Here is a 72,089-nt window from a genome sequence, read left to right as displayed (position 1 = left end):
ATGTTCACCATTTTCCTGAATACAAGCAGTGACACATCGACGCATCGATTCACGGACACGTTCAAAAATGTCACCAGTGCGTGATATTCAAGATCTTCGTGACCGTATCATTGCAGGTTGCGAGACAATCCGCCATGCATTTTTGAACGTGTCCGTGAATCGATGCGTCGACGTGTCACTGCTTGTATTCAGGAAAATGGTGAACATTTTCAACATTTATTGTAACATACTCAAGGTCACATTAAAACCAAATGTAAATAAGCCTAATTAAACGATTGTCGTCTACAATAATTAATCCTAAATTTTTCCTTGTGTAAGTAATACAGCTAACAGTATTTTCAACATAACTCCCGAAATAAGCATTTCTGCACCTATGTCCATACATAACATTTTTTCATCCTTCAGGTGTGAGGAATCTCCTTAAATTTTTGACATACCTTTTTAGAACACCCTATATGTATATATACAGGGTGACCCATTTTAACTTAGGCAGCCAAATAACTCGAAAAATAAGCAAGATAGAGAAAAATGTTTTAGACAAAAGTTGTATGGTTTCGAGGGGGCCATAAGATGGTATCATTGGTTTGACCTTGAAGAGTCATTTGAAGGTCACGTGAAGGTCACTTCAATTTTTTTAAATGGAATACCCTATATATTTTTGTACATTCTTGTAGCTTATTTCGAGAGCTTTCCAAAACACTATAATTAAGTACCTTTCCGTTAAGTACTTTTTGAGTTATAATGCTTGAAATAATTTCTTAATTTTACATAAACCGTAAAATATCTTGTAAAATATTCATTTTTCGATTATCTTACCTTAATACTTTTACGTACAAAATAATGAGAGGAATCAACTGGTGTAAAGAAAACACATAGTTGTTTTGAAGAAAAAATATATAATTTGCAATTAACAATTCCATATTTTTTCTTAAAAACAACTATGTGTTTTCTTTACACCAATTGATTCCTCTCATTATTTTGTACATAAAAGTATTAAGATAAGATAATCGAAAAATGAATATTTTACAAGATATTTTACGGTTTATGTAAAATTAAGAAATTATTTCAAGCCTCATAACTCAAAAAGTACTTAACGAAAAGGTACTTAATTATAGTGTTTTGGAAAGCTCTCGAAATAAGCTACAAGAATATGCAATGACAAATAGTAGGTTCCATTTAAGAAATTGAAGGTGACCTTCATGTGACCTTCAAATAACTCTTCAAGGTCAAACCAATGATACCATCTTATGGCCCCCTCGAAACCATAAAACTTTTGTCTGAAACATTTTTCTCTAAAATGCTTTGTTTCCGAAATAATTGCGTGCGTTAATTAAAATGGCTCACCCTGTATATATATATATACTTAGTGTTGGAAATTAAACAGATAGAAATAGTTATTATACTTTCAATCTTACTAGCTGCTCCTTATAAGCTTATATAGTGGTTTTTATGACTACAATAAATATCAAATAAAAAGCGCATAATAGGTCACAGCGAAAAGCAAACTGATTATTGAATATTATTTTTCGTAATATTGTTGTTGGAATATTGTTTCTTATTACAATTATATATGTTTCTAAAATGTCTCTATAATATGTTACTTTCAAGATCATTACTGCAATATAATTGAATTGTTCCATGCTGTATGAGAGATTTCACGAAAAAAAGTGAACAGAATTCAACACTATAAAATTCAGCACTATAACTTATTATAATATCTACAAAGTAAAGGCAAGGCTGAAGTGAGTAGAGTTGAGAAGCAATATGTTATTTTGTAACGCCGTTACTATTACAGTAATTTTTTTCGATCCAATAATTAATTCAATATTACAAATTTAGAAATTTTGTTTGCAACAGAAAAAGTACATTACACCTTTCGATAACAAATATTGAATTTAACATTTTTATCATTACTTTTTCGAAATTACTGGATATAATTTTCATGCAAAGAAATATATTAATCAAGAAATGTTATATAAAAACTGCTGACAAAACTTTTTTTAATATCTTTTCTCTTTATTTTATAAGAAAGTTTAGTTAGTGTCAGTGACTAATTAGGAATTTCAGATTATTAAAATTTTTATCAAAATTATTAATATCGTTTTCACTATCAAAATTATGTAATTTTTGTTATACTTAAATATAAAATATTTATAAATAAAAATTTTAAGTATTTAATTTAATCCTGTATTAACATTTATATTAAAAAATGTAATAAAAATTGTACCAGTTATTTGAGTAACGGTAATAGTAATGCCAGTTACTTTAAAAATTGATAAGAAATAATGATAATCAGTAATGATAATATTTTTATGAAGTAACTTTCCAATCCTGAAAGTAAGTTACTTTAATATCACTTTTAAAAATTGTCATTTATAAATAAATATACATTCAATATACATTGAATATTATTCCTTAAATGTTAATTTTTGAAGACAATAAAAAAAAAATTTTTTTGTTCCAGTGAATTTTATATAAATGAATTTTGTAGAATAACACAACCTAAACTTTTTATGGGATTAATTGATGCAGTAACAAAATTTAATACAATTATAAAAATTGTGTTGTATACATTATTAGAGGGAGAGGGAGAGAGAGAGAGAGAGTGAGAGTGAGAGTGAGAGAGTGAGAGTGAGTGTGTGCGTGTGTGTTAAAATCTGTATTATTCTACATCTATCACCTATCTGTATAATTTCTCTTTTAAAGCCAACGAGTCTAGAAAATGTCTCTCTGCTTGTGGATCACAGTTGTGGCAAGGAGCAATTTCCGTGCCATACTATACAGATATTGAATGACCATTGCGATGAAGTTTGGTATTGCAAATTCTCTCCTGACGGTCTTAAACTTGCCACAGGCTCTAAAGATATGACTGTAATTATATGGGATGTGGATCCTGTAAGTACACACATATATATATATATACACACACACACACACACATACATACAGTGATTCACTGTGAAACTGATCAAGTGCTTCAAGAATTTCGTGAAATTTTTTTAAAACATTTTAAAAATATGATTTATATTTTGATGATATACAAATTGTAACAAATTTGTTTTTTATATTCCTATTTTTTCTTTCTCTTTTTCTTATATTAATTTATATTTCTAGCTATCATATATCAAGAACATTAAATATTTTTCTGAAATTTTTAAACATTTAAAACATTTGATCAATTTTATATAATTTTAATAACTATTTTTAATACTATAAATAGATTGTTAATAATGCATAGAGTCTAACATTTCTTTATCATAGATTTTTCACCTAACTTTAATCAATTCTTTTCTTAAAAAAATATTAAAATATTTGTAGTTCTAACTAAATGTGTGATTAAGGGGATCCTGTAATCGTTTGTATTACCGACAAAATTATGATTTTCGTATTTCTAGTCTTTCGTCGCACTAATTTGACAGAATTGAAAATATTTATCCACGATTGCAATACATACATCAATAATCCTAGCAAACTTCGACTTCATATAAAAAATGAGAAATAATTATGAAATTACAGTTTTCCTTATCCATTTTTATCTCAATATGGCATCTCGAATTGTAGACGAGCTGTCAACTCATCATAATATGTACTTAATATAAAAACTATATAGTTTGTATGAACGTAAAAACAAGTTTGCTTGGGTCGAATTATATGAAAAAACATTGTTGAACCTTCGAAATCGAAATTAGAAGTTTAATATAAAAGTATAGTTTGTAGAGCGATTCGTGTGTATGTATGTGTGCGTGTAGGTAAAATAGAGTGGAAAAAAGCAGTGCATCTTCTTTATAAATAACGTGATGGAAAGAGATACGGGATGAGATTTAGATGAGTGCGCTGTTTCGTGTAAGAGTTCGCCGTTCAGTACAGGATCCCCTTAAGAACAAAATTTTTTGAAAATTTATATTTTTTAGAAAAAATAGATAAAATCATATTTTTTGTAAGATATAATAAGTTTTATTTCATTTGATAAAGTCAATTTATAAAATTTAGTTATAAAAAATCTGCAGTATTGAACATTGAAAAGTTATAATAAATAATAATTTTTTGAAATTTCTGAAAAAACTTAGTTCAAAGTTGGCAAAAAGATTCAATACAAATAAAAATTCAGTAGAAATTAGTAGGAAAAAAGTGTGGTTAGTGATTAGCATCCTGTATAATTTTATTTTTGAGAAATATAGGTAATAAACTTTTGTTTAAATGTGATATAGGAAACATTAAAAGTAACGCATAGAAAAACACTCGAAGGCCATACATATGGTGTAGCACTAATTGCTTGGAGTCCTGATAGCAGCCATTTAATTGCTTGCGGTCCAGAAGATTGTCCCGAATTGTGGCTTTGGAATGTTGACACGCCCGATTGTGAATTACGTGTGAGATTGACTCAAAATACAGATGATTCATTGACAGCTTGCGCCTGGCATCGTGATTCGAATAAATTTGTAGCAGGAGGTCTTCGTGGTCAATTTTATCAATGCGTATGTGTCAACTTTTATAAATTAATACTATAATTACACAGTTTAAAACTTAACTCTTTGGCTGCATCACATAAAATTACTTTTTAAAAATTCTCAACAAGTAAAATGAAAACATTATAATTATAGAATATTCCTCAAATTTTGTCACATTAATTAGTATAAAATAATGATATAAATGAACACTGAATTGTCTCAATTTACTATTTATTTAAAATTTTACTTGTTTCTATTATGAGGAAAGAAGAAAAGAGAGAGATAGAAAGAGAAAGTAAGATATTTCTTATCGCTAGAGATAAATATACAATTATCACTAGAGATAAATATAAAAGATTTGCAGCCAAAGGAAGTTGATAGACAAGATCTTATTTTTTTAAAAAAGATTCATTAACTCAAACTTATATCGAATATTTTTAATGTACTTTAATAAAAAAAAATTTTAGGATATGGATGGCAATGTTTCCGATTCATGGGAAGGAGTAAGAGTAAAATGTTTATGGTGTCGCAGTGATGGAAAGACTGTTCTGGCCGCTGATACACATCATAGAATTCGGGGATATAATTTCGACGATTTATGCGATTTCACAATGTATGGTTTAGTAATATAATATCATTAAATAAAACTTTTAACAAAATCGTTTTATACCATTATAGGTTGCAAGAAGATCATCCTGTCATGTCATTTAGTGTAAACAAAGCGGATCGACTTGCGTTACTGAATGTGGCAAATCAAGGTGTGCATCTTTGGGACTTACAAGATAGATGTCTTGTAAGGCGTTTTCAAGGAGTCACTCAAGGACATTTTACTATTCATAGCTGTTTCGGTGGAACTAATCAAGATTTTATTGCATCTGGTAGTGAAGGTTTGTCATGTGCAAAAATACAATTGTTATGTATAAATCATTATATATATATCAGTAATTATTTAGAAAAAAAGCAAATTTGTATAATGATTAATTTCTTATTTCTATGTTAACACAGACACTAAAGTATACATCTGGCATATCAAAAGAGAATTGCCTATAGCAACACTCACAGGACATTCTAGAACAGTTAATTGTGTCTCATGGAATCCTGTTTACCATCAAATGATGGCTTCTGTATCAGATGATTTTACAGTAAGGATATGGGGTCCAAGATCATCTTCTCTAGATGGAGCTGAAAATGATAAGACTGGTAAGTCTTTAAAAAATTTTCTAAGAGAGAGGAATAAAATTATTTATAATATATAAGTTATTGTAATATGTCATATTAGTTTAATTTTCTTTTATAATTTTCTTTTTATACATTTATTTCAGTATCGCTAGAAACTAACTCTTCAAATACAAGTGGATGGCATGAAATGATATCGTAGCAAACTACAGAATGTTCCCATGACCTCATGGTGTTCAAAAGACTGTCATATTGACACTTGACTATCATACTGTTCTGTTGATTGTCATATTGACATTTTACTGCCTTCTGCAGTTGCCCTCCATACCTCTTATCATTCTTACCTACCATCTTTTAAATAGAGGTAACAGGAGAGATGTATATGTTAGCAACAACTGCTAAACCGTCTGCAACTATTAAAACTGAAATCATCGAGTGTAATTTTCACCTTTGTGCATATATACTTTCTTTTTAATAATATCTTTATGTATTTTGTATGCATATGGTATCCATTGTGTTATCTCAATTAAAATATTGAGTAATTTAAGCATCAGAGTTAATAATCGAAAATATGATGCAGCATAATAAAGTAGTTATATGGCAGAATAGAAAATGAAGAAAATTCCGTCTTAGGATTGATGTGTAAGGATAAAACTATAAACAAGAACATGGAATGCATCTATATGATGTTGGGACAGTATCGTAGAAACATTATGTTTTGACAGGAATTTTGTCAAATTTGACTATAATTGTATCAATAAATATTGTAAATAACAATTTTGAATCTAGAGTTTTATTCTAAGTCATTCATTAATTAATGACATAAATGCTATCTTTAATATGTTAAGTTTTTTGTAATTTTTACGACAAGATAACTTAAATTTTCAAATATGTGTCATCTCTTAGAAGATCATTGAATTTCATATATTAGGCAACACAAAAAAAAAACATTTGATGGAAAAACAATTTTGTTATGTTTATTTCAGTATGCACACACACCAAGCAACAGAGCTTAAAGTGAAATATGTAAATGTGTAAAATTGCTTAAGCATTTATAAAATAATTATTATTTATCAATTTATATTTAGAATCATAATCACAAGAATTGTGCAAGAAAGGTAATTCATAATTTATGTATCATTAGTTTTTAGAACTTTCTAATGAAGTGTTATAATATGAATCAGAACTGGCTGTTTTTATGTAAAACAGCAAATTATTTATGTATAATGAAATAATTTGAATGATAAATATACATATAGAGATAATATTAGAAAATTATGAATGTTGCACTGGTATTATTAATTGCCATGTATCAAAAGATGTAATGTGCTATCTTTTTCATCATTTATTCCAAAATATATGCATAGTGTGGTAACACTGGTAGTGCAATGATATAATATTTAATAAAGTTTATAAATTGTTTTTTCCACTATCATTGTTGTAGATTTGTTTGTGAAAATAATTTATAAGAATTATATGAAAAAGGACGGGCTTATATCATGAAAAAAATAAAAGAATTTTTGTTTTAATTTGATAATATAATTGACTTTATTCAAGTTATAATAAATATATACTTGGAATGTAATTAATGGAACAAGTAGAATTTGGACAAAAATTCAATTTACAATATTTTATTATCTGAAATAAATAAGAACGAGAAATCTGAAAAGAGAGAGAGAGAGAGAGATTTAGAATATACATGACGTAAGCAATTTGCGCGCAAATTACCAGCAAATTAACGGCAAATTCTATCAAAACATGGTAGCAAATTGGCATCAACTATGTCTGCAATAAGCTCGTGTTTTGCTGGTAAACCTTGCTGACAAAACCTAACAATAAATTGATGGTAAAATAATCCGAGCAAAGCTTGCTAATATGCTTGATGTCAAATTGTTGGCAAAAATCAACCAAGATCTGCGCAGGCAAGTTTGATGATAAATTGCGAGTAAATTGTGAGCAAATCTTGACATTCCGAAGTCATTTAAATTTGACGGATATTTAATTTCCAGTTTCTACTTTTTTTTTAAATAATAGATTATTTATATGTAGAAAAAATTTTAGTTTATTTTATAAATATAATATTGTATATTTTATAAATATATAATATATAAGTTATGTTAAAATTTTTGTTTCTGCCCTGGCGAAAATAAATATCGGAGCGTAAGTCGAATATAAAGAAAGAGTAACAGAAGTGTAAACGAAGCTTCTAGGAGGCGTAAATTGAAACAACGAAACGTAAACGAAGTGTTAACGCTTCATTTACGTTTCGTTGTTTGAATTTATGTCTCTTAGAAGCTTTGTTTACACTTCTGTTACTCTTTCCTTACATTCGACTTACGCTCCGATATTTATTTTCGCCAGGGTGATAGATAAATATCTTGGAAAGTTAAAAAAATATGTAAAATTTGGTCAATTAGATATTTGTGTGTGTGTATCTTTCAAATTAGATCTCTACCCATACAGCACACAAAGATTGCATACACATTGCAGCAATCTTTCACCGCAATATTGCAACGTTGCAAATTCACTGCAAAATGTTGCTGCACCATTGTGGTGGGATTGCGGCAACGTTAAAATGTCCGCTTTTAGGAATATTGCAATGTAAGATTGTAGCAATGTTACGGTGCAACGTACCCAGCCAGCACACAATATTCCTGTATATTCTATAGCTCTTCCTAAGCGAATATTTTAAAATGAATATTCTAATTGTATATTCCATAGCTCTTTCTATACAAATATTCTTAAATGAATATTTTAATATTGATATAGGAATATGAATCTTCTCTATAATTTAATGTCGAATATTCGTAATTAAATAATATTATGTACGTTTTATAGAATATTCTTCGAATTTGACTCTTTTCAAATATTCAAGAGTTTTGTATAATAGAATATTCGAAAAATGATTATCGCGTTACTGCCTACAGAGCGCATACTCATGTCGCGCAGTCGCGCCACGTTTCGTCAGTAAACAACAAGTTTCTTAACCTAAAAATTTTAACAATAAATATCCCGATTTGCGGAACAGATAGGTGACGATTTTCTACGCTAGATTTTTATAAAAGTACGTCAAATTTATCGATATTTGGAGGTAAGCAGTAATATTTTAAATAATTACCATTTGATGTAAATGATCGTAATAGATGTGTGTTATATAAATAAGTAAAATGATGAATATATAATAGCCAATTATTGGCGATCGTTTGGTATAGCAACCAATGTGTACATTCTGGTACACATTGGTTGCTATATCAAACGATCGCCAAAAATCGCCTAATGTAATTATAAGTATACACATATTTAATCATTTAAATTCTGTTTATAGCCAACTTTTTGATAACAATGCCAAAGACAAAGCGTAAAATTAATAGTTATTTTTATCGAACTATAAGAAAGGAAGTTTTAATTCTATATTACATCAGCATTTAAATAATGATAATGATAATACCGATGCTTCTAGTTCAAATACGAACAATGTTGAATGTTTAAAACACATCAATATTGATGATACATCTAACACATATCATATTAATGATGATCAGGATACTTCCTCAGATTCAATTTCTACATGTATACTTGACGATGAATCAAATATATCTCAATTACAATGTTACAATAGATAATAACCTTAATCCTATTCAGATTACTAATATAAATATTTTAGATGATTTAAAAAATTGGGCAGTAAAACATAATATTAAACATGAAGCTCTAAAAGATCTCTTGCAAATTTTATCTCGTATAGAGAGCAAAGAATTTTTAAATTGCCCAAAAGATCCTAGATCTTTTCTACAAACTCCTAGATCTACAATGATTATAATTACCTGTTTTTTTTATTTTAGAAATCTGTTTTAAAAACATGTTATTTTATTTTGTCTTTCAATTATTATAATTACTATTCTTTTCAATAATTATTACTAATAATATTGTGAAAAATATTACATATAAATATATAATATTTTATATATATATGTTGTTTTCCATTTATTAATCACATTTTTCTTTCAGGCCGGGTCTACAATAGATAATTTAAGCCCTAAGCCGTAAGAAATTGACCAATCGCAGTCAAGTATGAGGAAAATATTCGACTGTGATTAATCAATTTCTTAAGGCTTAAAGCTTAAATCACCTATTGTGGACCTGGGCTCAAGTACAGCTGGAATGTCGCCTTACAGAAATTTAATACTAGCAGTAGTATATTTTTCCGTAGGAACGATATACGCAATAATATTTCTAGCAGAAAATCAAATCGTGTATAGAATATTCTATGTATATGTATAGGAATAATCTTGAAGAATGTTATTAGAATATTTAAGATAGTGTACTTTTAAAAACATAAGAATATTTCCAGAATATCTATCTTCTTAAAAAGAACTTCTACGAATATTCAAATCTTCCTAGCGGAAGATCGGAGGATATTCTATGAACTAATATGTGCTGGCTGGGTATTTGTAATATTAAAACGTGTTTTGCTACAAATGCAGACACCGTTTTAAATTTAATAAATAAACTTTGAAAATATAAAAAAATGTTTAAGAAAGATAGGAAAAAATGCCTTTAAAAAAATATCTATTAGTGTTTTTTATTAGATCACAAATTTAAATACGTTTAAAAGGCTTAAGATCTACGCCAGTTATTAATGCGTGAGAATAATATTACAAATACATAATAAAGGTAATTATTTAGCTTAGGGGAGCCACCTCGGATAACCTTGACTTTGATATATGTTGTCAAGGTCACTGTCCTGAGTAACATTCAAAAGGTTTTAGCCGGCGCTCATTGTTTATTTAAAAGTTATTAACAAAAGAATTTCACAATTTTAATGCTTTTTATCTCCGAAAATATTGATTTGAGAAAAAAAATTTTAAGCAAAAAATAAAGCCGCTAAAAAACTCTACAAAAAAGGTTATATGCATTTTTTTCATAAACCTACTATTTTAGCTGTTATATAAAAAAATAATAATTTTAAATACATTTAATACAATTTAATACAATTAAAAATGATCACAAATGTATGTGTACACACACACCCAGTTAGCCAAGTCTGCTCGAACAGATTTCGCCAAGTGCTTGCTAAAAATTGTTGTCAGCAAAAAGGCTACAATTTTACTACAAGAGTTGTTATTACCTGATTAAGCTGGCAGATTGGCGGCAAAAACCGAGCAAAGCTTGCTGACAAAATCCGACAACAAATTGGCGGCAAAAAGCAAGCGAAGCTTGCTGCATTACTTGACGTCAAATTGGCGGCAAAAACCAAGCAAGATCTGCGCACACAAAATTTGACGTCAAGTTGGCGGCAAAACCCGAGCAAAATCTGTGCAGGAAAGTCTGATGACAAATTGTCAGCAAAAAGCAAGCAAAGCTTGCTGCATGACTTGACGTCAAATTGGCAGCAAGAACCGAGCAAGATCTGCGCGCATAATTTGACGGCAGATTGGTGGCAGAAACCAAGCAGAACCTGCATAATCGGTATTTAGATGCCTTGATTCAATAGTTCCTTCGCTTTCCGCTACGCGATGCACGCTTTCTCGCAATCAAATTTCTGTTAGAAGTAGATATAAAGCCTGCTAGTGGCTATTAATAAAAGATCAAAAGTATATTTCTATTGGTTTAATTTTTGATATCTCATACAAGCCTAATATGAGAATATTAAACTGATTAGAATCAACAAGATAAATGGAAAATTATCTTATTTGAAGCATAAAGCAAGAGTTTAATTATCATATAAATTATGTCTCAATTTTATAAATTAAATTTAATTATTTTCACAATTTACTTTATTATTATTTAATCATTATTTAGCGGAATTTATTTTCAAAAAGACATTCGATGATGAAAACCAATTAGATGCTTTCTTTCGAATAATGACTGCTATATATCCTATCAATGAAAATATAAATGAATTATAAATTACAATAAATAAACATTTATGCTACTTCCTAAAATTATTCTTTATTTTAAATACATTTAATACAATTAAAAAATATCACAAATTTAATTTATAAAATTGAGACATAATTTATATGATAATTAAACTCTTGCTTTATGCTTCAAATAAGATAATTTTCCATTTATCTTGTTGATTCTAATCAGTTTAATATTCTCATATTAGGCTTGTATGAGATATCAAAAATTAAACCAATAGAAATATACTTTTGATCTTTTATTAATAGCCACTAGCAGGCTTTATATCTACTTCTAACAGAAATTTGATTGCGAGAAAGCGTGCATCGCGTAGCGGAAAGCGAAGGAACTATTGAATCAAGGCATCTAAATACCGATTATGCAGGTTCTGCTTGGTTTCTGCCACCAATCTGCCGTCAAATTATGCGCGCAGATCTTGCTCGGTTCTTGCTGCCAATTTGACGTCAAGTCATGCAGCAAGCTTTGCTTGCTTTTTGCTGACAATTTGTCATCAGACTTTCCTGCACAGATTTTGCTCGGGTTTTGCCGCCAACTTGACGTCAAATTTTGTGCGCGCAGATCTTGCTTGGTTTTTGCCGCCAATTTGACGTCAAGTAATGCAGCAAGCTTCGCTTGCTTTTTGTCGCCAATTTGTTGTCGGATTTTGTCAGCAAGCTTTGCTCGGTTTTTGCCGCCAATCTGCCAGCTTAATCAGGTAATAACAACTCTTGTAGTAAAATTGTAGCCTTTTTGCTGACAACAATTTTTAGCAAGCACTTGGCGAAATCTGCTCGAGCAGACTTGGCTAACTGGGTACATTAGTCCTTTGTAAACCTTATATCCACTTTAGATGAATTCGAATACGAGTTAGTTAAATTTGGTGTCGCCGCGTAGCGGCAAGTAAAGAAACACATGTTATTACATATACATTTTCGCTATGTTAAAACGTTGCTGCAACATTGCCAAAATAAGGCTAATATTACATTTGTCGTACGACAAATTTTTTAAGCATATTGATTGGCTGCGGGATAGAAAGTTTCTAAAGATTCAAAAAATTATTATCCCGCAGCCAATCAATGTGCTTAAAAAATTTGTCGTACGACAAATGTAATATTATAAAATAATGTCTCTGCATTATTTTTGCAACATTACACTGCAGTGAGGAATGTTGTAACATTGCAGCAATGTTGATGCAAGTTTCTGTGCTGTATGGGTATAAAACGTTTATTTAAAGATCTATTAACCGCTTATATACTATGTTTAAAAAATGTCTATTAATGTTGTATGTTTTTATTAAATGTTTCTTATTAAGATGCCTTGATAATCTATATATAATTATTTTACGTATACTCGGCAACAGGAATACTTCAATAACATAAAATAAATGGACTATTTACCCGTTCAATTTTAAATAATCTGTTTAATATGATATATTCTGGATCCTAACACAAGGGATCCAAATTATTAAACAAATTATTTTAAGTTAAGTGAATTTATCACAAATTAAACTGATTAAAAAGAAGAAATACACTACTTAAAAATAAAATAGGAAACACTTTTTATACCCTAAAAATTGGGCTATCTTCAAACCGCTGAAACTCGTCGAAAAATTATCGTAGACAAAAAATTAAAAAAGCATTTTGAAGCTTGAAGTTTCAACTTTAATGTGCTGTTGGTAGTTTTAAAAAATTTTTTTATCTTCCTTGCTGCGCTTTAAAAAGGAACACACTGTTTAGTTCTTTAAAATTATGTATTTTTAACACGCTATAATTTGATAAAAAAAATTTTCCTCGAAAAATTCAACTCAAGTTCCATAAATTACATTTTTCCTGCAAAAAACTTTTTTAAAACTTTTTCTATGATTTTTTTTGACCGTGTAATTTTGAAAATAAACCAGTATTTTTTAAGTATGATGTCGATACTCGACGAAAAATCATCGTAGATAAAAAATAAAAGAAGCATTTTGAAGCTTAAAATTTCAACTTCAACGCACTATCGTTAGTTTTTTTAAATTTTTTATCTTCCTTGTTCTATGTTCTAAAAACGAGCCTTATTGTTACGTTCCTTAAAATTATTTTTGACACTCTCTCTCTCTCTCTCTCTCTCTCTGCAGTTCGATAAAAAATTTTTTTCGAAAAATTCAACTCAAATTCCATAAACTACAACATTTTGCACTACAAAACGTTTTTTTTATTTTTCTATGATTTTTTAACTGAATTTAATAATTAGAGATTTGGCTCAAGTAATCAAAAAATTAAAAAGAAAATCGCATAAGAGTCAACGTACGGTAGTTGGAGCGCAGAGAAACAACAACACTTCTTTCTTTTTTCAATATTAGTTTATTAAAAAACACATTATATAATAACAAAAAGCGAACGTTTCGGATCATCTTTTGATCCTTCTTCAGCGCGATGTTAACAATATATATTACAAATAGTGACGCGTTACATTAAACGAATTTGTTTTCGATGCGTAGGTGACGCTAAATTGCATCCCGCGGAGGTCTAGTAAGCGCTCTGCTTCCAACAGTCAATTAAATATACTATAGTTATGCTATGCGACGTCACAGCAGATCTAACAAATCAAGTAAAAATAATAAAATAAATACCGAAAGATCCCAGATAGCCAAATGCAATGAGGTTGCTGTCATGTTGCCAATAATTGTTGAAGCAACTAATTTTAACAAACTAGAGACAAGGTAAGACAGCATTATGTCTGTTACGTTGAACTCACATGAATTCATGTGCTAATAACAACAAATTGATTGCAACGTGTCAGCATATTGCTGACATGTATGCAACGTAATATACCAATATTGCAGACCATTTGCTTCGTTAATTGATTGCATGTAGAAGCAGACATATAGCTGCATTCGTAACGCATTCTATTTCGATGTCAGCAAGTATACTGCAAATATATAATAATACATGCGATGCATTTGTTTGCTGAATATGTCATATCAAGCTTGGCTATCTGGAATATTACACGTGAATAAGCTTTTTTGCTTAAATTAATAGTTAGAAGCATGGCTCACCAGATTCCGCGCTTTTTACAATTAATAATATAGTATGCCGCTGTGCGCCCCAAGTCGATTCGAGATTCGATGACGAACTGTATAAATATGTCCTCGGTTGTCAGGACGTAAACATGGACTCAACCAAGGACATGCGCAGTTGACTCAACGATAACAAATATACCGACGCGCGAACGAACGCCTCATATTTTCGATAAATTATCGATTATCGTCGCAAATGTATGATGCAAGCCCTCTGTTTCACTCTGCAAGTTCAAGCTATTTTTTTAGCGCTTGATGGCCATGCCAAAAGATTCGTGTAACAATGTAGTGTATAAAGTCTCGTGCAATGATTGCGATGCGTCATATGTCGGCCAAACTAGCAGACAGTTAAAAAAACGAATTTCTGAACACCGAAATCACATTCGACGAAATACGTCACAACCTTCGGTTATAACTAATCACAGACTGGAATTCGGTCATGATTTTAATTGGGAAGAATCTGAGATTTTGGACAGGGAGTCCTCGTTGGGCAAAAGGCTTGTCTCTGAGATGCTGTTTATCAAGCGCCAAAAAAATAGCTTGAACTTGCAGAGTGATACAGAGGGCTTGCATCATACATTTGACGATAATCGGTAATTTATCGAAAATATGAGACGTTCGTTCGCGCGTCGGTATGTTTGTTATCATTGAGTCAACTGCGCATGTCCTTGATTGAGTCCATGTTTACGTCCTGACAACCGAGGACATATTTATACAGTTCGTCATCGAATCGACATGGGGCGCACAGCGGCATACTATATTATTAATTGTAAAAAGCGCGGAATCTGGTGAGCCATGCTTCTAACTATTAATTTAAGCAAGAAAGCTTATTCACGTGTAATATCTTTCGAGTAGTTGATACTAGGCGGGTTCTAACGCAGAGATCTCAGGGGGGGTGAGGGGCGAGGGGAACGGCGGGGGTATGACGTCACGCGGGGGGTTATGACGTCACGCGGGGGGGGGGTATGACGTCACGCGGGGGGTATGACGTCACGCGGGGGGGGCGTCACGCGGGGGGTATGACGTCACGCGGAGGGATATGACGTCACGCGTGGGGGTGACGCGGGAGTATAACGTCACGCAGGACGGAGGGGGACTTCCCCGGTACATCCCCCTCACCCCCTTTACCCCCAATATAAGTAACAGCTCTCGCGGTACCCCCTCACCCCCTCACACCCCCTCACCCCAATATAAGTAATTCTAGATTTTTTCCGTTCGACGTATCTTTATCTCTTTCTCATTGAATTACTCGTCGCGCGAATTTATAAACAATATAAATTAACGACGACCCCCAGAATCATCTTCAACGATTTTTTCTCGGAAGGAATGCAACGCGTATCAGCGCCGATGTTCGGCTGCTTTGCGCCTTTGTTTTAAAGATAAGAAAGGATTAGATGAAATATATATAAGGAGAATTGGATGTTTTATCGCAAGTATAAGTAATATTATATTACCTGGTTATCGCAAGTATAAGTAATATTATATTACATACCCGGTTAATAAACAATATAAACAGCGGTATTGGATGTTTTATCGCAAGTATAAGTAATATTATATTACCCGGTTGATAAACAATATAAACAGTGGTGTTTTACCAAGCAATAGCAATATTGTATTACATACCCTAACGCGTCGGGACATGTTTTCGCAAACAAAATAGCTCTCCCCGGTACACCCCCCTCACCCCCTCTCCCCCTTTACCCCCAATATAAGTAACAGCTCTCGCGGTACCCCCTCCTCCCTTCACCCCCCTCACACCCAATATAAGTAATTCTAGATTTATTCCGTTGGATGTATCCTTATCTCTCTCTCTCATTGAATTAGTCGTCGCGCGAATTTATAAACAATATAAACAGCGGTATTCCTTTGAAGAGGATTGGATTTTGAGGCTGACTAACGCGTCGGGACATGTTTCTTCGTGGATATTGCATTACGGTGAACGCCAATGTCCGGCTGCTGGAATTTATAAACAATATAAAATAGATAGTGCCTGATTTTATTACTATGATATTACTTCATGGAAATTTTGAGAGGAATGGGGAGACTTATGGAGAGGGTCTGTCTCCACATCAAAAAGTCTTCAGTTTTCGTGCAGTGAACGTAAGAGTACAGTGCATAAAATGAATATAGAAGAAGAAGAAGGAGAGGTTATTATCATCGAAGATAGTGATGAAGATGTGATTATACTTGAAGACAATGATGAAAATATGGAAATAGATGTTAAAAATGTGGAGGTTGTGGATGTTGAAGACTCATCTGATGATGAGATAGGACATTTGGAAGACTTTGGCTACGACAGCGAGTGCAGTGAGGAACTAAGTGAGGAACTAACAAGTAACACTACTCAAGCCATTCGCCGATATTCTTGAAACTTTGCACACACGTAGTACATCGAAAAACATTAAACACGTGTTTCTTTATTTTGGCTAACAAGGCGTTTTAAGGTTAAAAAACGCATTCGAAAGTTTAACACCATTTAGCACAATGCTAACTAATGCTACTCATGAGTGTCATTCTCTTACAGCTTTTACGACATTTCTCTATCATAATTTCATTGTCTGCGTGTTTTTGAGATCGCTAATGACGATTTTGACATCAGTTATATCAATGTAGAGGCTGATGAAAAATGGCAAATTTAATAGTAGTCTTACGAAGGATGTCAAAATGTGACTGGACAAATATCGGTGGGCAAACTTCTTAATACCCTTCTTTCAAATGACGGAAACAATAAGCAAATCACGAAATTTTAAGAAATTGAACCTTATGAAGACAGGATTATTAGGTCTTTTTAATGTTTTCAATTATACAATCTGACATATAGTAATCAGAACGGCCGATGGTAACTTATATGTTCAAGTTTCGTCTAACATGCTTACGATACCACAATTTGCACATATATTGTCAAAATGAATTATATTTTTACCGCATTTTATTATCATTATTGCAACTTTTGCTAATACCATTCATAACGAATAAGGTTTCATCAATCGTTTTTAAAGGTTGAAATCAGGGAGCAATACGACAGGCTTCTGATTACAATAAATTATATTCACGAAGTATTATCCTTTTTCATTGCGTATTTTCGAACTACACTTGATAACAATTAGTTTTTCATCGGCCGTTTTCACAGCACGGCTTTAATATTTTCTACATTGTGTATCTCTTTGAATACAATTTACAACAAATAGGTTTTCATCAGCTGTTTCCACGTCTACTATTTGTTATTAATTGTAATAACGTTAAGTACTATTCTTTCTCTGCGTTTTTCTCGAAAAAATTCACCAAAACATGTCTATGAATCCAAAAAATATTCTTCGTTTACTAACACATAGTTTCAGTGATTCGCAGTATGATGTTGAATCGATTGTGACAGAAGATGAAAGATCATTTGCAGCTTATTTGGAAGATCTCATTAAATCTTCTGTTGGTTCCAACGTGTTCACTGAAACTTACGAAACATTATGTTATAATGATGACAGCGTAATACCTGATGCTGTTGAAGTCGATGACGATTTTGAAGATGACTTTGAATGTGTTGTTCAAAATGATAAAAAACTGAAAGTTGAGATAGACGTTGATTATAAAAACAGAGCGGTCAAGTTTTGGCGATCTGCTAAAAATGGTAACATGAGCTTTAATTCGGTAAAAAATAGATTTAAGAGGGTTCCAGATAAAAAAACGTTGTACAGGTGGGAAGCACAAGTAGCGGAGGGAGGCACAAGGAATGAGAAATTGTTTCGTATCAGTACATATGTTTTAGATCAATTCAAAAATGCTATGGAAAAATCACTACCTGTTCATGATTTAGAGTTGAAAAGATGGGCTTTGGAAGCAAGGGATGATGTTAAACTATCAAATAAACTCTTCTCTGCTTCTTCCAAATGGATCCATACTTTCAAAGTGAGACATGGAATAGTATCTAGAAAGATTAACAAGTTTGTTACGAAAACCCAGATAACGAGTAAAGAAACTCTCGTACAGAAGAGTAATGAATCCCTGGCAAAAATGAGACGTTTGTTTGGCGTTTACATGAACGTTTGTGGAAGTTCGTCGAGAGTTTAAAAACGATTAGTAAAGAGTTTGTAGAACAAAAATTGCAACACTGCAGCGTTTAAAAGACGTTTGTACGTTATAGCGTAAACGTAAACGTTTGAAAAGTCTGAGTAAACTCTGTACACGAAGATGTATCAACGTTTACTGAACGTACTCTGAAAAATGTTACCTCACCATTGCAAAACTTTCATGTAACATTATATAAAGAGTTTGTAGAACAAAAATTGCAACACTGCAGCGTTTGATAAGCATTCAAAACCCAACAGCGTTATGTAAGTGCTCTTACAAAGTTTGAAAAGCATATAAACTCTCAGAAAACCCTCACTCAACGGTTGTTAACGCTTTATAAAGTTTCTTATTTTCGCCAGGGATTCGTTGCAACAGTGAGATCAGAAATATTATCTATAGGAGAAGATAATGGCCCATATTCTGAAACCTCTTTTATCGATAAAAGTGCCTCTAAAAGTGGCATATAAGCCTTCTGATTGGCTACAGGCCGCTTTTAGGAGCACTTTTATCGATAAAAGAGGATTCAGAATATGGGCCAATGTATTCAATTCTGATCAATCAGGCTTTAATTTAGAATCACATGCAGGGCGTATATTGTCATTGAAAGGTACTTTGAAAGTTGAATGCTTGGCTCAATCTATAAATTCACTGACTCACAGCTACACTATACAGCCTTTAATATCTGCAAGTGGGGTCTTAAAATCACCTTTGCTAATAGTGTTACAAGAGACACAAGGTAAATTTGGTGCGATCGTCAGAAACAATATTTATAAAGCTGAAAATATTCTTGTGCTTGCTTCGAAATCTGGCAAACTTTCATCAGACCTTGCTGTAAAATGGTTTGTCGATGCTTTTTTGCCTAATGTTAATGCCTAATGATAAGCATCGACTCTATGTTTAGACTCTTGGACTGGACAAACGGAAGAAAAGTTCGATGTTATAGATAAGCGTGGTAAAAGAGTCAAAATTTTAACTATTCCCGCAGGGACAACTGGTATGATCCAGCCATTAGATGTTTATACATTTAGACCATGGAAGAACTTTCTTAAACATTTCTCGGACTTAATCATATAACTACGACATCATCTATATAACTACGACATCAATTTACATTTGAGGAATAACATCTTAAAGCCTAATCTACAATGTGCTCTTTGCTTCCTGTTGCTTGCCTTTTGTCTTTTGCTTTCTAGTTACTTTATGCTCTATTTTACCGACAGTCATGTTTTTTGTTACGTGTTTCTTGTCCGTTCGAGAGTTCGTCAACTTTTATCTCAGGCGACAGAAAACGGAAGAACAACGCGCACGGGACAAGTAGTATATAGTGGGTGCTTGTGTAAACATAACCAAGAAAATAATAAAACCCGACGTCTTATAACCTCAATACGAAGCGTAATATCACCAACCGGTGATTAAAAAACCTCAAAAATCACCATAATATAACCCGCTGAAAAAAAGAAAAAAATGTCGGACAAGGAAAATGAAGAAACTGATGAAATTCAAGTAGATGAAGCTTTTGGCGAATTACTCGTCAATTTCGTACGAAAGAATCCTTGTCTTTATGATAAAACGTGTCAACAATATAAAGACAAAAAGTTCGTTGCAGATACATGGAGTTCCATTGCAAATGCCTGCGGTATGTCAGGTAAATAAACAAAAAAAATTTATTAATTTTGAGATAAAAGCATAGACTGATTTGAATAATTTATACATATTTTATGGATATTAGATGATTGCGTAATTCAAGTTTAAAGTTAGATTAGGTCGGGGTAATTATAGTTCATTCTATTTTGCAGTGGATCTAGTGCAGAAACAATGGAAAACTCTGCGAGGACAATTTACTAGAGAACACCGTCTTATGAATATGTATGAGCCATCAGATACAGGCAATAATACTTCCAAAAGACCACGGAAAACATGGTATTTGTATGAATGCCTTCTCTTTTTGGCACCACATGTGGCCCATCGTAGAACATCCAGCAACTTTGTGAGAAGAAATACAATTACTCAGTCTCCGTCAGCATCACAACAGTTAGCATCGCCATCAACATCTGCATCATCGTATCTGTTGAATCAAAATCTTTATAATGATGATTCAAATGCATCAACTCCAGATAAATCAACATCTTCAGATTTTTCAGAAACTGTAGAATCTTCAGTAACAATAGGTAGTCAACCAAGGTTAGCCACTAAAAGGAAAGATTTACTTGTTCCACCATATGATCAATTTGCAAATCGAAATCTAAAAAAATCTTATAAAGAACAAGAACAACTCTCTCAGATGATAGGAAATACAATTGAAGTTATAAATAAATTAATGCATAATTTATCAGAAAAACACTCACAGTCTATCACTGAGAATAAGGAGGATGGAGAGGAAACAGCAATGTCTAAAGCGTTTCTCTATGCGTTGAAAAGAATACATTCCAAATATAAAATTCAATGTTACATGGAATGCTTATCTGTTTTGGACAGATATCAGAACATGCAGTAGAAATGGCTGCAGCAGAAAAATCTGTGATTTTCTTTAGCTTTATTAAATTTTCCTTATATAATTGTTTTGTTATGTATAATTATGTTTTATTTTGATTACGTTTAATTTAATATATGTATACTTTAGTAACCAAAACAAAACAGAACATATATTAAAGTATATATATATATATATATATATATATATATATATATATATATATGCACATGCACACACAAAATATAATAGAAAAACGTTTTTTTTTAGTCGCTGTAAAATATTTTCTTGCAAAACAATGTATGATTTTAATTATGAATAAGATATATTTTAATTTTGATACATTTATGTGCGTCTAACATAAGACTGCAATCATTAATATTTGTTTTTCTATTAATTTTTAAATATTTATCTTTCTGTTAATTTTTTAAATAGATAATTTTTTGTTCTTGAATAAGGAAGTTTTATTTTTTTAATTTAAAAGTGCAATATAAGTAGCCAAAGTGCAAATTTAGTACTTTATATTAGTATTTTTGTTTTTTAAATTAATTTTTTAATATTTTGTTATTACTACATTGCTACAATTGCTACATTCCTACAATAAATAGAAGTGATTATTAAATAAACATAAATTATTATTATTGCTTCTTAAAATTATTAAACAATATTCCTATCTTGTTAATTTAACGTCAACTATTTTTACTGTCTAAAAAAATATCTAAATTAGATTTTAAATAATGGATTGATTATACATATATAACTTAAAATATCTTAAAGATTTTTTGTGAATGGACACATATAGTTTTAAAAATGTTATATGTATTAACATGTAATTTGTATACAAATCGTTTCTTAATCTCATATATATTTATTTACCATATATATATCATTTTTTTATACATATGTTATCACCTTTATAATCTTGTAATCATTTCTAATCATTAAAAATTAATTGTAGATACATCACATATATTATCCAAAAGAAGTGCAAATACAACTTTCAACATAATATTTTTTATACAAGAGAATAGAAAAAAATCATTAGTCTTAAAAAAACGTAAACTTATAATTTTAATTAAATCTTAGAAGAGTAGACACAAGTATAAGATATTTCTTTGATTTATTAATAAAATAATAAAAACTACAATAAATATCTACAATAATAAAAACTATAAAAAAGAAATGTCTACAAATAAAAAAATATATATTTTCAAGCAATCAAAAGTCACTATAGAATACGTTATAAATAAAAAATAAAAAGTAGAAATTATTTCAAAACGTAATATAAAAGTATGTAAAATATATCAAAATCATTATCTTTTTTAATAACATGTCGTATATTATATCATTAAGGCAGATTAATATTATGTACTCTCAGTGCAGCTTCCCACTGCCAATCCAGCTGGCCAATGTCCGAACAAAAATAATCTTTTAAAATGTTCCGCTGAGCATCAGCCCTCACTGTGGGATTATTGGATCCAAGTCGACCAACATCAATGATCGGTCCCCTGTACACTTCTCGTCTCCAGTCACCTTCGATGACATTTCCATTTTCTTCTCTATCCAACATAAATGTAGGGCAATAGGTCCTTTCCGATGGTGCTACATCGTCTTCTGATACCATTAGAAAGTTATGAAGGCACACAATTGCTTTCACAATATCTTCCGCTGTTTCTGGTGTACAGCATAGATCCCTTCTCAAAATACGCCACCTTGATGACATAATCCCAAATGCATTTTCGATGACGCGTCTAGCACGACTAAGTCGATAATTAAAAATTCTTTCTGCATTGCCAAAAGTTCTATAAGATCTGGCATATGGACGCATCATATGTATACCAAGTGGGAATGCTTCATCACCGACAAAAGTATAGGGGAGGATGACATCAGTGCCAGGAATCTCCTTTGGTAAAGGAAAGTTAATTTCATCTGCCTCAATAGCTTGGCCGAAAGCACAATTTGCCCACACACCTCCGTCACTTTGAGATCCTGCAGTAGAAGTAAAAAAAAAGATTATATTAATCAATATAATACAAACTATAGTATCTTGGAAAACTGTTGCACAAATATTCACCATAATCTCCAACATCTATCCATGTAAAACGATAATTAGCATCGCATGCAGCAATAAGAATTATAGAAAATGTCTTTTTGTATGAGCTATAAAACAGAGAGCCAGTTTTTGGAGGACACTGTATTGATATATGCTTTCCATCAATAGCTCCGACGCAGTTGGGAAACTGCCATCGATTGAAGAAATCCTCTGATATTTGCATCATACTCTCTCTTGTATATGTCTTCAAATATATTGGTTGAAGAGCTGTCCACAAAGCATTGCAGGTTTCTCTAAATATATTGTGTGCAGTGGAACGTCCAATTCTGTAGCTCCATGAAGACGTCCTAATTGAAGTCCCACGTGCTAGCATTCTTTAAGAAAATAAGAATTTAGTAACATAAAAAACTTTACATCAGTAATATAGAAATAGAAAATATACTTACTCAAATGTAATAGCTACACGTAACTGTAGAGGCAATGGAGTTCTAATGCTTCGCTTAACTAAATATGGTTTCACTAAATCACAAATATAGTTCAACTGTTGTACATTCATACGTGTGTATTCAAAGAATACTTCGTGGTCTGTTGTTCTCAATTCTCTAAATAAATTATTATAGATTCCCTGGGTTTCTCGAGAGTAATTAATCGGACGCATCCACCAACGCCTGATTCTTCTTTTATTTAATTGCATTTTTGCAAGCAAAAGCATTAGAAAGAGATTCCAACATTGGTGACTAATCAAAATATTTATTAACAATTCTTTATCCATTTTTTAGGTAATATTCAATTAACATAACCTTATTATTATAAGGTCGATATAAACAATGCCGAATGATATTTTATGATCGATATAAATAAGTTCGTAAAATATCGTCTTACAAATACTGCCTTTATCATTTGACCAATAAGAATGCTGTATTTGCATCTGAACGGATTATGAATAACGGTCTGTGATTGGTTCATGTAAAATAACCATTTTCTTTCGAAAATACAGAAGGGACATATTGTAGATGACGATGTTTCTTCACTCCATGCGACAAAAATACAAGAAGCAAAAAGCAGAGGGCAAAGAACACAAAACAAAACGCAAAGAGCACATTGTAGATTAGGCTTAAAGATTCAGTCATTGATTCATAACCAGTTCTCATCACCAAAATTTGTAAATTTATTCAAATACGCTTGGTGGAAAAGCGGGTATACTTCAGAAAAATCAGAAAAATGTGCAACACCTGTGGAATACTGCTTCGAGAATTGTGGTACACACTGTAGGTTTTGCACAAACATTTCCATCATAAAATGCGCTTGGTACAACGAATCTTTATGTATACAACACTTTTTTGCTCCAGACTATAATGCTTCTCCTCACTACGCAAAAGATACGTGAAATGAAGGCAATATTTTTAATTCCATCCTTTTCTTTTCAGCAAGATATGGGGAATTAAAATTCAAGTATATGGAGAAGGCCGCACCTTGTCTTCAGTGGCCGGGTCAAATCTCTATCTTGCCTTCACTGGTCGGATAGTACCACTATCTTGCCTTCACTGGTCGGGTATAGTACCACTATCTTGCCTTCACTGGTCGGGTAGTACCACTATCTTGCCTTTACTGGTCGGGTAGTATCACTATCTTGCCTTCACTGGTCGGGTATAATACCACTATCTTGCCTTCACTGGTCGGGTATAGTACCACTATCTTGCCTTCACTGGTCGGGTAGTACCACTATCTTGCCTTCACTGGTCGGGTAGTACCACTATCTTGCCTTCACTGGTCGGGTATAGTACCACTATCTTGACTTCACTGGTCGGGTATAGTACCACTATCTTGCCTTCACTGGTCGGGTAGTATCACTATCTTGCCTTCACTGGTCGGGTATAGTACCACTATCTTGCCTTCACTGGTCGGGTATAGACCTTCCCATTGCCTTCAGTTTCCGCCATTTGGATGCGTTATATTGAATTTTTCATCCGCCACCTCTAGATTGATATAACTGTTGCCAAAATCGTAATCATGTATCTAATAAACTTCGCAAATGGCGTTAAATAAAGTTTTTGAAACTTCTGCGATTTTGTCCACCATTTTGTATTTGCCATTCTGAATCTCGTTAAACTAATGTCAAAATCGTCATTAGCGATCTCAAAAACACAGACAATGAAATTATGATAGAGAAATGTCGTAAAAGCTGTAAGAGAATGACACTCATGAGTAGCGTTAGTTAGCATTGTGCTAAATGGTGTTAAACTTTCGAATGCGTTTTCTAACCTTAAAACGCCTTGTTAGCCAAAATAAAAAAACACGTGTTTAATGTTTTTCGATGTACTACGTGTGTGTAAAGATTCAAGAATATCGGCGAATGGCACTTGAGTAGTGTTACTTGTGAATTAATTGAAATAATAAAACATTTTATTGACTTAAAAGAATTTGTTATATCTTTTCCATCTTTTCTAATTATTTTAATGCGTTGTAAAAACTTTATTGTTATTTAGAAAATTTACTTGCTTGTTTGTATGTGTGAATGCTTGCTTATTACAATTACTGCTGTGAAGTTTGGAACAATTTAAAATATCGAATAATTTGTCAAATCTCTCTACAAACTCTGCTGTATAAATAGCTTCCGTAGGTAAAGATCCTAAACTAACAAACGTATTTATACCAGCTGAAACAGAATGACTTAATACCTGTGCTGCATATTTAACTTTCATTTTTTCGAAATTATTTGGGTAAATATGACTATCTGTCAATCTAGGAGCCGCTCTAAATTGAGCTTTTTTATCTATTGCATAAAAATTTTCTATATGTTTCCATGAAGCTATTTTATCTCCATCATGTACATAATACTGTAGTAATAAGTTCCTAATTGTTTTTATCAAATGAGGCACATCAAAAAAGTAAAATATTTTCTCTTCATCTATTTTGAAATATGGTGTTTTATCATTAATATCTAGTAATCGGGTTAATTGATAAAAGTTAGAACCCATATCTAAAGTAAGACCAACAATTTGCAAACCAATGTTCTTTATCTTTCTTACTGCTTCTGGTATAATTTTCAGTAAGTCCCCATACAGCACAGAAGCTTGCATCAACATTGCTGCAACGTTACAACATTGCTCACTGCCGTATAATGTTGCAAAAGTAATGCAGAGACATTATTTTGTAATATTACTTTGGCAATGTTGCAGCAACATTTTAACATAGCGAAAATGTATAACATGTGTTTCTTTACTTGCCGCTACGCGGCGACACCAAATTTAACTAACTCGTATTCGAATTCATCTAAAGTGGATATAAGGTCCACAAAGGACTAATGTAGTAATTATATTTCTTGTCTTGTGTTAGTTTAATTTCTTATAAACTGACTTAGTTTATTTAATATTCTGAATCCTAATGAGGAATCTAGATTATTAAACAAATAATTTGTTTAATAATCTGGATCCCTCATTGAGTTTCAGAATATTAAACAGATTTTTCTCAATTGAATGGATAAATAGAAAATAGTTCATTTGCACGTATTAAAATATTCTGGTGTCGAATGTATGTAAAATAATTGTATGTATATTATTGAGATAAATATTTAAGAAACATTTAATAAAAAACTAATAGATGTTTTTTAAAGGCATTTTTTCCTATCTTTCTTAAACATTTTTTTATATTTTCAAAGTTTATTTATTAAATTTAAAACGGTGTCTTCATTTGTAGCAAAACGCGTTTTAATATTACAAATACGTTGCACCGTAACATTGCTACAATCTTACATTGCAATATTCCTAAAAGCGGACATTTTAACGTTGCTGCAATCCCACAACAATGGTGCAGCAACATTTTTGCAGTGAATTTGCAACGTTGCAATATTGCGGTGAAAGATTGCTGCAATGTGTATGCAATCTTTGTGTGCTGTATGGGTCATATGCCTTCATCGAGGAGTTTAAAAAAAAATAACATAATGGTTGCTTCCATGATTGACAGATGCCTTTAATCATAATCACTGCTGCATTACATGCTAGTAACTGTGAAGTATTTTGTGAATATCCTATGTCTTCAAAGCCTATGACTTTGTCTGTTGTTATATTGTAAAATAAGTGTGATTTCAAAGACATTTCGTCTATACAAAATATGCAGTATTTACTAATTTCTGGCAAATGATTAATTTTAAGTTTTAGTATTTTAAATACGTTCTCTTGTAATCCTGGACATATATAACAATTTTGTGTAAATCTTTTTAGAGTTGCACAGCTAGGCAAACAAAACAATTTAGATTTATTTGTTAAATCTTTGTATACTTTGGGACTTAAAAAATATATAGATAAACAATGTTGTTTGAATGAAGCGTTATCGTATCTTCTACCTTTTGGATCTTGTTGAAACAAACGTGCTTGCATTTTTAAAAATTCGGATGTCTGTTTTGGAAAATACTTCTCCAGTAGCATATCTAATGTATGAATATCTTCCTTTTTCATTTTCTTTGCTTTATGTAATTCTAATTCCAAATTAGCTATCTTTCTTTTATAGCCTCTTATCTGTTGATAAAGATGTACTTTTCGTGGAGATATAGAAGATAATGACAAAGGCGTTTGTGTCCCTGATTCTGATAGTTTTGCTTTTGTTTTTTCTATATGTATTACATCTAGGTTCTTTTCATTGAATATATCCAGTGCAGTGCCTTTGTCTTGTGTATTTTCAATATTTTCAGTATTTTCTTCTTGTGCATTTACGACATTTAAAGTATTTATGCAATGTGTTTCTACATTTGAATTATTTGAACTCGTTTTTTCATCTGTAAGAGGATCTATAATATTTTATATTATATATCCTATAATTCTAATAGAGACTAAAGCAAACAGAAACATAAATATAATTTCTCACTCAACAATATACCTGCACTGTATATCAACATATTTTGTACGTAACAGTTACATTGGCTGCGTTCAGCAGAAAAAGCTGCTTTGCAACTGTTGTAAAATTCGTGAGCCTGATTGGTGTATGCTCTTAATTTTGACTGAATCTAAGAGCATACACCAATCAGATTCACGAATTTTACAACAGTTGCAAAGCAGCTTTTCCTGCTGAACGCAGCCATTGATAAATAAGAAATTATTACTGATATTACTATTCACTAGTATTTACTAGAATGTTAATATTCTAATGCTATTGTATTGTTGGAAAATAACTTACCATTATTTCTTACAATATAATTTGGAATGGCATGTGGTTGCAATCTCGTTCTCTCATAATTTAAAAACATATTACATGCAAAATGAAGTTTGCATACTCTATAACTATTATAAAGTTGTGTGGCTGTCTTTGAAAACAAGTCTTCTCGACCACAGGCTGATACCCACAATTTTGACCTTCAAGCAATAAGTAGGAAAATATTATTTTTTTTCTATTTGTTTAACAATTAATTATAGAATATAGTTTAAAAATTAAATTCAGCTCAACTTTAAATGCAAAGGTTATGAAATCGGCTTTAAAAGTAAAACAAGTAACCACAGACTTCTATATATACACTAGACTGCTAACATATATAGGCGGACATGATGCACAGGTGTGCACGTGACGCCATATTTCGTGTGGGCATATTATATAGGGTGTCCAAAATGTTATTTTATGATTGTAAGAGGATTGTATTATGTATATTATACAATCAAAACGATTTATATAGGTTTATTAAATGACTTTATTCACGAGCAAATAAAATTTGTTTTGTTAAATGATGTCTTTTTCTCCAAGGTAATAATATTTCTCTTGTTATAAAATTTCGATGGGAAAATAATCTCATGTTTAAATATTCCGTTATTATAGACGATATTAAAATTAATTTGTGTGACCGCTCCAAATAATTTAAATTTTCACAGTTTATATCAGAAAATATGTGGTTATCTAATGCAAATCTACGTTTTACATTTAAAATGATAGTTCTTCCTAAATCATGCGCTGTTAAATTGTTTAAATTATTGGTACAAATTAATATTTGTTTTTCTGTTTCCGCTACAATTGTATATATAGACAATGATGGAGTAGTCAAACCACCGTTATTGTTAAATTGAAGCAATTTTGAATAGATAGATTGATGACAATAATTATGTTCTGTAGTAACTTGTATTAAGCTATTTGCACAAGAAACACATTTTAATAACTTTAATAATTTTGTGACTATGTAACTGGCTATGTAATATAATATGTTATTCTTTAATTCATTATTTATGTTTGAGTCAAATGGAGCTGACATGTCATGTAAATAATCACTATTCCCAGTAAGCAAAATGTTAGCAGGTTGGCAGCAGATTGGCAGCAAATTCGATCAGAATCCCACACCAGAACCATAGCCATCTGTGTCCGCATTAAGCTTTTGCCCAGTGAGAAATGACAAGTCGGATAGACGTCTAATAAACGTCTAAGACGCCTAATTGATGTCTAATAGACATTTATTAGATGTCTTAGACGTTTATTCGACTTATCATTTCTCACTGGGTGTTTTGGTGACAGAGTCTGTAAAACATAACCTGTCAACAAACTGTCGGCAGAAACCGAGCAGGATCTGCGCGATGCAACCTGATGGCAAATTGACAGCAGAAACTGCACAAGATTTGCGCTTACTTTTATTAATATTATATAAATGCATCAAAATTGATTATTACAAGTGCTAAATAAGAATATTATCGGCAAGTTAATTACAATTTTCTTCTAAAATGACATATATGTCATATGTTATACCGTAATATATGTTAATGTAATATATGTTATATCGTAGTTATATCTCATATAGCGAAGGACTAATTTAATTTAATTAAATTAATAATAAAGTAAATGATAAAAGTAAATGTAACTTGTAAAACTGGAGATGTAATTTATTTAGAATTAAATTCTTGCTTTATGCCTCAAATAGGCAGTACATGAATAATTTTCCATTTATCATATTGATTCCAATCAGTTTAATATTCTGAATCTCATCTGCTTGTATCAGATATCAGAAATTAAAGTGATAGAAATTAAAATGATAATTACTATATTTTTAGTCTTTTATTCATATTCGCGACTTTATATATATTTCTGACAGAAATTAGATTACGAGAAAGTACAGCTCACGTAGCGGTAAGTGAAGGAACTATCGCATCATGCAAACTCTGTTCCGTTTCTGCCGTCAATCTGCTATCAGAGATTGTGTGCGCAGATCCTGCTCGATTTTTGTTATCAATTTGCTATCAAATTGCGCCTCACAGATCTTGTTAAATTTCTGCTATCAATTTGCCGTCAGTTATATCTGCAGGCTTTACTTGATTTCTGTCGATAATTTGACATCAAATTTCATTGCGCAGATTCTGCTGGGTTTCTGCCGACAATCTGTTGTCAAATTGCGTCGCACAGATCCTGTTCAATTTCTGCCATCAATCTGCCGTCAGTTATATCAGCAGGCTCTACTCGATATCTGCCGAGAATTTGACATCAAATTTCATTGCGCAGATCCTGCTCGGTTTCTGCAACCAATCTGTTATCAAACTGTGTTGCGCAGATCTTGCTCGATTTCTGCCACCAATCTGCTATGATAATTTTAAACAAATCCTGTTCAGTTTCTGCTATCAAATTATGTCAGCAGGTTTTGTAACATTTCTGCTGACATTCTGTTATCATTATTTGATATAACAAATTTTTTATACAATATGCAATCTTACTGTCGACAAAAATTTGTAGCAGAAATTGACAAAATCTGTTTGAACAGACTTTGCTGACTGGGATTTATATCTGTGTGATAAATATCACTATTTTCTATTAATTTGTTAGCTCTACGTGTCCATTTATATTCAAAAAGTGATCCAATACAATCCGTGTCAAGAGCAATTCAATTTGCTGCACTCGAGGTTGATATTGCATTTTTAATTAAAATTTGTTTCATCGCTACGCGAAATTGTGTTACATTCGGATTATTATTAAACCCATGCCTACTTCTAATACGTGAAAACAGTATTTCTATGTAGTGAGAGAATTTATAAGTTAATATATATTTATATGAATTATTATCTTTAAACAATTTTTCACTGATCTGCAGTATTGATTTTACAGCAAGTGCAAAACCATAAATAAATGTTTTTCGTCCACTTTTGTACATATTGTTATCGTTTGCATATTTTAAATTAAATAAATAATTAATTTTGTTTTCAATAGAACTATTTATTTTTGGTAGATTATTTGCAAATATGGGCGTTTCATATCCGTCAAACACTAAATTGCAGTCACGGTCTTCATCATTTAACTGTTTTAATGCAGAAAACACATCTCGTTGAAAGCCGGGTTCTGCATTAACAGACATTGTCCAATTTCTCAATGATGACGGATTAGGCAGACACAATCCTATGTTTCTAAAATAAATGGACATGTGTAAATATTGTAAATATTGTATATAGATATACATGTAAATGTTAATAATATATATATTTGAAAAATATAGATAAACAATATACATAATTAATAATATATGCTAACATATATAATAATATATGTTAATAATATATATATATATATATATATATATATATATATATTGATAACAAACCGGCAATACTGATAAGCTTTTGGAGAATAAAAATGCAAGGTTAATGCAAATTGTTTAATAGCATCTGTATATCTATAAGCTTTAGAAGATGTTTTTTTGCAGTTCAATAATTGATTCTTAAAGATTTCAAAAGGCACACCCGACAAAAACAGTTACGTCACATCCTCGTCGAATCCACGTATTTTACGTGGCTTACGTGGATGCAGATTTATCCACGAATTATCTACGTGGATACAACTTTCTTTTTTCATCATTACATCGAGGTACTTTATTCTCGAAATATCAATGTAGATTTCATGTGGATATTTCTATTGAAATTATGATTAATCATTCAACGACTCGGTAATATTGTAATGTTAAAAGATATTTTATTAAAATTTTTCAATTGTAATTTTGTATCTGAAATATTTCAGAAATATACCTGCATCATGTTTTTTATAATATTTATAATATTTATATTATAATATTATAATATTTATATTTTATATAATATTGTATTTGCAATATTTCTAAAATCTTTCAGAAAGATAAAAAAGTTTGCTAAAAAAAAAGATTATATCTGTATGTTTCTAAATATGTAATAGTACATATGTACCCAGTCAGCAAAGTCTGTTCAAACAGATTTTGTCAATTTCTGCTACAAATTTTTGTCTACAGTAAGGCTGATGGCAGAGAATGAAATGTAAGCGCTTACATCTGTCGTAGTCGTGAACGTAAAGTAAGACAGAGAAAAACGTATACGTAAGTTGCATGTACGTTTTTCTCTGCCTTACTTTACGTCCATGACTACGACAGACGTAAGCGCTAACATTTCGTTCTCTGCCATCAGCCTAAGATTGCAGATTGTATAAAAAATTTGTTATATCAAGTAATGATAACAGAATGTCAGCAGAAATGTTACAAAACCTGCTGATATAATTTGATAGCAGAAACTGAACAGGATTTGTTTAAAATTATTATAGCAGATTGGTGGCAGAAATCGAGCAAGATCTGCGCAACACAGTTTGATATCAGATTGGTTGCAGAAATCGAGCAAAATCTGAGTAATGCAATTTGATGTCAGATTGTTGGCAGAAATCGAACAGAAGTTGTATAAAATTATTATAGAAGATTGGCGACAGAAACAGAGCAGGACCTGTACAAAACAGTTTGTTGTCAGATTGATTGCAGAAATCGAGCAGAATCTGTGCAATGCAGTTTGATGTTAGATTGTTGGCAGAAATCGAACAGGAACTGGCATCATTCCCAGATAACCAAATCTGTTAGAACAGATTTTCGTCAAATGCCCATTACAAATTTTAAAGGCAGAAAGATTACAGTTTGTATAAAAAAACTGATATATTCGATTATGTTGCCAGCATGTCAGCAGAAATACAAGAAAATCTGTTCACATGACTAAACAAAAGATTGTCAACAGAAACAAGCAGAACTTGTTGATATAACTGACGGCAGATTGATAGCAGAAATTGAACAGGATCTGTGCGGCGCAATTTGACAACAGATTGTCGGCAGAAACCGAGCAGGATCTGCGCAATGAAATTTGATATCAAATTCTCGGCAGATATCGAGTAGAGCCTGCTGATATAACTGACGGCAGATTGATGGCAGAAATTGAACAGGATCTGTACGACGCAATTTGACAACAGATTGTCGGCAGAAACCGAGCAGGATCTGCGCAATGAAATTTGATGTCAAATTATCGACAGAAATCGAGTAAAACCTGCAGATATAACTGACGGCAGATTGATAGCAGAAATTTAACAGGATCTGTGAGGCGCAATTTGATAGCAAATTGATAACAAAAATCGAGCAGGATCTGTGCACACAATCTCTGATAGCAGATTGACGGCAGAAACGGAACAGAGTTTGCATGATTTGATATTTCCTTCACTTACCGCTACGTGAGCTGTACTTTCTCGTAATCTAATTTCTGTCAGAAATATATATAAAGTCGCGAATATGAATAAAAGACTAAAAATATAGTAATTATCATTTTAATTTCTATCACTTTAATTTCTGATATCAGATACAAGCAGATGAGATTCAGAATATTAAACTGATTGGAATCAATATGATAAATGGAAAATTATTCATGTACTGCCTATTTGAGGCATAAAGCAAGAATTTAATTCTAAATAAATTACATCTCCAGTTTTACAAGTTACATTTTTACTTTTATCATTTACTTTATTATTAATTAAATTAAATTAAATTAGTCCTTCGCTATATGAGATATAACTACGATATAACATATATATTACATTAAGATATATTACGATATATAATGACATATGACATATATGTCATTTTAGAAGAAAATTGTAATTAACACTTGCCGATAATATTCTTATTTAGCACTTGTAATAATCAATTTTGTTGCATTTATATAACATTAATAAAAGTAAGCGCAAATCTTGTGCAGTTTCTGCTGTCAATTTGTCATCAAATTGCATGCGCAGATTCTGCTCGGTTTCTGTTGGCAATCTAACATCAAATTGCATCGCGCAGATCCTGCTCGATTTCTGCCGACAGTTTGTTGACAGGTTATGTTTTACAAACTCTGTCGTCAAAACAAAAGCTTAATGCGGACACAGATGGCTACGGTTCTGGTGTGGGATTCTGATCGAATTTGCTGCCAATCTGCTGCCAACCTGCTAACATTTTGCTTACTGGGTATATAGAATATGCTTCCTCGCTTTGCCGCTATGCGGCGCTACATCAAATTAGCTAACTCGTATTCAACTTTTCGTCATAAAGTGTATATAAAGAACTGATACTAACACGGTCCAAAGTTTATTTTTTCTTTTAAGGACTATCTACGATGGAATTAATATTGGTGGAGTGGACGGTGGAGTAAGACGTAAGCGAATGGTTCTTTTCCATTTCGCATTACTCCTAGTCTTACGCCTTACTCCACCGTCCACTCCACCGATATTATTTTCATTGTAGACGGTCCTTTAGTCAGTTTAATTTAATAAACTGATTTAATTTAAAATAATTTGTTTAATAATCTGGATCGCTTGTTGGGATTCAGAATATGGAACAGATTATTTGAAATTAAACGGATAAATGGGAGATAGCCTATTTATTGCGTATATTAAAAATAAAATATAAATAAAAATAAAATTATTCTTATGGCCGAGTGTATTTATATACTTTTATAAATGTCCAAGATATTCACTTATCAAAAATGAAAAAAGTAATATGTCTCGAAAGTTCATGAAATTTTCACATAGATTCCACATAGATTCTAGTACCGTATTTGAACGGATTATCCACTCGAATATCCACGTGGATTCAACGATATTAATCTACGTGGTAATAACGTGGATTTCACGTACTGTTTTTGTCGGGACACCATCAAATTCATTAGAGACTAAACGCAAAACATCGTCTTCTATCTTTCCCTAAATTATACACCAATAAACATGCATAAATTGAAAGTAAGTTTACATTATACACCAATAAACACGCATAAATTAAAAGTTTACATATATATATACATATGTATGTATGTATGTATGTATGTATGTATTTTAGCTGTACCTGTGCTTTTAAATCCGTTAATAATTGTTTCAAGGAATCAATCTTTTTATTTTTTCTGCGAACCTGTTGCTGCAATATGCGTACTTTGTAACGCAACTTTAATTCTTTATGTGAGCTTCCTGTATTATCATCCAAACTATCATCAGAATCTATATTATTATTATCACTGAATTCCTCAGGTGGAAATACCAAGTATGAAGGTCCTGGAGATGCCACACTTTCTTCTGAATATTCTGTATATGAACAGTCTGTGTTGCTTATGTTGATCTGTATATTGTCCCTTTCTACAGTTTGATAAATATCCATATTTGGGTCCACATTTTCTTTACTTATATCTTGTGTCTCTTTTTCCTCTAATTCTTTTTGCTGCAGCTCATATGATGACATAAATACAGATGGTACAGCATTATATTTTAAATGTTTGACATATCTTCCTGGACGATCTAAATAATCATTTCTAGTAAAATGTTGACTACAAATTCTACTATTTTTTGTGGGTGTCCATTGTGGTCTATTTATTGCATTTATCCATGCTATCAATCGTCGTTCATCTTTGAACGGAAAACTAAAACCATTTTATAAAAAAATTCATTATATTTTGATTTTATATAAACTGTAACCAAAAATGCATTATATTTTATCTAAATTATAACAAAAAATGCATTATGTTTTGATTTTATCTAAAAAGTAACAAAATAGTCTTAAATATTTTTTAAATAAATCTACATTTATATAAAAAATCTACATTTATATAAAAAATTATATACTTATCTAAAATATTGAATATTGTCTTTTTTACTAGCTCTATTTCGACATCCGCGTACACAACATGTCATAGGCATGATAGCTATATAAAATTATCACATCTACTACAGATTTACACGACGCACAACCTATTTTGAGGCTATCTCGTCTGTTGACATCTAACTTATCTGACAACATCGACAATATGAACTGAACACCCAGTATAATTTGCCCACACGAAATATGGCTGCCATCCTCACCACCATTTGCACCTCGCATCACTTTTTCGAGTCAGAGCCTGAGCAGAATGGCTGCCTTAAGATTTTAAGACTATGTTTTATGCCTTAGGTCTTTGTCTTAGGTAACGCACAATACTGTGTGTTACCTAAGACAAAGACTTAAGGCATAAAACATAGTCTTAAAATTATAAGGCAGCCATTCTGCTCAGGCCCTCATTTTATACAGATGTTAGCAGTCTAGTGTATATATAGAAGTGTGTGCAAGTAACACAATAATATATAATATAATAGTAACATAATAATAACTAACTTTTCTATATCTTTTGGGAATCGAAACAAAGTTTCTTTTATGCCTCGATTCTCACTACTTGCACTTTGGCATCCTTTGAAGGCACAACGATATCCACCTCTTTCATTCATATTAAATTCTGGTTTTAAAAGAATAAATATCACGTTTTGCTGATTTAAGAGTAACGGATAGAGGTTATAAATACAATCTAAAGCGTCGTCTACAATGGCCGTAGCATAAGGTTGTAAGGCCGTAGTCGTAAGAAATTGACCAATCACAGTTGATTATTCTCCTGAACTTCAACTGGGATTGGTCAATTTCTTACGACTACGGCCTTACAACCTTATGCTACGGCCATTGTAGACGACGCTTTATAGCTATTACATATGTTTACCTCCGCCATATTGTTGGTTGTGCGATTCGGTCATGCGCGAGAGTCAAGTATTAGTACGCTTTTTGACAGAGTGAGCCTACTGTTCTTTCCTATACTGTGACATAAGACCATATGGACCAATGAGCATCGAGTATTAAGGCCATCACACATAAAATTCCATAAGCACGTAAGACGTAAGCGTAAAGAAATCGACCAATCACGGTCGAGTATTGGCCCCTCCAATTGGTTGAGTTCCTTAGGGCCTGAGCAGAATGGCTGCCTTAAGATTTTAAGACTATGTTTTATGCCTTAGGTCTTTATCTTAGGTAACGCACAATACTGTGTGTTATGTCTCGAGTCTTATGTATACGCGAACGTTTATTTCTTACAAACGTTCGCGTATACATAAGACTCGGGACATAACACACAGTATTGTGCGTTACTTAAGACAAAGACCTAAGGCATAAAACATAGTCTTAAAATTATAAGGCAGCCATTCTGCTCAGGCCCTTACTCTTACGTCTTACGTGCTTATGGAATTTTATGTGTGATGGCCTTTAAGCCGGGTCTACATTGGTCGTAGCATAAGGTTGTAAGGCCGTAGTCGTAAGAAATTGACCAATCACAGTTGATTATTCTTCTGAACTTCAACTGGGATTGGTCAATTTTTTACGACTACGGCCTTACAACCTTATGTTATGACCAATGTAGACCCGGCTTTATGTTATGTAAAGCGTCGTCTACAATGAGATTTTAAGGAGACTTAAGGCGTAAGACTTAAGTCTCCTCAAAATCTCATTGTAGACGCCGCAGAAGTCAATATGGCGACTTAATACTCGATGCTTATTGGTCCATATGGTCTTATGTTATGCATATGCAGATATGCAATTTTGTGTGATGTGGCCTTAAATCGGAACGATTTTCTATGCAGTCTACGCACTTCATAGGTTTGTTCTTTTTAGCTGAACTGGCTGCACTAGTTCAGAAAGTGTATATTGAAACGTTCTTTTTAGCAGAAGTGACGTCAGATACTGCTGTTCTTTTTAGGCCCAGTCCGACAGTGGCCAGTTAGCTGAAGGGCCTGAGCAGAATGGCTGCCTTATAATTTTAAGACTATGTTTTATGCCTTAGGTCTTTGTCTTAGGTAACGCACAATACTGTGTGTTATGTCTCGAGTCTTATGTATACGCGAACGTTTGTAAGAAATAAACGTTCGCGTATACATAAGACTCGAGACATAACACACAGTATTGTGCGTTACCTAAGACAAAGACTTAAGGCATAAAACATAGTCTTAAGCCGACGGCACACGGTACGATTTTTCGTACTGGATTTGATAAGATTTAGAAAATACTAAAAATTCACCAATTTGACAAGTTTAAACTTGTCAAAATCTAACCTTGTAAATAGCTTACCGAATTTTGTTTCAGTGGTTGGCATCACTACTTAACTACTAGTTAGGGCCTGAGCAGAATGGCTGCCTTATAATTTTAAAGCCTACGGCACACGGTACAATTTTTCGTACTGGATTTGATAAGATTTAGTAAAATATTAGAAATGCTGCATTCTGATTGGTGAATTTTTAGTATTTTACTAAATCTTATCAAATCCAGTACGAAAAATCGTACCGTGTGCCGTCGGCTTAAGATTAAAGTTAAACGCGGTTGGTGAAATCGGGCATGACCCTTCGCAGTGCAGTGCTGTTCAGTGCAACAGTTCATTGCACTGCCTGCCCTAGGTGTTGGTTGGGTCTGTTCTTTTTAGCTGCACTGCTGCACTAGTGCAATAAGTTGGAAAGAGACAAAGGCTGCGTTCAGCAGAAAAAGCTGCTTTGCAACTGTTGTAAAATTCGTGAGTCTGATTGATGTATGCTCTTAATTTTGACTAAATTTAAGAGCATACACCAATCAGATTCACGAATTTTACAACAGTTGCAAAGCAGCTTTTCCTGCTGAACGCAGCCAAACATACTTTCTTTCACTCTAACTAATTGCACTAGTGCAGCAGTGCAGCTAAAAAGAACAGGCCCCTTGAGGTAGTGCAGCGGTGCAGTTCAATATGGCGATTTATTTAAACACAAACCATTGACATCTGAATAGATAGACGGAGCCTTTTGAGAGGGGTAACTGATAAATGCAGTAAGGGGGGAGTGCATGAACTTCGGTTAATTCCGTCAACGTTCGACTATATTCGGTACAATTTGACATTACATGACGATTCCATTGACATAATCGATTCTCAACTAAATTTTTACAGAAATGTTTAAAAAGTGTTTATTTAGAGAAAATCGTTAACGCCGCTAAATATAAAAATAATATGAAAATATATAATAATATTAAATAATATATAAAATATACACACATATATATATATATATATATATATATATATATATATATATAATATTATGTATATACAGGGTGAGCCATTTTAATTAACGCACGCAATTATTTCGGAAACAAAGCATTTTAGAGAAAAATGTTTCAGACAAAAGTTTTATGGTTTCGAGGGGGCCATAAGATGGTATCATTGGTTTGACCTTGAAGAGTTATTTGAAGGTCACATGAAGGTCACCTTCAATTTCTTAAATGGAACCTACTATTTGTCATTGCATATTCTTGTAGCTTATCTCGAGAGCTTTCCAAAACACTATAATTAAGTACTTTTCTGTTAAGTACTTTTTGAGTTATGAGGCTTGAAATAATTTCTTAATTTTACATAAACCGTAAAATATCTTGTAAAATATTCATTTTTCGATTATCTTACCTTAATACTTTTATGTACAAAATAATGAGAGGAATCAATTGGTGTAAAGAAAACACATAGTTGTTTTTAAGAAAAAATATGGAATTGTTAATTGCAAATTACATATTTTTTCTTCAAAACAACTATGTGTTTTTTTTACACCAGTTGATTCCTCTCATTATTTTGTACGTAAAAGTATTAAGGTAAGATAATCGAAAAATGAATATTTTACAAGATATTTTACGGTTTATGTAAAATTAAGAAATTATTTCAAGCCTCATAACTCAAAAAATACTTAACGAAAAGGTACTTAATTATAGTGTTTTGGAAAGCTATCGAGATAAGCTACAAGAATATGCAATTAACAAATAGTAGGTTCCATTTAAGAAATTGAAGGTGACCTTCATGTGACCTTCAAATAACTCTTCAAGGTCAAACCAATGATACCATCTTATGGCCCCCTCGAAACCAAACAACTTTTGTCTGAAACATTTTTCTCTAAAATGCTTTGTTTCCGAAATAATTGCGTGCGTTAATTAAAATGGCTCACCCTGTATATATTATTTAATAAATAAATAAATAAATATATATATATATATATATATCATATATTAAACAATATTAAATATATATAAATTTAAAAATAATATAATAAATATAAGAATAATATGACATTAGTCACAACACAACTTTGCACAATACATGTGAGCTGAACTTTGATGTCAATGATTGGAGTCGAATTATTAACCGATCATTATCGGGAATAACCGAATTCAACCGAAGTTCATAGAGTCCTCCCTTACCGCGAATATCAAAGCCCCCCTCGTTCTAATCGATAGCTAATGCTCCGTCTATCTATTCAGATGTCAATGACACAAACAGCAGTTTAAGGTATAATTAATAACGCATTAATTGCGAAAAGGAAGACATAATAGTCATGTAAATAACATTAATATAAAGAATATAGATAAAAACAATTATTAATTAGTAGAAAAATTTTAAAAATTAAAAAAAATTGAAATAAATTTTTAATTATAATTAATAAATTTAAAGTTAATTTATCTACAATTAATTTTTCTACAAATTTGTAATAAAATAAGTTTTATTACAAATAAGTCTCTCTTCATCGGATAATTCTGTTATTTATAGGACATTTATGGCCGGTATTCAGAGGCCGGTATTCATAGTCCGTTCTTATATTTAAGATCGTCTTAAGTTCATCTTTAGATATTGTATGTATCATTTTATTGGCTATGGATTATCTGAAGATGAACTAAAGACGATCTTAAATATAAGACCGGACTATGGTCCATATTCTGAATCCTCTTTTATCGATAAAAGTGCCTCTAAAAGTGGCTTACAGCCAATCAGAAGGCTTATAAGCCACTTTTAAAGGCACTTTTATCAATAAAAGAGGATTCAGAATATGGACCTATGAATACTGGCCATAGTCCGATCTTATATTTAAGATTGTCTTAAGTCTGGTCCGAGGTTGACTTAAGATCTCATTCAACTAATCAAATGGCTGCGTAGCATTTCAAGCTCGAACTTAAGACGATCTCAAATATAAGATCGGACTATGAATACCGGCCATAGGCCGTAAATATAAGAACGGACTATGAATACCGGCCTATGTTTCTCATATTTTGATGTGCCATGTTAGTACTGCACTAAACCGTTCTTTTTATTCCTCATTATGCTTGTGCACTGATTCGTATTAAGTTAGCCGGAAATTTTTCAGCCAACCAAAAATCTCCTTATGGAATCGTTTGTATTTCGTATGAAGATGTTTGAATGTGATTAAAAACATTTGTGAGTAATTAGAATAATTATAAAAAATTAATCATTTTTACAGTATGTAGTTAGCCAACATAACTAAATATTAAAAATTCTCCTTATGAATCGTTTGTATTTCGTATGAAGAGTTTTGAAGTATAATTAAAAAGGTTTGTGAGTCATTCGTTTAATTTTAATTAAATTTTTTTATATTGTAAAGTTAGCCGGAAGCTATATAAAATGGACGCCGTCCTGTGATTGATCGATTTGCTTATGGTAAATACTAAAATTTTCTCATGTGTACTTTAAGTGTAAGCAAAACGAGCAAATTTATCTCTTTTGTAACTTTTAATCTGTTACGTCCGGTGGACTCCACGATTCTTTTCTTTCCTCGAAACGATTTCGTGGAAGAAAGAAATCGAGGATCGACTTGCATTTGGAATGTAAATCGATTCTTCTTAGGAATAATGATAACGCGTAGAAGAACGCAACCTAATCCGCGTGTATCGCTATTAAACTTTAACAAATCTAATTCAGGGAATGGCCAGTCGAGATAGCGTTAACGAAACTCTAAATAAATTCGTGAATTATGAGATGAAAAATTGTTATGAGAAACTCTAACTGTCCCGTATCTATTGGTACGGCTTTATGTTCGAAGCCTCTCTATCTAAAGAAATTTTAAAATAAAGATCTGGTTCTCGGGAAGATTGTCAAAATCTAAACATACAGCAATATTCTTGAAATTGATAGTGCACGTGCGCTCGTTCGACAGGCCACCCTCGAGCGTTCTCCGAATCGCCAAATCATCAAGCGATAAGATAATCAGCTCACTCCCACTCTCTACTGGATGGAGCTCGAACCAAAGGGCTTAACCAATAAAAATCTTAAGAGACTCTTCTCCTTTTAAAAAATCAAGCTCCTTGATCTTAGGAAGGGAGTAATAGAAATTATTTAATTCGCCTAAAAAGATTCCCCACCATCCAGAAGGGAGGAGGAGTAATAACTTTAAAATGCAAGCGCAAGGCGCGACGCGCGCTATTAACACTACAGTTGACAGTTCAGTACGCTAATTCTTCCGACGAGCAGCAGTGCAGTTGACAATTCAGTTCACAGTTCCAGTCAAGATTCAGTCATTCAATTTTAAAATTATATAGCCTCGGGGATCCTCTTTTCTTGCATTATGCAATTGAGTTATTAATCTGTTTTATCACAGTGAAAATGATTTTGTTAACATTTAATTGTACATCGTGTGAATTTTCTGATAAACATCTCCATTACCCAGCTCTTCATGTTATAAACCTCCGACCTCAGCCATTGCAATTTTATCAACGCACTCAATTTTGTGATGCCAACGAGTTGTGAGTAAAATTGAGTAATTTTTATTTTCTCCCTTTCCCATATCTTACTATCTCATATTTTAAAATCTATGTCTGACAAATAATTTCAAACAGTTTAGTAACCATTAAATTTTTACTAATTACTATCAATCGATCAATCCTTGTCTCACCTCTTCCTAATCATCTTCCTCATCATTCCCCGTTCGTCTAGAATCTCCACAAGGCGGTTCACGAACGATTCCCTGTTCGTCTAGAATCTCCTCAAGGCGGTTCACGAACGATTTCTCGTTCGTCTAGAATCTCCACAAGGCGGTTCACGAACAATTCCCCGTTCGCCGGGAATCTCCGTAATGCGATTCGCGAACAATTCCCCGTTCGCCGGGAATCTCCGTAAGGCGATTCGCGAACAATTCCCCGTTCGCCTGGAATCTCCGTAAGGCGATTCGCGAACAATTTCCAGTTCGCCGGGAATCTCCGTAAGGCGATTCGCGAACAATTCCCTGTTCGCCGGGAATCTCCGTAAGGCGATTCGCGAACAATTTCCAGTTCGCCGGGAATCTCCGTAAGGCGATTCGCGAACAATTCCCCGTTCGCCGGGAATCTCCGCAAGGCGATTCGCGAACAATTCCCCGTTCGCCGGGAATCTCCGCAAGGCGATTCGCGAACAATTCCCCGTTCGCCGGGAATCTCCGCAAGGCGATTCGCGAACAATTCCCCGTTCGCCGAGAATCTCCGCAAGGCGATTCGCGAACAATTCCCCGTTCGCCGGGAATCTCCGCAAGGCGATTCGCGAACAATTCCCCGTTCGCCAGGAATCTCCGTAAGGCGATTCGCGAACAATTCCCCGTTCGTCGGGAATCTCCGTAAGGCGATTCGCGAACAATTCCTTATTTCTCTTTATTAGCTCTTTCTGATTTATTTACCGAGAATTTATATTGTTTTCTATCTTTATATCTCGTTTCAGCCCTTCTTTATATATATCTTTTCATTTCTATTTTTTCTTGACTCCCTTTCGTTTTCTTTTAATTTCCCATCCTCATATTATTATTATTATTATTATCTTTTCCTTTCTCTTCATATTATTTTCCTTTGAATTATCATTACTTTTGGGAGAAGCCGTTGAAATAGATGAATAATTTTCGAACTTAGACTTGGCGAATCTCTTATCTTAATTTTATTATTGTATTTTAATTTAGACCTGTGGTTCAGCGAATTTAGAAAATTTTAATTCTAACTATAACACATATGCGCAAGCGACGAATTCTATACTTCTTCTAATGAGTAAGCGTTATTCATATTTTTATTACACATTCACTTTTTATTTTGTTTTATTTCTTATATTATATTAATTATATGTATATTGTATTAACCAGTCAGAATTTAATTCTTAACGTAAATTCTTCCCTGTATATTCTGACTGATAACCTCCGAACGATTGTAACACCCGCGAGAATATATACATACACACACAGATACCCACTCACGCATACCTACAACTGCTAAGATGTATTTTTCTTTCATTATTTTTTTTTATAATATATGTATTTTTAATTTAATGTATAATTTAATTATTTAAACCGTTCTCTTCCCTAAATCCTGAGATCGCACTAGGTCTCATCCCGCGTAACAAGGATTAAATTCCTTTACCGAAAAGGGGTCATCGAACGAATAGGCTTAAAAACGCAGCGTTAAAGAGACCTTCGGTTGCTGACCTGTGTCAGGCCCTTCACATTCGTTCGACCCGATCCATACACACGCCCGAATAAAGTGTGTCACTAAGGGGTAAGTTGCGTCCTTCCATACGGCCCATCCATTCCAGGGACGTAACAAATCCATGACTAATTTATTATTAATTCCGCATAATCGCATAATATATCATGGATCGTGGATAAGCGTAGATAATTGAAATATGTTTTTCTACCAATAAATAAGTAAATCTTTTATAATTGTTTTATAATGTAGTCATCATTCAGAAAATGATCACAATTTGTGATTATGTATTTAATTGTTATTTTATATTCGCTTTCAAATAATAAACTATATAATAATAAAATTCATATAAAAAGATGGTAATATATGTAATCCAATTAATTATAATTGACAAAATAATTTCTTGTGAAAAAATAAAAGTAAAAAATATAGAATTTTTTTTATAGCTTGTATAAAAAATCAGTTTTATGCTAAGTATATTATAATTTTCTGGACTGTAGTAATATTTAATATATAATTTTTGCTATATAAATATATATTTTTGATATAAAATCTATTTCTACAGATAGTAAGATCGGCTGAGTTATGTCACAGAATATCGGAAGGCTTACATCAAAATGCGAGAGAGAGGAGATGGCATATATCAATATGAATCCATTGCTGATGTTGTAAGAGCAAAAATAGATATCTCTGTAGATTTTATTATTTTTGCATCCGAAAACTTGAAAGTTGCCCATGCCTTATCGGAAGTAAGTCTTCTTTTGTATTTTCAAATATATATAAGCGCACATTTTTAGCATATTCTTTTATGTTATCATTTTTTTTGTTAATTATTATTGATTATTATTGATTACTTTGTTAATTATTGTCAATTTTTCAGATAGAAGCTAATATAGCCATAATAGATGAATACTACATAATATCTGGTGCAACTTAAATAAATATTTAATATTAATATTTTATATGATAATAGTAAAAGTAATAAATATTTTAAAAACACTTATTTAATCTAATTAATTTTTAAATAGATATCATACGATATATGGATATCACACACATTCATGATAATAATAATATTAATATGTTAAATGTTTATTATGTTTACCGCATTCTTCAATCGAACACATGATCGCGTTCGATTGCGCCAGTAGTACCTTAACCTACCGCAACCTACCATGACAAAAAACTGCTTGCAGTCGCCGAGTAATTATCGTCGCATTGTCGCGTCGTCGCGTCGTGTAGTAACGAGTCTGCGCGTGTTTCTTTCATCGAGTGATTTCTAATCGCCAACAGTTATTATTCGACAGTGATTAATAGTGATTAGTGAGAGTCATTAGTAAATTTCTCGTCTCATCGAGTGAGTAAATAAATGTGATTACGTTAAAGTTTATAATAGAATACAGTTCATGAAAAAAGAAAAACTTTCAATTAATAATTTAGTGTGGATTTCTTGTCTTTTGCAACGTGATATCTACGTTAAATTTGAGAACGTACGCTCTATCGGAAAATTCATTTCTCCTTCAAGCAATTACAGCAATACATCAAAAGTCATCGAACAAGGTAATGATAACTATTTTTTGACGTTATGTGAAAACAGATCTCGGGAAGTCAGAGGGATAGTGTGTCAAAGGAAATTCGTGAAAAGAGAGGGAGTAGGGAGTACCGAGTTGGTAATTCGACTTGGTACTCGAGTCCCACATAACTCACTGGATCGACCGGTGGGTATGCATAAAATGCATTTTCCCCTCTCTCGTAAAAAAAAATTACAGGTGAGTGAGCGAATGAGAGAGAGAGAGAGAGACAGACAGACAGACAGACAGACAGACAGACAGACAGACAGACAGACAGAGAGAGAATGTATGTGTTCGCATGTGTGTCTGTATGTGTATAGCGACCAGCTGATCGCAGCAGGCGCCCCGCGTAAGCACCCGCGTCTGACGGTGAATCGCGCCACCCTTGCCTGCCTCTTGTATTCGACCCGTCATACGTTAACTACTTCCTTTAATAATTCAAAAACTAAGCTTCGGATGAAATTTTGCCAAAGGAAAAATCGTCTTAGAATTCGGTCAAGATTATGTTTTTGCAAAAGCATAAAGTTATTTAGAATCACCCTGTATAAATTTTATTATTATATAGTTTATTATTTGAAAGCGAATATAAAATAACAATTAAATACATAATCACAAATTGTGATCATTTTCTGAATGATGACTACCCGGGAAAAAAAAGTCCATATAAAATTGGCCATATATGGATTTTGTCAATATCTAATTATGTTTTGCCAAATATAGTCATATATGATATCATATATGAATAAATATTATCAGATCTGAAAATTAAGTACCACTAAGAGTACACCGAAAAAATTGTATTCTTAACTTAAGAATATGCCACTTATCTTTAGAATATATACCACTAAAATAGGCGCCAAGAGGATCCTCTTAAGTTAAGAGGAAAATCTTCTAAAGAGATATTCTTAATATACAGAAAAAAATATTTTTTTGGATTTAATAAATTTCGTTGAAGTCAAATAAATTTAATTATTGGTCTAAAAGTTTTTTTCCGTCTAATTTCAAATAATCTGTTTAATATTCTGAATCCCAACAAGGAAGATTATTAAATAAATTATTTTAAATTCAGTTTGAAATTAAACTGATAAACAGTGATGTCAGAAAGAGGATGCGGCTCACGTGCACACAGAGAACCTGTGTGTGAGCCGCGTCCTCTCTTTCGCACCACTGCTAAAAAACGGGAAAAAAATATACTTTAGATCTTACGTTAATACAAGTCCTTTATATACATTTCATGATAAATATTGAATACGAGAAAAATTAAGAGTGGTGTCGCCGCGTAGCGGCAAATGAAGAAACATGTCGCGCACACGAAAATCGAGTTACGGCGTAGAAGTCGCAAATTAAGAATATATTCTTATTCATTAAGAATATATTCTTATTTATTAAGAATATTTATTAAGAGGACTTATAAAGAGGACTTTTAATTAATTAAATATATAATGTAAGATATAATTTTTAGGAAAAATTATATTTGTCTATATAAAAAAAGGTAAAATCATATATAATATTAAATGATTATATATAATATCATATATGATTTATATCAGAGCATACATGAAACTAACCTTTGCTTTGGTTTTATACATGCAGCTTAGATATGATATCAATATCTGACTATGTCTGATTGTACAAAATGACGTGAGTTATCTAATATCATTTTTTATGATCAGAAATGGTCAGAGATGGACATCATATCTAAGCATATACAAAAACGTATGCTCTGATAAAATCATATGTGATATTATATATAATTATATAAGACTGTATATAATTTTACTTTTTTTTATATAAATAGACATGGACTTTTTTTTCCCGGGTACATTATAAAACAATTATGAAAGATTTACTTATTTATTGGTAGAAAAACATATTTCAATTATCTACGCTTATCCACGATCCATGATATATTATGCGATTATGCGGAATTAATAATAAATTAGTCATGGATTAAAAGTTACAAAAGAGATAAATTTGCTCGTTTTGCTTACACTTAAAGTCAGTACACATGAGAAAATTTTAGTATTTACCATAAGCAAATCGACCAATCACAGGACGGCGTCCATTTTATATAGCTTCCGGCTAACTTCACAATATAAAAAAATTTAATTAAAATTAAACGAATGACTCACAAACCTTTTTAATTATACTTCAAAACTCTTCATACGAAATACAAACGATTCCATAAGGAGATTTTTGGTTGACTGAAAAATTTCCGGCTAACTTAATACGAATTGTGCACTGGCAGAATTTTCTGTGAACTCGCTGGTTCTAGTGCAGTCCCAGTGCAGCACTAGTTCAGCTAAAAAGAACAAACCTCATGCGTAATTCGGAACGCACCCGAAGTTAATAAATTAGGTGAGCAAATGTTAAATATTGCCTACAAGTAAATTTTTCTTTTTATACATTACACGCAATTAATATAATTAATATTGCGCATTATATTTACATTTTTTAATTTTTTAAAGTCATATATGCAACTACTTTTTAGATTATTTTTATATTGTAATATATAGATTATAGGTTAGATTAGGTTTTGTTTTCGTTTTTACATCATATTTGTATACGCACTTTAATGCATCCTATTTTGTGTTTGCGCACAAGATTAAATTAAATATAAAATAAATGTCAAGTTCAATAATAAAAGCTATCATTACTTTTTTATTAATTTTATTTATTTAATCATTATGATATGTGAGTAAATTTTTAGTTCGATCTGTTCTACTTAAATTTTAATAAACGTACACTCAATTGATACGTATTTGCATTAAAACAAAGGTTTGAAAACTAAATGTCGCTTGACAATATAAAAAAGCCATTAAGATGCCACTTATGAGAGTTAAGAAATTTGTCACTAATGGAATACTAGCGATATTAACATATATTGCAGTGAAAAGGTACACTATTTGAATAAAAATAGATACTTGTCCATGCATTTACTATTTATTTTTTATTATTTATTGTTTTGTTTAATATTTAGTAAAATAAAGTTCGTATCACCTAATGATTTTAATGCAACAAAATCTATAATTATATAATTCGCATAAGTTTATAACATTCTATGTAAAGTGATATACAAATGCAATGAGGTTTACAACTGTACAATTATACATAGGTTTGTAATTTTTCATATGAAACGAGATCCATCCATATCAATTGATGCTTTCAGTATATGATGAAGTTTATATTTATACAATTCTATATGGATTTGCAACTTTTCACAGAAGCACAGTCTATCCATATCAATTAATGCTTTCAGTATATATACACATATATATATATATATATATATATATATATATATATATATATAATTATAGATCTTGTGGTCTCACGTGATTTCAAATCATCAGGTGATCAACTTTGCGTGGATTTAATAAACAATAAGCAGTAAATGTGTAGAAGTGGCTATTTTTATTGAAATTTCATGTACCTTTTCAATACAGCACATATTGTCAATATTCCATCGATATGACATTTCCTAATTTTCACAAGTAGCATTTTTAACATTTAATATCTCTTTTTATATTATCAAGCAACAATTTTTACTTTTTTTTCTTTGTGTTTATTAAAAAGACACTGATTAACCTCTTCACAGTCCAGCGAAAAGAAACTTTCCGTGCCAAAAGTGTGTTGAAGAAAAATGTTTTTAAAATTGCATGAATACGTCAGTATAAATATTATTGAGGTCGCCGAATCCGAATCTGAAGCCAGAATTACAAAATTCAAAATGGTGAATCCAATATGGCGGATCAAAATTCAAAATAATTTTGGATTTCAATAAAAATGTGTATCATTTTTGGGGTTGCAAAATCCAAACCTAATATCAGATTTTCCAAATTGAAAATGGCAAATCCAATATGGCGGACCAGAGTTCGAACAAATAGTTGACATACATAAAGGTTGTATATTTCTCTCTTCAATTATTTTTAAATCCCGCTCTCTGCCGAACCCAGAGTCATGAATCGAAGACGTGGCGGTTATTGACTCCGTTAAATTTGCAATTTTTAATTTGGAAAATCTGATAGATTTGAATTTGGCGACCCCAAAAACGATAAGAAACCTATTTTTATTCAAACCCAAAATTATTTTGAATTTTGATCCGCCATTTTGAAGTTCGAATTTCTGATTTCAGATTCGAATTCAGCGACCTCAGAAACTTTAAAATACTCAAGGACAATCAAATCGTAACAGTAATAACATGTTTTTTTCAAGATGCCCCTATAGGGGCCATGAAGCAAAAGTGGCACGAATTTTTTTGGCCCCTGTAGGGGTCCCTGACAGTGAAGGGGTTAAGTGTAGTTTTTATTAAAATTTAAGTAGAGCATATCAAATTAAATCAACCATTCATCACGCAGTTTTGATAATTCTATCACTGAAATTTTGAAAATTATAAAAAGTGTTCCTTAAAAGAAATTTGTTTTCAAGTTTCATAGTTAATTTTTAAGCATATTTAGCAATATTCTTTATATTAACAAACACAATGTTTTCTCATAATATTTTATAGCAAGTTATTATATTATTCAATATTGCAGACTTGTGAGAGCTAAATATTAAGAGAGAGATGATGGGGAAATATAAGCAACGTCTAACACCAAAACATCAAGACTCTCAGCATTTATTATTCTCAGTGTTCACAGCAAATGACATAAGGAATTTAAGTGTAACAAAAATAAGAACATCCTTATCTTTTAATATTCTTGGACATCCACTAAAAGGTGGATTATATGATCCATCTTTAGGTAAAATATTTTATTTTAATACATTTTATAAAAGATGATATTATAAATTATATCTTTTATGTAATTATTTATTTCTTTATATAATATTTTCTATTTTTCTATTTTTTATGGTGACATTTTGTAACAGTTCTAATTATGATTTGCTTAATTTTTCAAATACTATATTTCAATTTTTAGATAAAATTGAACAACTTATACCTTATAGAAAAAAAATTATACATTTTATTTATTAATTGATTTTAATATTTATTTACATATTAATCTCAATGTATATTTCATTACAATCATAATTTAATATTTTATAATAAGAATTCCTGTTTTTTTTATTAATTATAAATTCTATTTATATTATTAGTTTTTTTTATATTTTATTATTTTATGTTATCCAATAGTAGTAAAAAGTTAGTTTTTATATATTTTCTAAGGAAAACTCATAATATATTTTCTGCTTCTACTGTTATACTTTAAAATAATTGAGGGCTCTTAAAATATGTGATTTTAAGAATTAGAATTACAAATTTAAATTAGTATTTTAAAAATTAGAACATTACAATATATTTACAGTATATATTAACAATGTAATATATAATTTCTCTTAATAATGATATGATAGTTTATAAATTCATATTTTTTCAAAAGTTTGATCTTTATTAGAGATATTACATATATATGTATAGTTTCATATACAATGTCATTAAATTTAATATATGAGTGGCTCAGATGCCAAGTGATACAAAAAATAAAAATTTGAAAAGTAAAAATTGCAATTTGCTTTTATCATGAGTACATATAAATGATTTAAGTATACAGGTCTTATTGATCTTAAAAGATGATTTTAATATAGTTATAGATGATTCTGATAATAATATAATTACAGATGGTCGATGACAGATTACATTGTCTGCATCTCAAATTTATTAATAACTTGAAATCTAGTTCGAATGGATTTGAGGATTACTTGGTATATGAGAAATTCATATATATATATATATATATATATATATATATATATTATATATATATATATATATATATATATATATATATATTCATATATATACAGGGTGAGCCATTTTAATTAACGCACGCAATTATTTCGGAAACAAAGCATTTTAGAGAAAAATGTTTCAGACAAAAGTTTTATGGTTTCGAGGGGGCCATAAGATGGTATCATTGGTTTGACCTTGAAGAGTTATTTGAAGGTCACATGAAGGTCACCTTCAATTTCTTAAATGGAACCTACTATTTGTCATTGCATATTCTTGTAGCTTATCTCGAGTGCTTTCCAAAACACTATAATTAAGTACCTTTTCATTAAGTACTTTTTGAGTTATGAGGCTTGAAATAATTTCTTAATTTTACATAAACCGTAAAATATCTTGTAAAATATTCATTTTTCGATTATCTTACCTTAATACTTTTACGTACAAAATAATGAGAGGAATCAACTGGTGTAAAGAAAACACATAGTTGTTTTGAAGAAAAAATATATAATTTGCAATTAACAATTCCATATTTTTTCTTAAAAACAACTATGTGTTTTCTTTACACCAATCGATTCCTCTCATTATTTTGTACATAAAAGTATTAAGATAAGATAATCGAAAAATGAATATTTTACAAGATATTTTACGGTTTATGTAAAATTAAGAAATTATTTCAAGCCTCATAACTCAAAAAGTACTTAACGAATAGGTACTTAATTATAGTGTTTTGGAAAGCTCTCGAGATAAGCTACAAGAATATGCAATGACAAATAGTAGGTTCTATTTAAGAAATTGAAGGTGACCTTCATGTGACCTTCAAATAACTCTTCAAGGTCAAACCAATGATACCATCTTATGGCCCCCTCGAAACCATAAAACTTTTGTCTGAAACATTTTTCTCTAAAATGCTTTGTTTCCGAAATAATTGCGTGCGTTAATTAAAATGGCTCACCCTGTATATATATATATATATATATATATATATATATATATATATATATATGTATATGTATATACAGATATATAATAATTCAAATACATAAAATAGAAAAAAATCTATGTGTATTATATTTTAATATATATAATTTAATATGTTCAATTTATAGGCACAACAAAGAATAATTTTGAACTATGCAGCACATGTGGATATAACAGCTCCAAGTGTCCAGGTCACTTTGGACACATAGAATTGCCGGTACCTGTTGTCAATCCATTATTTCATAAAGAATTAGCCACATTGTTCAAATTGTCGTGCTTAAATTGTTTTACTTTTCAAATACCATCAGATATCAAGACATTACTAGCTGCAAAATTAAAGTTACTTTATCAAGGGCAACTTGCTGATCTTGAAATTTTAGATCAAGAGATAACATATGTCAAATCTAATGTCGAAAAAGTAGAAGAACAAACTCAATATATTTGTGATATAATTGATACTTATATGCAAAGCTTTTTTAACAGAACCAGACTTAGTCAGCCTATGATTGAAAGTCATGAGCATAAAAGCAACATGAAGAATATCAATACACAGTGGCATATCTATGTTGAAAATGTACTTAAAGAATATGTCAGAAATAAAGTTGGAAAATGTAGGAATTGTAACAATGTTTTACCAAAAATTTCAACGCTGCAAAATAAAATAATGATAAGCAATAAAGGAGGAGCCTCCAAGGAAATATTGTCACATGAAGTGATTCATAAATTACATACAGTGATGATTATGCCAAATCAGTCTAAAGAATATCTGCGACGACTATGGAATAATGAAAAGGATTTTTTTCAGATAATTATACCCTGCTTAGAATTAGTGGATATTGAATATCCAACTGATATATTTTTTTTCGAAGTAATACCCGTGCTACCGCCCATTGTGCGACCAGTGAGCTTTATTAATGGTCAAATGATCGAACATCCTCAAACTTACATCTATAAGAACATCATACAAGATTGTTTGATCTTAAGAAATATTATACAAACGATTCAAGATGGAGGTACTGATCATTTACCTCAAGCGAGTCGACTTGTCTTTGAACAAATAAGAGGACATACAACGGTCGAAAAGTTACACAACGCCTGGCAAACCTTGCAAAGCAATATTGATCATCTGATGGATCGTGACATAAATAGGACTCCAGAATCTATCAATGGTATAGGCTTGAAACAAATTCTTGAGAAGAAAGAAGGTATTATTAGAATGCACATGATGGGTAAAAGAGTGAATTTTGCCGCACGTTCGGTTATCACTCCAGATCCTGACTTAAATATCGATGAAATCGGCATTCCCGAAGCTTTCGCTCGAAAATTAACATATCCTACAACTGTAACACCGTGGAACGTCGTTGAATTGCGACGATTAGTTTTAAACGGACCCGATGTTCATCCTGGAGCGGTTATAATAGAAAATGAAGATGGATCGGTACAAGCGATTAACAGTAACGATTCTATGCAAAGAGAAGCTATTGCTAAGCGTCTTTTAACAACAAATGACAAAACCAACGAATCCTTCACTGGCATCAAAATAGTACATCGACATCTTCAAAATGGCGATGTGTTGTTATTAAATAGACAACCAACGTTACATAAACCGAGTATAATGGCTCATAAAGCACGTGTTCTGAAAGGAGAAAAGACATTGCATCTTCATTATGCAAACTGTAAGGCGTATAATGCGGATTTTGATGGCGATGAGATGAACGCTCATTTTCCGCAAAACGAACTAGCTAGAAGTGAAAGTTATAATATAGCTAATGTATGCAATCAATATCTCGTACCAAAAGACGGAACTCCGTTAAGTGGTCTTATACAAGATTACATGGTAGCCGGAGTACAATTAACAACTAGGGGTCGATTTTTCTCACAAACGCATTATACACAATTAGTTTATACTGCACTCTCGATGATACAAGGAGATGTAATTCTCTTACCACCAACTATTATCAAACCAAAACCTCTATGGTCAGGTAAACAAGTTCTTTCAACTGTTATAATTAATATTATTCCTTCGGATAAGGCACGAATTAATCTAATTTCTAATACAAAGATTAATGTAAAAGAATGGCAAGTGGAAACACCACGACGTTGGAAATGTGGAATAGAATTTAAAAATCCAATAATTATGTCAGAAGCTGAAGTTGTAATTCGACATGGAGAATTACTATGTGGAGTGCTTGATAAAATGCACTATGGTGCGACTTCTTATGGTCTTATTCATTGTGTTTATGAACTATATGGGGAAATGTACGCAAGTAAAATGTTAAGCGCATTTGCAAAATTGTTCCAAACCTTTTTACGATACAATGGATTTACTCTGGGTGTTGAAGATATTCTAATAACTCATAAAATTGACAAAAAACGTAAAGAAATAATTCTTGATTGTCGAAAAATCGGAAAAGATGTACAAGAATCTATCGTAAAAGTATCTAATGAAATATCTATGGATGAACTTAAAGACAAGATGGAAGAATCTTATTGGGATAATCCGAAATTTCGTGCACAAGTCGACCATAAATATAAGAATGTATTAGACGTTTACACTAATGATATTAATAGAACGTGTCTACAGATAGGACTTTTTAAGAAATTTCCCAAGAATAATTTACAGCTTATGGTGCAATCTGGCGCAAAAGGATCCATGGTTAATACTATGCAAATATCATGTTTGCTTGGTCAAAGTGAATTGGAAGGTAAAAGGCCGCCATTAATGATCAGTGGAAAAAGTTTATCAAGTTTCTCAGCGTATGATCCGACACCTAGAGCTGGCGGTTTCATCGATAGTAGATTTCTGACTGGAATTAAATCTCAGGAATGTTTTTTCCATTGCATGGCAGGACGTGAAGGTCTTGTTGATACTGCAGTAAAAACTAGTAGATCCGGATATTTACAAAGATGTCTTGTGAAGCATCTGGAAGGATTAGTTATCGGCTATGATGCGACTGTTAGAGATTATGATGGTAGTTTAATTCAATTTTATTATGGAGAGGATGGCCTTGATATACCAGGTTCACGATTCTTAAGAAAAGAACAAATGGCATTTTTAGTCGATAATAAAGATGCTATTATAGATACAAAATTATTGGAATATCTAAAAACAGATAATAAAAAGATTGTAAAAATGATAAAAAAGATTAAAAAATGGGAAGATAAAAATGGTTCTTCTTTGAAAAAGAAGAGAATTAGTGAATTTACTAGATTTTCTATTGAGAATCAGAATAACTTAAAAGAAAGAAGCATTGATAAGCATAATGGAAGGAGTAAAGCTGCGTTATCTCTTATACGAAAATGGATGAGAACGAAGGAAGAAATGAAAGAGACATTTCGCGCACAATGTGCTAAATGTCCCGATCCAGTAACATCTAAATATAGACAAGATATTGAATTTGGTGTATTACCAGAACGAATAGAAGGTTTAATAGACGAATATGTTTTTCATTCTTCAAAAATTAAAAAATCCATCCTAAGAGATTTGTTATCCATCAAAATTATGAAAAGCATTTGTCCACCTGGTGAACCAGTTGGTTTGTTAGCAGCACAATCTATAGGCGAACCGTCCACTCAAATGACCTTAAATACATTTCATTTTTCTGGACGTGGTGACATGAATGTGACTCTAGGTATTCCTAGATTGCGTGAAATTTTAATGATAGCATCAAAGAATATAAAGACTCCAAGTATGGAAATACCTTTCCAGAACAATCTGCAAAATCTTGAAAAGCAAGCAAAGAAACTAAGATTAAAATTAACAAAATGTGTCCTGCGTGATGTATTGAAGGATATTACAATAAATAGAAAAATAGAAGAAAGTCCATATAGAAAATTAGTGTACACTATAATGATCGAATATCTTCCTTACAAATCTTATAAAAAGGAGTTTTCCATTCACCCACAAGATGTGATTAAGCGTACTGAGAAATTTTTTTTCAAGAATATATTTAAAGAAATCCAAAAACTTACTAAGGCAAGCAAAGTTTTATTACATTACGAAGGAGAAAAAAGACAGGCAAGCAATGAGGATGCACTAGATCAATTTGATCCTGATGACATAATGTCGGAAAATACTGGAAGAAGAATGCAGATGGATTTAGGAGAGATGCATGAATCATCCGATGAGGAAGAAGTTGCAGAGGATGCTGACGCGACGATGAGTAGATCCCTATCGCGTCATCAAGAAAATCAAGAATATGAAGATTCAGAAGAAGAAGTGGAAGATATTACAAATTATAAAGAGGAAGAAGCAGATAATAATAATACAAATAAAAACTTGGAGAATAAGGAAGATAATGAAGAGAATGACTATACTAAGGAGAAATTAGATAACAGAAAAAATGACAAATATTATAACAGAAAAAAATGTGTCCTAGATTCATATTTATATGCTACTGATTATGATTATGACGAAAGTAAATTATCATGGTGTAAATTCACATTTTGGGTAAGTGACAAAAATTTATTGTTACAAATTTTATACTTTGTATCAGTGTTCGTGAGCGCACACTACCAGGCGCGCGGCTCACTGACGTGCGCCCGGCTAAAGATCGGTGCTGATTGGCGCGACTTTACTCAATAATTACTGCTTTATTAAGCATTATAGAAAAAAATGGTTCAGGACTTTTCGATTCGATTTTTAATCAGGAATTTAATCACGAATAACACTGTAGGAGCTTTTGAAGCTACACCCTGTATATACGAAAAGTATGGAATCCTCTCAATAATTGTAGAGATTTCATTTTAGAGAAAAATGTTAAATACAAAAGTTGTAGGGTTCTAAAATCTCTATTTACTAGTCTTATCAGCATGACCACAGGTGACGTTGTCAAGGTCACCTTGAATTTTTTAAATGGAAACCCCTATTTCTTATTACATATTCTTGTAGTTTATCTCGAGAGCTTTCCAAAACACTATTACTACTAATTAAGTTATTTTTCATTAAATACTTTTCAAGTTATAAGACTCGAAGTAATTTCTTAATTTTACATAATTTATAAAATATCTCGTAAAATATTCATTTTTCGATTATCTTACCTTAATACTTTTATGTACAAAATAATGAGAGGAATCAATTGGTGTAAAGAAAACATACAGTTGTTTTTAAGAAAAAATATGGAATTGTTAATTGCAAATTACATATTTTTTCTTAAAAACAACTATGTTTTTTCTTTACACCAATTGATTCCTCTCATTATTGCCATGTAATGCGTTACTTGAAACCTTACAACTTTTGTTTGAAATATTTTTGTCTGCCGCGCTCAGTTTTGGAGATATTCGGCTGATACGGGTGGTCTGCGACACCCTGTATATGTATATATGTATAAAAGTTCTAAATAAATAAATAAGTAATATATATATTAATTCTTTACAGTTACCACTTAAAATGATTAAATTAGATTTGCCAACAATAATTAAAAATGCTGCAGACAAAACTGTTTTATGTGAAACACCACATATCAAGAAAGCTTTTACTTTTCAAAATAGTGAAAATGAAACAATTCTTAAAACAGATGGTTTAAATATAGTAGTAAGTGGACGTTTATCAATTTGAAAATTAAAAAAAAACATACTTTTTACTACTCTTGTATTTCATCTTTATATATTTCATATTTCTTTTATTACAGGAGATGTTCAAATATGATAACATACTTAATTTAAATAGGCTATATTCTAATGATATCTACAATATTTCTCTAACATACGGAATTGAAGCTGCAAATAAAGTTATTGTAAGGGAAGTGAGGGATATCTTCAAGATGTACGGTATTACTGTAGACTTTAGACATCTAGCCTTAATCGCTGATTATATGACATTTGATGGAACATTCCAACCACTTAGTCGGAAAGGAATGGAAAATTCTGCCTCACCATTACAACAAATAAGTTTTGAAAGCTCGCTAGCTTTTTTGAAAAGTGCAACATTGCAAGGTAATGAATTTTATAATTAGATATAAAATTAAGATTACTGTAAAATTAAATAAAATTTCATTTACAGGAAAAAAGGACGATATATTATCACCCTCAAGTAGACTGATGTTAGGACAACCATGCAAATCTGGAACTGGAGCATTCTCTGTATTACCATCGTTATACATGTAAAAATAGATAATACGATTCTCTATTGATAAATAATTATATTTTATACGTTTATTACATTTTTTCACGAAAACAAAATTGATAGCTATAATAAAATGTATTTATTTTATGGAAAAAAAATCAGTTTGGTTTTTCTTGATATAGGCAATGCAAAATTCGCTATATATATATATATAATATATTATATAGCTATTCAATATTGTATATATTATATAGCTGTTCAATATTGTATCTAAGATACTGCTAATTCAGCGTTATTTATTTTTAAAAAACAATATCTAATATAACCATTGTGTAGTATTTATTTGTGTTTCTGAACGGTATTTTTCAATTTATCATAATTTGCACCAGAAAATGTCTCCAACTGGAAAAAAAATTATTTAATTATTGACAATTGTTTTATCTCCAATATTAACATGGAAGTTTAAATATTTAAATCATTTTGAGTTTAATACATACCACTTTGCCTTCTTTTATAAAAATAAATGTAGGCATACTGGATATTTCATATTCAGCAGCAATATCTTCACATTCATCCACATCAACTTTAAGAAAAAGAACATCCTGCATTTCCTATATGAAAAGATATTTACATTAATTTAAAAAATTTTTTAAATTTAAATAAAAATGAATGTGATAAAACCTTTGACAATTCTTCAATTAGTGGTCCAATCATCTTGCACGGTCCACACCATACAGCAAAAAAATCAATAACTACTAAATTATTGCCTGCTTCTTTAAGTTTACTCTTCAAATCATCCTATAAAAAATAAGAGAAATAATTATTTTTTTCACCATATATGTAGCAGTTTAAAACATTTAAAAATTATATAAATTGAAAAAAATTATATTAGATCATAGATATATTAACATAGACTGCTTATGAAACAGTAAAGGCCATCACACACAAAATTGCATAGCTGCATATGCATAACATAAGACCATATGGACCAATGAGCATCGAGTATTATGTTATGTAAGTCAATATGGCGACTTAATACTAACATAAGACCATATGGTGCGAGAGAGAAATAGAGTTATCGCTCTCTCTTTCTAATGTTTAAGACAGTCTTTTATATAGGGATGCGCACTATGCGCAGTCTATGTTAATATATCTAGTGTTAGATACATTAATACTCTTAATATTCGATATGCATATAACTAACAATAAGATAAAAAGAGAAAAAAAGAAAAATTATGATAACTATATTATGATAACACAGCAATATGGATAAGATATAACCTACTTCAATAATGCTACAAAATGATTAAGAACAATATAACATTTCGATTTAAGATCGATATAAGTTAAAATGATATAATTAATACAAATAAAAAGAAAACATACATGTTTTTATCTTAAGCTTATATAATTTTTTTCTTATAATCTGAAACACATTTTTTTAAACACTTTATTTTTTATAATCTTTTTCGAGTTATCAATTAATAATAGAAAAACTCAATTATGCAATTTTATCAAAATATATAAGTATTTCAGATCTAGAATTTGCAGGTATCTTGTTTTTTTTCCTTTTTTTATTTAAATCTTTAATGAGCCAAATTCCTAATTATTAAATCTTTAATGGTTTCAAATTTTTTCTTTTACGTATATACTTTTTAATTCTTTATATAATATTAAAAAAATTGTCTTATTCTTATAAACATACTCTCTCTCTCTTATATTTAAATTTATTTATATCACGACAATCAATTCAAAATACATATTTATATTTAGAAAATAATGTAATAAAATAAATTGTGATACTGCTGATTACTACAAAATTACTTCTTAAATTTTATTACAGCATTTCTATTAAATTGTATTCATTTTATTATATAATTATTAATATTATTAATATTCTATTTTATTACAAAATTATTTTATTAATATTCTTTATATACAATATATATATATATATATATATATATATATATATATATATATATATATATATTAACAAAAATCAGAAACAAAAAATATAATTCTTAAGATGAAGTAATTTAAAAATCAATATAAGAATTATGTGTGAATATTATAATTTATTAATTTAATTTTTTGAAATTTTTGAATTTTTCATCCATTATTAATTAATCACGATGTTATGAAATGTCTATGTAACCTAAAAGGACAAAGTGAGACATCTAGCCCTGACAAGTGTTCTCTCTTGGCTCGCGAAAAGTTATCAGTTCCCATTTCAGTTTATATACAGTTCAGTGGTTTTGACGCTGAACCGCTATATATACAAGGCATAAGGTGTCCCATCTTATAAAGAAAATATACGAGTAAATCTCGTTAAATTGAATTATCAAAAAGCCCTATATCCATTTTACAAACCACGTAAAATTTCAAGATTTTATATGAAAAAGATCGGGACTAATAAGCGCAAGATTCGCGTGGCTAATCTGTGAGATATGTATTCTAGGTGTGTCAGCGGCGAGTGTCACATGGCAACGAAAAGTTTGGACGCGTATCTCTTTCTTATCTTTTCGTTGTCATGCGACATTTGTCTCTGGCATGCCTACAGCGCACGTCTGTCCACACGGATTGTACGCTCATTGATTTTTAAATTAATATCTCGAAATTTTACGTGGTAAAATGTTTGCAAAATAGTATAGGTTTTAGTTCTGTTAACGAGATTTATTTGTATATTTTCGGTGGAACACCTTACATCAGACACTCTGCATATACGAGTTCGATATAGAGTTTACGTATATACGAATAGAACATTTAATTTTTCAATATAATATCAATTCATTCGAATAAAATATTTTCGTTATAAATTCTCGAAAATTTTATAACTGTATAAAAAAAAAAATAAAAACTTAAAAATTCAAATCAAGATTCTTTAATTTTAATGCGACAATATCAGTCTTATAGTTACAGATAATTTTTGTGATTATCTAATGAAGAAGGAGGAGAGTCTAGTAAGACTTCCGAGGTACAAATGTCAACTAAAGAAACGCTAATATCATTTAACTATTGTTGATTATCTGATATAAAGACAGAAGTTTACAACATATACATTTTATTAATTTTACAATTTACAGTTATACAAATGCAAGAAATATGTATACATATTTCTCTTTGAGAGATGATATTATTTTGTGAATTGAGGATATCATCTCTATATTTCTTTGGAATTATTACTGATTATTCCTGTAGTTTCTATATTTCTTAAAAATACAATAAAATATTCTAGCTCAGCATGTAAATCCTCATAAATATAACAATCTTTAATATATTTATCGCTACATAGATTTTGAAAAACATGAATGAAATAAATTGCATATCCAATTTTTAAAGACTTTCTCATAGTGTGTGTGTGTGCGCAAATTTGAAATAAATAAGATTTTTTGAATGTATATTATCATGTTTGTTTAATAAAATATATTCCAAAAGTTTCTTTTTGATTTGTGAATAATAAATAGCTAATAGAATAATAAATTTCAGTCGTTACTATAAAATCAATTTTCTTTAAAAATGTAGAACATCTCTAGATGAGTTATGCATGCACTTATTAATGCAAAATAATAAAAAACGAAAAAGAGATTTTCGGCGTATTTTATTATTTAATGTATATTATTGAAGAAATGAAAGTTAAAAAAGATTAAGAAAAAACTTGAGATAGTAAGTACAGTTATTCGAAAGAGATGTAGAAATTAAAAAAACAAATACAACAGAATAAGAGAATAAATTTTGGTATGAACAGAAAAAGAATATATGTAGGATGTCAGAAGAAAGTCGAAACATTAAAGCAACAAATTGTATCATAAAAATAAGAAATAGTATAAGAATGAATCAAGTTTTGGGAGAGAAAGAGAGGATATCAACTGGATGAAGAAAAATATTGAAATAGAAATAATTAAAAAATCTTGTATAATTATATTATATAGAAATTTAGTTAAGTCAAATCAAATTATTAAACATTAATTAGATTAAAAGACATTGTTACATAAAACTTATATTTTATATGCATATTATATATTACACTGTATGCACTGCAAAATTTTTGTAAAATCTTTTATAAAGCTAAAAAGCAAGAAATAAATATCTCCATCTATCATCGAATATGAATCGAAATAACATTCAAAAAAGTTTATTATTTTGATACATTTCGCAAGAAAAAAATCATTAATTTTCGCTTCTGATATAATAATTTAGAATAAAATTAATATAAGTAAATCTTTAATTAAATAAATATAATTTTCAATATATACTTGTTATTCACTATATGGTTTTCACTGTATTAATATAATGTTACTGTATAATATCTTGACGATGATTATGCTCAATTATCACACCGATGAAAAAGCATCCGGACAATAATCACGTCATACACTGTTTCGGGTTGGCAAAGATTCCATAGTGGAACGATAGTATAATTAAAATTGTTTAAGATTGACGTAATGTTCAATGAATCATTCGTCTCCATGAGTGATGTATGTTCGTGGAGCTATTTCGTAAGAATTGCGTTGGAATATTGACAATGAAAAACTACTTCACGGAACAATGTATAATGGAATCGATTATTCTCAAGGACGAGAGAATCGAGCTGAAATAGGTTTACTAAAAAATTATCACACGATATGCCCGCGGACACATTGGAACGCGCAGTGTTGCCAGACTATTGCATTATTCGCACAATTATTCTACGTTTCTCATAGTATGTAACAGAAGCAGTATCATACATACCTTTTTTCTATATATATATATATATATATATATATATATATATATATATATAAAATGATTATACACAATTTAAAAATATTAACTCGATCTAGAAATATATAATTTTCTTATAAAAAATAAAATGTGTAATTGTACAAAACAATTATATCTTTGATGTCTGGCAACATTGCAATAGATTGAACTTGCGTATGTGTACACAGCTCTTTTCACATCAAGGTTATCTTGCATACATCCGTGTAAGCTGTTCTGACTATGTACACAGTGATTCATGCGAATAGAGATTATTTATTGACAATTAATGATTCTATTACTACTTACGGAATTCTGAATATGGACGACTTCTCCTTCATGACCCATTTCGAAATATTTTCAGAAATTTTCAGCAAATTTTCAGAAAAAGTGATAAGATCTATCTCAATACAACCATATGCTGCGATAACTCAGAAACGATTGATTGTGTTTGACCACGATATAATCATACACAGTATTGTTAGACGGTCGAGGTAGTTGGTTTTTTCACGCATGCGCTACGCAGCACTAAAGTTTTGGCGGGAATTCGAGATTATTTGATAGAATAGAATTAAGCTAGCGCTAGACTATGCGCGTTTTCGCGAATCGTAATGCGTGATTCGTATAACGTTCGCAAATAAGGGTGCAGTCCCACGTAGAAGAAAAAGCGGAACGGAAAAGCGGAACGGAAAAGAAGTATAGTGGGGGTAACCAATCAGAACGTTTCTCCAAAAGACATATCTGTTCCGATTTTAAATAACCGGGTTCCCCATGTATCGGAAAAAGCGGAAATAAGTAAGAGTAAAAAATTATTTTTTACGAATTATAGTTAACAAAAATAATCAATTTTGTAAAAAAATATCTTTTTATAATAAATGGAAAATTCCAATGGAATATAATTTACGAAAAAACAAAGCTAATTCAGAATTATTGTAAATTTTAGGTTAGAATTTTTTCCGTTTTTGCGTAAAATATATTCCATGGGGAACCCAGTCATATAAAAGCGGAATGGAATAAAGAACTTTATAATAATATAAATTTAACAAGAGGAATATATTATTTTAGTGTAATTTTATGTTTTTATATTTTGTGAAAATATAAAATTAAACTAAACTATTTATATGAAACAATGATAAAATTACATTTTATATTGTAACAAATATTTTATTCAGAATAATATATTCACCTAATTTAATGTTAAGTGTAATAAATTGTTACAAAATTTAATATATATATCTGAAAATAAAACACACACACACACATATTTTATATTATAATAAAAAAATTTACCGATGACATTATTATTTTATATAAAAATAAATTTATAAATTTTATTTATGAATAAGAAAGACTAGATATGCTAGGTATGTACATACATACGAGAACGCTAGGTATGATGTCTTTTGGAGAAACGTTCTGATTGGTTACCCCCACTATACTTCTTTTCCGTTCCGCTTTTCCGTTCCGCTTTTTCTTCTACGTGGGACTGCACCCTAATGTGGAGAGAAAATTCGTCGATTCGTCATTCGCTCTGATTCGCTAACGGAGCGGTTTTTTGCACAGATATCTATACTATAACTAGATCGCTAAGGGTGCTGTCACATGGCAGTCGGAATTTCGGAAAACGGAATCTCGGAAAAGTACTAGAATACTAGTACTAGGATCAACCAATCAGAATTATTTGGAGAAATTTTAACTTAACGTTTAATGAAAATTAACCGGGATTGAATTTTTATCTTTATAAGAAGAATTTTATTGTTAATAAATAATTGTTCGGTAAGTATTTATTAATATACATATAAATATTTAATCAAAATATTTTATCACATAAAATGGTTATCATATTGTCAAGAATAAAAGTTGCGTGTTTGTCGGTCCGGTTTTTTTGTGGCTGGGCTCTCCGTGGACTAATATTTCGGAGCATTTCGGAAATTAGTAAAAATAGAAAAATTTATTTTGATAGTTGTCCGACAAAAAAAATAATTAATACAATAGAAAAATATATAAAAAAGTGACATTTGTATGTATTGTTTATTATAACAAAAAATAATAAAGAAATTTTCTAAATTGAAAAACAATTTGAGGTTAGAATAGCATTCCGTTTTCCGTAAAAATCACTCCATGGGGAGCGAGGCTATCGAAAAACCGACATTCAAACTTTACCAGATAATTCTGATTGGTTGATCACCACTCTAGTACTTTTCCGAGATTCCGTTTTCCGAAATTCCGACTGCCATGTGACAGCACCCTAACTCCCATTGATTTTGTACATAAAATGTGTCCCCGAAAACCATGTAATATGGCGGTCGCGCATGCGTAATATTGGTGGAAAAACTAATATGGTGGACACTTGTAGCCAGCTAATATTTAAGTTTTCACCTTAAAACTTGTACTTTTTACATTATAAATTTTTAATTTTGTAATAAAATAAATATAAATATATATATAAATGTTATATACATATATTTTTAATCTTTATATATTTTTAATCTTCTATATATATTTTTAATCTTGATTTTAATTATATCATATACCTTTTAAATATATTTTGATATATTTTATCTTTAAAGGCTGTGATAAATTTTAATTAAAAACGAAGAACATTATATATTATTTAAAAATAACTTATATTCAACTGTAAGTTTATACACAAATTACATACTTATGTACATTGTACATAACATCAACCAATCACAAACGTGACTACTGTCCACCAACGTTACGCATGCGTGAGAATTTGGTACATAAATTTCGTGGACATGTATTTGACGCAAGTTAGCGGTCTAGTATATAGTATAAATGTCTGTGGTTTTTTGACGAAACTCAAAGGAGACGAATCAATCCATTCGTGTCACGCTACACTATACGTAACTAGTTCGTGTTTCTCTTTGATAGGTTATTGCATCAATTATAATGAAGAGAGAGATAATGGAGATTCGTATTAAGTTAGCCGGAAATTTTTCAGCCAACCAAAAATCTCCTTATGGAATCGTTTGTATTTCGTATGAAGATGTTTGAAGTGTGATTAAAAACGTTTGTGAGTAATTAGAATAATTATAAAAAATTAATCATTTTTACAGTATGTAGTTAGCCAACATAACTAAATATTAAAAATTCTCCTTATGAATCGTTTGTATTTCGTATGAAGAGTTTTGAAGTATAATCAAAAAGGTTTGTGAGTCATTCGTTTAATTTTAATTAAATTTTTTTATATTGTGAAGTTAGCCGGAAGCTATATAAAATGGACGCCGTCCTGTGATTGGTCGATTTGCTTATGGTAAATACTAAAATTTTCTCATGTGTACTGACTTTAAGTGTAAGCAAAACGAGCAAATTTATCTCTTTTGTAACTTTTAATCCATGACTAATTTATTATTAATTCCGCATAATCGCATAATATATCATGGATCGTGGATAAGCGTAGATAATTGAAATATGTTTTTCTACCAATAAATAAGTAAATCTTTTATAATTGTTTTATAATGTAGTCATCATTCAGAAAATGATCACAATTTGTGATTATGTATTTAATTGTTATTTTATATTCGCTTTCAAATAATAAACTATATAATAATAAAATTTATATAAAAAGATGGTAATATATGTAATCCAATTAATCATAATTGACAAAATAACTTCTTGTGAAAAAATAAAAGTAAAAAATATAGAAGAATTTTTTTTATAGCTTGTATAAAAAATCAGTTTTATGCTGAGTATATTATAATTTTCTGGACTGTAGTAATATTTAATATATAATTTTTGCTATATAAATATATATTTCTGATATAAAATCTATTCCTCTCATTATTTTGTACATAAAAGTATTAAGGTAAGATAATCGAAAAATGAATATTTTACAAGATATTTTATGGTTTATGTAAAATTAAGAAATGATTTCAAGCCTCATAACTCGGAAAATACTTAATGAAAACTAACTTAATTATAGTGTTTTGGAAAGCTCTCGAGATAAGCTACAAGAATATGCAAAAGCATATAGGGTGTCCCACTTAAAAAGTTGGAGGTGACCTTCACATAACCTTGACAACGCTATTCGAGGTCATAATAATGTTGCTGTGTAATGCGCCACTAAAACCCTATAACTTTTGTATGAAACATTTTTTTTTAAAATGCGTATTTTTCGAAATATTAAGGGGTTTCCACACTTTTGCTAAACCCTGTATATATTTTGATCTTTTACATAAAATGATCATAATATATATATTCTTATTATATATATTTTGATTTTTTACATAAAATGATTATAATATTTAGTACTTCTAAAATGTTTGTTTATTATTTATGCTGCTGAAATATAATGTTTATGTTAATTGTAAGGTTTGCTTGATTCAAATATGAGAGGGAATTGCTCAGATATACAGGACCAATCATAACTGGATATCACATGGCAAGACTCTTTTAATTGGTCTTTAGTGTTGATTTCTTGCAGCTTTTGCCTCTTCCCGTTTCGGTTGCTCGTTGCTCTTTTCGTTTTCATTTACCCATTATCATTATTACAATCTACCACAGTCTAAAATATATTGAAAAAAATTAAAAAAGATATATGCCCGATTTCATCAACCGCGTTTAACTTTAATCTTAATTCAACTCACTCTTTGTCTCTTTCTAAAGGAAGAATTAAAAGGAGATAAAGAGTGAGTTAAACTAAGATTAAAGTTAAACGCGGTTGGTGAAATCGGGCATATATCTTTTTTAATTTTTAATAATGGGTGAATTCGCAACACTGTTTTGCAACAACTCTTCTAACTAAAGGATATATTATGAAGATATTTTAATTAATGTTCTGTGATACACATAAAATATCATAATTGAGCACGCGTGAGCGCGCATATAGTTTTAAACAATAGAGCTGATATACTGTTTGAATATTCGTGCCATTGGCCGTTGAGTCATTTATTCCGATAGGTGGTGACGTCATCACTTGTGAAATGATATTTTTCGTCAATTTTCGATTAAAAAAATGCAATAGTTATTAAAATAATGATGAAGCAATACGAAGCAATTAAGGAGCAATCGTTTTATATTGGATATAATTGCCGAAAACTATTAAAATATGTAGTTCCGAGAAGTGGTCGATAGGTGGCGACGTCGTCACTAGTGAAATGATTAATTTGATAATTTTCGTTAAAAAAATACAATAATTATTAAAATAACGATGGAGCAATGCGAAGCAATTAAGGAGCAATCGTTTTATGTTGGATATATTTGCGATAGAGTATGAGAAATATGTTTTTTCAAGAAAATGATTGGTTTTTTGCTAATATATTATAAAATATTAATAGCACAAATGGAGCGATTGAATATTTCGATAAAGAAGTCGAGGAGCAATTATACTACCAAAATGTCAATAGGAAAAGTCGACTATTTTCTTACAGATATAGTTTTAAACAATAGAGCTGATATATTATGTTTAGAGCAGTGTTGTCAGGCGGGTCAGGTTTTTCGCGCATGCGCGGCAAACGAGGCCTCAATGAGTATCTAATACAGACAAAAAGGTGTGCCACTGGTCGCCCGAAAAAATTTTCTCTTAGAAAATTGTTTCGGGTGATCAACAGCACACATTTTTATTATACACTAACAAATAACTCACGACTATTTATTAAATATCACAAAACTTTTAATAAACTGTGTCTTACTCAACTATATGTGTATGCCAAGTAATTTTCCTCGAGCCCGCCAAATCTCCCACATGTGGTACATTGCTGGTTAGCCGCCACTACTGTCGCGCATGCGCGAAAAACCTGATCCGCCTGACAACACTGGTTTAGAGACCCTCTAATAAGAGTCGCGAAATAAGGAATCCAATTTTGATTGGTGGCGACATTTTTCAGCAAAAACCGGAAGTAGCCATAGCGCGAAATTTAATTTCTAAAATATTGTATTGAATTGTTACAGTCTGGCGCAAAACAACCAGTCATTTTATAAATTTTGAAGTACGTTAATAATATAATCTTCCTGTACAGACAACTGTTTAGATGCACATGTGTTTCTAGGTTAATGTGTCATGTCGAACATGACACATAATAATGATGTAATGGTGTTCACAGTTACTGTATTATATTAGCCATGGTTCCGGATTCGTATTAAGTTAGCCGGAAATTTTTCCGGAATTGGTTCCGGTTTTTGCTGAAAAATGGCGTTGTCGACCTAACTTTACCCTGTCATTTCGCGACTCTTATTAGAGGGTCTCTATTTCACTAGTGACGACGTTGCCACCTATCGGCTACTTATCGGAACTAAATGTTTTAATAGTTTTCGGCAATTATTCCAATAAAAAACGATTGCTCCTTAATTGCTTTGCATTGCTCCATCGTTATAATTAATAATTATTGCATTTTTTAATCGAAAATTAACAAATTAATCTTTTGTTTTTTTTATTCAGAATAAAATGGTGGCATAGGCAGCGCCATCATGCCTGTACATCTCTGTAGATACGTACAAAGTCGATAAAGTAGTACAAAATCGATACTAAGTGTAGTTATAAATATCTGAGTAGTATATAAAAAAAAAACTCCAATCAGAACCGCTACACTAGTAAACAAATTAATCATTTCACAAGTGACGAAGTCGCCGCCTATCGGAATACATTGCTGAACGGCTAATGGCGCGAACATTTAAACATAATTAGAGACCCTCTAATAAGAGTCGCGAAATGACACGGTAAAGTTAGGTCGACAACGCCATTTTTCAGCAAAAACCGGAACCATGGCTAATATAATACAACTGTGAACACCATTACATCATTATTATGTGTCATGTTCGACATGACACATTAACCTAGAAACACATGTGCATCTAAACAGTTGTCTGTACAGGAAGATTATATTATTAACGTACTTTAAAATTTATAAAATGACTGGTTGTTTTGCGCCAGACTGTAACAATTCAATACAATACTTTAGAAATTAAATTTCGCGCCATGGCTACTTCCGGTTTTTGCTGAAAAATGTCGCCACCAATCAAAATTGGACTCCTTATTTCGCGACTCTTATTAGAGGGGTCTCTATAGTGAAATGATTAATTTGTTAATTTTTGAAAAAAAAATGCAATAATTATTAATTATAACGATGGATCAATGCAAAGCAATTAAGGAGTAGAGACCTATAATCAGAGATGCGCCAATGACTCCCCACCACGATTTCTATCCGCCATCTTGTACCCTATGACGTCATTGACATCACATGTGGGCTGCGTTCCAAAATTCACTGCCAGTACTGAAAATCTATAGTTTACGTGACGTACACTATAGATTTTCAGTACTGGCAGTGAATTTTGGAACACAGCCGTGCTTGTTCCTAGCAAAACAATCTTTCTCAATTTAAAAAAAATTTATATAAGCTAATTGAGATTATTATGTTATGAACTTATAATATTACATAATACATGAAAAAACAAGATCTTACTCAGATTTAACACAAGCAACAATTAGCATGACGTCAATAAACATCATCAGTAACGTCATTAATTACGTCATGGGGTACAAGATGGCGGAAAAACCACGTGATTTTACAGTGACCAATCAAAAACTGTTCGCCATTGGCGCATTTCTGATTATAGGTCTCTATTAAGGAGCAATCGTTTTATATTGGATATAATTGCCAAAAACTATTATATAAAACATTTAGTTCCATAAGTGGCCGACAGATGGCATCGTCGTCATTTGTGAAATGATTTATTTATTAATTTTCGATAAAATAATGCAATAATCGTTAAACTAATGATGGAGCAATAGGGAGCAATTAGGGAGCAATCGTTTTATACCGGATATGATTGCCGAAAACCATTAGAAATATGTTTTTCAGTAAAAATGGTCAATTTTACGTTTTTTGCAAATATTAAAATAATATTAATTTTAGAAGGGGAGCAATTGTAGATTCGGACGGAGCAATTAAGGAGCAATTGTTTGAGCTATAATTTATTAAAAAATATACACTTCCAGCGCTAACTTATTTCCGGTGTCATGGCCCGCTTTTAGGTGATCCCTGAAAGCGATACGCCCTCCGTGGACCTTAAAACATGCATTTAAACTACGAAGCCAAGATGCACGAATATTCTTAGAGGGTAATATATAAGGTGCACAATTTCGGGTTCTATTCCGTGCTATGTGCACAAAATGTCGGTAGTACCAGTGCTGTATAGCAAGGTGCTTACGTATATCAAATAAATTTTAATATAAAAATGAGAAATGACGAATTTGATATCCTCTCTCTCTCTCTCTCTCTCTCTCTCTCTCTATATATATATATATATATATATATATATTTTTTTTTTTTTTCTTATATATGAATTTGCAATGAGCAGCGACATATTTTTTCTTAAGAACAATCATATGTTTTCTTTACATTAACTGATTCTTCTTATTATTTTATGCATAAAATTATTAAAGTAAAATAATCGAAAAATGAACATTTTATCAGATATTTTATAATTTATATAAAATTATGTCAACTTAAAGAATCAAATATCTCGTTAACTATTCAATTTTTGACTATCCTATCTTTATAACTTTTTACACGGA

At 31.1% G+C, this 72,089-nt stretch overlaps 4 protein-coding genes and 2 long non-coding RNA genes across 11 annotated transcripts in view; 5 read left to right on the top strand and 1 right to left on the bottom strand.

Moving 5' to 3' along the window:
* LOC145972915 (WD repeat-containing protein 26) overlaps positions 1-7,056 on the top strand; it is a 14,107-nt gene extending 7,051 nt beyond the window's left edge. Inside the window, exons 6-11 of the mRNA XM_083101960.1 lie at positions 2,707-2,895; positions 4,209-4,475; positions 4,916-5,061; positions 5,127-5,335; positions 5,454-5,648; positions 5,771-7,056. Of these exons, the coding sequence (XP_082958086.1) occupies positions 2,707-2,895; positions 4,209-4,475; positions 4,916-5,061; positions 5,127-5,335; positions 5,454-5,648; positions 5,771-5,826 (1,062 nt within the window). The 3' untranslated portion in view covers positions 5,827-7,056. The remainder of the gene's footprint in view (positions 1-2,706; positions 2,896-4,208; positions 4,476-4,915; positions 5,062-5,126; positions 5,336-5,453; positions 5,649-5,770) is intronic.
* A 1,289-nt stretch (positions 7,057-8,345) lies between these two features.
* On the top strand, positions 8,346-9,593 carry LOC145973400 (uncharacterized). Its single transcript, XR_014439429.1, has 2 exons — positions 8,346-8,715; positions 8,950-9,593. It is a non-coding gene; the product is annotated as an uncharacterized LOC145973400 (long non-coding RNA).
* A 9,610-nt stretch (positions 9,594-19,203) lies between these two features.
* Positions 19,204-21,276, top strand: LOC145973116 (uncharacterized). Its single transcript, XM_083102313.1, has 2 exons — positions 19,204-20,290; positions 20,442-21,276. Exons 1-2 carry the CDS (start codon positions 20,110-20,112, stop codon positions 21,137-21,139), a joined length of 879 nt encoding a protein of 292 aa, XP_082958439.1. The 5' UTR covers positions 19,204-20,109; the 3' UTR covers positions 21,140-21,276.
* Positions 21,277-44,414: 23,138 nt separating this feature from the next.
* On the top strand, positions 44,415-45,438 carry LOC145973114 (uncharacterized). Its single transcript, XR_014439366.1, has 3 exons — positions 44,415-44,693; positions 45,038-45,221; positions 45,353-45,438. It is a non-coding gene; the product is annotated as an uncharacterized LOC145973114 (long non-coding RNA).
* A 514-nt stretch (positions 45,439-45,952) lies between these two features.
* Positions 45,953-59,288, top strand: Rpi1 (RNA polymerase I subunit RpI1). Of its 6 annotated transcripts, none has more exons than XM_083102307.1 (7): positions 48,239-48,401; positions 50,179-50,334; positions 50,579-50,785; positions 52,878-57,199; positions 58,127-58,282; positions 58,380-58,683; positions 58,751-59,288. In XM_083102307.1, the coding sequence occupies exons 3-7, from the start codon at positions 50,608-50,610 to the stop codon at positions 58,852-58,854; spliced, it is 5,064 nt and encodes a 1,687-aa protein (XP_082958433.1). In that variant the 5' UTR covers positions 48,239-48,401; positions 50,179-50,334; positions 50,579-50,607; the 3' UTR covers positions 58,855-59,288. The 6 variants fall into 6 exon arrangements, with proteins under 6 accessions (XP_082958436.1, XP_082958433.1, XP_082958434.1 ...); XM_083102306.1 differs by lacking the exon at positions 48,239-48,401 and adding an exon at positions 49,642-49,776; XM_083102310.1 differs by lacking the exons at positions 48,239-48,401; positions 50,179-50,334 and adding an exon at positions 45,953-46,032.
* LOC145973113 (thioredoxin-2) lies at positions 58,338-64,101 on the bottom strand. The gene is made up of 4 exons (XM_083102311.1): positions 63,863-64,101; positions 59,495-59,611; positions 59,311-59,424; positions 58,338-59,215 (listed from the first exon to the last, which is right to left on the bottom strand). Exons 1-4 carry the CDS (start codon positions 63,899-63,901, stop codon positions 59,153-59,155), a joined length of 333 nt encoding a protein of 110 aa, XP_082958437.1. The 5' UTR covers positions 63,902-64,101; the 3' UTR covers positions 58,338-59,152.
* Between the last annotated feature and the right edge of the window lie 7,988 nt (positions 64,102-72,089).

The sequence above is a fragment of the Camponotus vicinus genome, unplaced genomic scaffold, assembly GCF_025532165.1.
Source record: "Camponotus vicinus isolate PSW18456_S1 unplaced genomic scaffold, iyCamVici1.0 SCAF_6, whole genome shotgun sequence".
NCBI classification, from domain to species: Eukaryota; Metazoa; Arthropoda; class Insecta; order Hymenoptera; family Formicidae; genus Camponotus; species Camponotus vicinus.
Note: the sequence above shows the minus strand (reverse complement) of the source record. Positions and strands in the feature narration are given on the sequence as shown.

What these genes read in the sequence shown, in the direction of transcription:
- LOC145973116 (XM_083102313.1), top strand. Translation starts at nt 20,110, where the DNA reads ATGTCGGACAAGGAAAATGAAGAAACTGATGAAATTCAAGTAGATGAA. An exon ending in AAATGCCTGCGGTATGTCAG is followed by an intron (nt 20,291 to 20,441) that starts GTAAATAAACAA and finishes TCTATTTTGCAG; the next exon opens with TGGATCTAGTGCAGAAACAA.
- Rpi1 (XM_083102310.1), top strand. Translation starts at nt 50,608, where the DNA reads ATGATGGGGAAATATAAGCAACGTCTAACACCAAAACATCAAGACTCT. An exon ending in GGTGTAAATTCACATTTTGG is followed by an intron (nt 57,200 to 58,126) that starts GTAAGTGACAAA and finishes AATTCTTTACAG; the next exon opens with TTACCACTTAAAATGATTAA. An exon ending in GAAAAGTGCAACATTGCAAG is followed by an intron (nt 58,684 to 58,750) that starts GTAATGAATTTT and finishes TTTCATTTACAG; the next exon opens with GAAAAAAGGACGATATATTA.
- LOC145973113 (XM_083102311.1), bottom strand. Translation starts at nt 63,901, where the DNA reads ATGGGTCATGAAGGAGAAGTCGTCCATATTCAGAATTCC. An exon ending in TCGTCCATATTCAGAATTCC is followed by an intron (nt 59,612 to 63,862) that starts GTAAGTAGTAAT and finishes TATTTTTTATAG; the next exon opens with GATGATTTGAAGAGTAAACT. An exon ending in TAATTGAAGAATTGTCAAAG is followed by an intron (nt 59,425 to 59,494) that starts GTTTTATCACAT and finishes CTTTTCATATAG; the next exon opens with GAAATGCAGGATGTTCTTTT.